The 67,234-nt window shown below is 39.6% G+C and overlaps 1 protein-coding gene across 6 annotated transcripts; it reads left to right on the top strand.

Moving 5' to 3' along the window:
• Window positions 1-7,402: 7,402 nt before the first annotated feature.
• Window positions 7,403-59,639, top strand: ZDHHC21 (zinc finger DHHC-type palmitoyltransferase 21). Of its 6 annotated transcripts, none has more exons than XM_044427625.1 (10): window positions 7,408-7,470; window positions 9,289-9,339; window positions 13,954-14,157; window positions 17,300-17,398; window positions 22,118-22,229; window positions 25,332-25,470; window positions 34,837-34,953; window positions 35,463-35,498; window positions 49,815-49,858; window positions 50,285-59,639. In XM_044427625.1, the coding sequence occupies exons 3-10, from the start codon at window positions 14,004-14,006 to the stop codon at window positions 50,415-50,417; spliced, it is 834 nt and encodes a 277-aa protein (XP_044283560.1). In that variant the 5' UTR covers window positions 7,408-7,470; window positions 9,289-9,339; window positions 13,954-14,003; the 3' UTR covers window positions 50,418-59,639. The 6 variants fall into 6 exon arrangements, with proteins under 6 accessions (XP_044283561.1, XP_044283560.1, XP_044283563.1 ...); XM_044427628.1 differs by lacking the exon at window positions 35,463-35,498 and adding an exon at window positions 42,789-42,936 and having other exon boundaries at window positions 7,425-7,470; window positions 9,142-9,339; window positions 50,285-50,369; XM_044427624.1 differs by having other exon boundaries at window positions 7,428-7,470; window positions 9,142-9,339.
• Window positions 59,640-67,234: the final 7,595 nt, after the last annotated feature.

Here is a 67,234-nt window from a genome sequence, read left to right as displayed (position 1 = left end):
AGTTAAGATTGCATTGTTACAAACTTATATAACTATTTTCACATTGAGGTTCTAATGCTATGAGAGGCTAGTGTTTTAATTAATCCTGTAAGGCCAAGGATACAGATACAACCTCATACACAGACAGGAAGGATTCATACCTCTGTGCACATGTATCTTGCTCCATTTCATCATCTCATCTCTGGGCAATTCATGCCTAGTTTTCGCTAAAGCAGTAGCACCATGTCTGGCTTACACCTAAGACTGCATATAGGGTTGGTTACCTAGTTCTTATGACAGAATACTCCCCCGCTTCCTCACCCCCACAAAAAACAATCCCTGCACATAAAAAGCTAGTAGTAAAAAGGATAACTTGGAACCTCCATAATATCTAGTTCTGAGGACGCGCTGCTGCGGAGCAAAGCTCAGGGAACCAAGGTTCCATTTAGATGCCAGGAAGCACTTCCTGATCGTCAGGATCCCAAGGGTGTGGAATGGGCTTCCATGGGGGGTGGGTAGTTGAGGCCCCATCGGTGAGGGTGTTCAAAGATAGGCACATGGTGGGCATGTCGTGAGCGGAGCCAGCTGGGGGTCAGACTAGATGGCCCGGGAGGGTCCTTCTGACTCGCGCTGTTTCTATGTGCAAGGAATATTCCATGTGTATCCAAAAACACTTGGTCACATCTGAAGTGGGGTAGCACACTCAAAGGCTTACCATTTCTATGGGAATGAAGCTTGTTAAGACTTTCAGATGGACGTATGAAGGGCTTCATTTTATTGATAAGATAACATGAGATGATATAAGAGCTCTAGCTTGTAATTTGATCTGACACGATTATTTCACACATTCCTGCTGTAATTTGTTGAGGCAGACATACAGTGATGGTCATTATTATAACAGTTGCCTTCCTTTACTGGCCAGTAGCTAAAACTCTTTGATGCACAACAATTGATAAAATACAATATAAAATTTCAGTAGAAATGTAAAATTGAATCAGCTAAGATAGGTTTGTACAGCTTGGCCTACTAAAAAAGCTGTCAATTCCCCCCTTGCTATTTAGAGCTGTCGAATGCTTATGCATAGAGGATATTATTATTTTTTATACTGCCCATAGCCAAAGCTCTCTAGACAGTTGACAGCAATAATCATATAATCATACACTCAAGTCACCCATCCCACATCTGCCCAGACCTGACCCTGCTTAGCTTCCAAAATTAGGCAGGATCAGGCACTTCAGGCTACATGGAAGCTACTAAACTATACTTCAGCTATCCATGGAAGCATGGATAGTCTTAGCCTGGGTCCAAAAGGACAGTAAAGGTGGCACCAGGTAAGACTCAGCAGTGAGATCATTCCATAATCTGAGGGCTACAGCAGAAAAGGCCCTCCTCGTCCCCAGTCGAGCCTCCTTTGGGATGACTCTTAGATGAAGGCCTCAGACGCTAACCATATTATCTGGGTTGGGAGAGCCCTTCTGTCAAGTATTGCAACCACTCAGCCATGCAGGTCTTTAGAAGTTAAAATCAGCACCTGTGTCTTGAGGTGTGTCAGGATCATGTAACTGGGTTCCTTGCATACTGTTGGAATAAAAGCTTATATACGTAATCAAGTGATAATGGCATTTGGCATGCAGTTTAAATATGGGTGGCTCATGTCAAAGTGGCGATTCTGGTTTCCAGGTTATGGCTAAGTGTATTGGAATGACTGGAAGCTGCATTAACATTGCAAAATACCACTATGAAGTAGGAAGTTCATAGACAAAACAGTGCAATCCCTTCTCTTGCAGGCTGCCTCCATAAGAGAGCATCAGCTGCTACTGCACATGGCATGATTTTAGCATGCTGATTTAATATTTACAGAGTGCCAATAAAAATTTTATGACGACAGCTGGTGGTTCCTGTGGTAATTTATAAACAACAACATAACACAGACATCGGGGAACTCTGAGCAAGATTCTGCATGGGTGTATACAATATTTAGGAGTTTCAGATAAAAGGTTGTTTTTCAGATTTGAGAAGATTTGTTTTGGTTTTCGGAATTATTGCAAAACACCTTGCTGAAAGGTTTGCTACCTTTGATCTTACAATTGATGCTAAGTTGGTAGAACTCATTTTACATTACTGCTTGCTCTCTAAAGTGGTTGTACAGCTTATTTGTTTTGAGAACAACCTGTTTTTCAGCACTCAGTGCAAGTCTTGCCCCAGCTCGCATCACTGTCTTTGTGTCAGGACCTGTCACGGACATCAACTGGGCCATGCTTCAGACATCACTGTATCACAGTGTTGCGGCTGCTGCTAGCCCCATGCCATTTTTGATAAGCACTTGTTTCCAGAATGGGCAGATGAGCAAAGCCTGTGGAAGGGAGCTTCTTTATCGATGATTTCTGCTTGTTTCCAGGATTCCCTTAGGAAGCCCTGTCTCCTTGCACCTGCAGTAGGCAACACAAAGGCTGGCTGGGTTCACATGACATGGCAAACCACCCTGTGTTGTTCCCACGGCAGATGGATTTTTGCGTTAATTTACCAGCCAGCCAGTCATGTGACTACCTTGGGCAGTGCAGTTCTTGTGCTCCTTTCTCTGCCTTGCCGCACACCCTGACCGCTCCTGTGAGCAAACTCCCCATTCTTTCCCTATGAACTGCAGCAGCCTCCTCCTGATTGGTCCACTACTGTCCTGAGGCGGGTTCTTCTTTCCTCCTCAAAAGTACCTGCATGTCTGTGGCTGCTCCAAACCCCACAGGGATTGTTAGTAAATGAAAATTAACAGTTTCCCCTTCTCCCTCCTTGTATTTCCATACTGCTTCCCTGCTTTCAAAAGTAAACAGCAAGAGGGACACCTTGCTCAGCCAATGGGAAGAAAGCGATCAATTACACATCTGCTGCCAAAGACCTCACAGAGTTCAAAGGCATCGTTTCCATGGCAATTCTTATTTATTTATTTTATTTGTTTGTTTGTTTGTTCTTGCCAGGGGACTCTATGGTGTTTCCATTCCAACAATGGTAAAATCGGGACCCTAGGTCTGGACAACTGGAGAAGCCGCAATGAAGCGTGGAAGCAGACCATCAATTCTCTCAGTGGTTTCAGAAAACTACTCCTACCACACAGGAACTCCAGAACTGAGTCTGAATGACACAAGAGACCCACAATAGCAAGATTTCACCAAGGCTTCTCATGTTGTGTGAACCTACCCAATCAGTGGGAGCTCAACTGCCCTGTTATCTCCTACTATTAATCCTGTACTCATGCTACTTCTCAGTGGCATGACTGCTTATTGCTGCACCTTCAGTTACATGGGATACAATTTTCATTCATTTCCTGTAGCACCAGGAAAGAGAAATCAGAATTAGGTCTCTCATTCTCCAGGAAAGGCTCACAATCTGTGCCACTTATTATTAATTTTAATTTTATATTGTTATTTTTATATTGTATTGTGTTGTAAGCCGCCCCGAGGCTTCGGCAAGGGGCGGCATAGAAATGTTCTAATAATAATAATAATAATTCTAGTTTGTACAAAAGAGCACCAGACCAAACCAGCTTAAAAACATCTGGGCATGTGGTAACTTGCATTATTTTACACTGAATACTGAAGGCTAGTGATGAAGATCATGTCATTCAATAGTACTCTCTACTATTTTAAAAATGGGCTAGTTCAAGAAAAACTGTTGGTGCTCTTTGTTTCCTGATTTCCATGTCATGGGACAAACTAATCCTGTAATTTATAGTAGGAAAAATAATTTTAGTTGTAAATAAGTTGGACATTTTTCACAGAAAAACATAATGCTGGAAAATGTTCCATCCTGCATAATAGAAGAACTGTTAAGGATTTTTACTGCCAGTCTATACACTGTATACTCCAGAAAGGTTCTGCCAGAACCATGCTTCCTATAGCAAATCATTTCTCATGAAGTAATGTTTAGAAAAGCATCCATTGTCATACTGAGTCTTTATTTAAATATTTTAATTCTGAATTTTGATTCTTTCTTCTTTCACTGTTCATTGCTTGGGGATTTTGTTTGAAATAGAGCAGTATATACATCTTGCAGATAAAGAAGTATATCTGGAGTATATCTGTTAGTATACATGTCATTTTCTTCACACCAACCAGAGGCCTTCTGAGCGGTGGACAAGGAAGAGGCATTCTGTTGCTGCCATTGCCTAGGCTAGCCGTCCACAATCTAATGCCCTCCAGATGAATTACGACTGCAGCTCCACTCATCAATCTGACTCAGAAAGATGGCAGCTGCACTTCAACACATTTGGAAGGCAGCCAAACTGGGGGAAATTGGCCTAGCAACTGGAAGACAGCAATAAAGGGCAGCAACAGCAGGACAGTTGGCCATACTGGCAGGCACTTCTGGGAGATGAGATCCCAAACATCTGGAGATCTTTTTTCTATCCAGCTGTGCAGCAACCTGCCTGATCAGGAGAGTATTTTTTCCCTCTCTCGTATCTAGGATTCTCCAAGATCAACTGGCTGATCCAGGCTCTCCTGCCAGCTGCAGAGACACATCCTGGTTCCACTCGAGCTGCTCCCATGGCTGGAGACAACGCTGCCTAACTTGTCCACTGCTTGTGGAGTGGACAGCATGGCTGCCCAGTTGTTGCCATGGTGACTTGCACAGTCACAGCAACCAGGGTGTCCCACAAACAGACAGGCCAGGCAACAGTACTTGCCTAGCTTGCCATGTGTGTTTTAAAAAGTGTGGCAAGAGAGCTGAAGAGACGGAATCTGAGAGGTTGTTCCATATTTCTGGAATTAAAAATGCCAAAATTTGGGGCACTTCAAAATTTGAAACCCAGGCCCACAGGTCAAAAATCTGCATATTTGATTTATACCTGTATATGCAATTTCAAGAATAATTACTAGGACTTCTTTAAATTTCACAGGTGGCAAAGACAGAAAATTATTTTTTCATCCAAATTATCACAAATAAAAGAGTTGTTTGTTTTTGCTCAAATCATCTGAAACCACACAATTGACATGCAGGAAAAGGCTTTTTGGGGGTAGGGACATGCTATTGCATGTGAGTAGGCAAAGAGTTAACTTTTCCCATCCCAGCTACAATCCCTCTTGGAAATTGCCCACTGCATGACAATTAAACTGAGGGAAAAACCCCTTCCACTTGCACCAATGGATGCTCAGGCCTCTGTGGAATAGATCTGAGCCCTTGGGAAACAGTCTGAAGGTCAAGACTGTTAAGTACCCCTAGCCAAATAAATGTGTATTAGATTTAATTTTTGCCTTTCTTCCAAGGAGCTCAAGATGACATATATGATCCTTTTCCTCTCCATTTTATTTTCACTGCAACCCTGTGAGGCAGGTTGAGAATGAGTGACTGGCCCCAGAGGTACCCAGTGGGCTTCATGTCCAAATGAGAACTAGAACCTTTCTACTCTACTGCACCAGAAAGAAGCAGCTGGGGGCACAGACAGTCCTTGATATCTTGGGAAAATGCTTAATTTTCACAGCAACAAAAACAACAAATATGTGCCTTGTAGCATCTTGGAGACTAACAGAGCTTCTAGTTCATGACTTCTTTTGTAATAATCAATTTTTTAGACTTTGAGATGCTACAAGACCGTTCATTGCTTTGCTGCAACAGATTAACAAGGTCCAGTTGTTGTTTTACAAATCCCCACTACATCATCCTCAACAGCTCAGAGTTCTTCAAATTTCTCCTGCCAGGAATGCTTTTGGAACCATGCCCTACCTTAATGCATTGTTTATCAGTTTTACTTTATATATGAGTGTAGATGCATGAAAGGAACATGAAGCCTAAATTGTCCGAAGTGTTTACTGATATAGAGTCTAATGCCACTAAAATCTATATGGCATATTACAGCACTCCCAACTTATGAAGTACATCTTTACCAAATACATATTATGATGTACAGTGATAATCTTTAAACTGCCTTTTTCATCTGTTTAGGATTTGTTTAGGCTTCTGCTGCAGGGCAGAAGTCAGACTAATTTAGAGTAGGCATCATGCCACTCAGACAGATGGGGGTGACTTTTTGTAGCCAAGAGATTGTGTATGTTGCATCAGTTATGGGTGCTCAAGGCATAATTCCCAGCTGGGAGCAGGGAAGCTGCTGTCCATTCTGAGCTGTCCATGGCAATTAGCCATCAGATTGTTTTTAATCTAAATTCACTTATATTTTTTCATAACCATATAAGGGAATTCTCTGGATTTGGACAAAGTGTTGGCAAATTGTGCCTGACTTTATCTTTGCATTTTTGTTAGACGCAAACTTTGAGAAGGTGAAACTTGTTTATTTTGGATTGTTAATATTTTGCAAACTGTTCTCCGTAATTTGATTAATATCCCAAGCATCAAAGAATCTTTTGGCATGTTAAAGACCAGCTACATTATTCCACCATAACTTTCATGGACTGTCCACTTTATCAGATGCCAAATCTGTGGAAGTGGATAGTGTTCACATACATTTATGCTAGAATAAATCTGCTTGTCCTTAAGGTGCCACAAGGCTCCGTCATTCTTGCTGCAAGCAAGTAACATGGCAAATTACTATCCTAGCTCAGTAGCCTCAGTACATAACTGAAAATTAATTTCACAAACTAGTTAATCCTTAACACTACTTAATCCTAAACGCTCTCTATTTAAGCAAGCAATCATGGGGAAATTTTACCCGTGTCTTCCCCTTTTAGACGGGTAAAGTGGTATTAATGAGGAAAAAAAAAGACATTTTACTTCGAATTGATACAACCTATGGATGTGATTTTCTGGTATTTCCAAATATGCTGTTGCACTCATCGTACATTCAAAGAGGTTTGTCCTTGGTGACAACACGAACCTAAGAAACAAGTGTCACTTAGTTTACTGGGGTATATTTCCTAATAAGCGTAAACACTTGTTAGGATCAAGTCCTCAATCCAGTTCCCATTGACGACTGCATGACCAAGTGTCATCAGTCATTCCGGGCTGCTGAACGGAGCACACAGAGGCTATCCTTGTTATCTAGCGTAGCGTTTGAGGCATCTGTACTTTCACCACCACCCGGCAATATTCAGCTGAAAAAATGCGTTATCCCGAGGCTTGATGCTAACGCGTCAAAGGCGTTTTACTGTTCCGCGGAGAAACAGAGCAGGAACCAAGAGCAGGGTGGGATCTTCACCCGAGAATCCCGGAGGTGCAGCGCCAGTCCCCTGCCGCCAGCGCCCCACTCCCGCCCAAGCAGTGTAAGCTCTGGACGGGGGCGGAGGGGGGGCGCCTCTGCAGCGGCTCGTGCTGCCGGGGCGCATGAGCAAGCGCCAGCAAGGCGCCCGGTTCCTCAACTGCAGAGGCACCGAGCGGGAAACGCGGCGGCCGGAATGCGCCCTCCCAGTGGGAAGGAGGGCGTCCCGCCCTCTCCCTTCCTCCTCCCCCGCGGAGTGCTGCCTGTTCCGCGGGGTGCGCGTGCGCAGAAGTACTGCGGAAGCCCGAGCGGCGCGGAGTTGTGTCGATGAGGGTCGGCGGGGCCTCCCACCGGTGAGTGAATGGAACGAGAGTGACGCCAAGCGCTGGGAGGCGGCGCCGTGCTCCGGGCGCTCGTCTGCCCTCACCTGCCCCGGCAGGGGCAGCTGGTTCCGAGGAGAGAGAGAGAGAGAGAGAGAGAGAGAGAGAGGGAGGGAGCGGGGGAAGGTGGCTCGCGGATACGCGCTCCTCCTCTCCTGGGCCTTCCCTTGCGGTGGGGAGCTGTGGCGCCCGCCCCACGAGGGCAGCCTTCCCGCCCGGTGCCCCGGCTTCGTGGTGGATGAAGGGAGCAGGCGTGCGGGGGCCGGACAGCGCCATCCTCCCTCCCCATTCGGCGCTGGGGCGGGCTCCAGGGGCACCGCAGGTCCGCCGGGACGTAAGAGTAGCCCTGGGTTGGACCGCAGGCCTATGTAGCCCTAGCCACAGAGGCCAACTCGCTCCCCGTTGCACTACACATATATTCATATATTACAGTAGGACATGAGTGCCCTAGTATCCTGCTGCTGCGGCTCCTCTGAAACTGCCCTACGGTGTTTCTGAGGCCAGATGCAATATATGTCATGACCAACACCCACCAGAGGCTGGGAGTTGTCCATCACCACAGGTGCCATTCATGGTGTGGAAGCCTGTCTGGTTCCTCAGGGTCCAAGTGTGGAGCTGGAAAGTGTAGCAAAGACTTGGCAGTTTATTTGTTGTTCAATGAAGGAGTCTTTACCACGGCATCAGCCGAGGAAGCGCCATCCAACTCTGTCACCTTTCTGGCTTAACTGCTACGTGACTGAGGAAGATTTATTTATTTCAAAAAATTCTATACTGTTTATAATTCCATAGAAATATCTAAATGGTTTACATCAGTAAAAACAATTTACAGTACTTGATTAAAATTGAATTAAATCAGATATATATTAAAATTAACAGTTAAAATAATGAATAAATAAAAAGATCCTGGTCTGACTCTGAAAAGACTAGAATCAACGCTAGTTGAACCTTTCTGGGGAGCATATTCCACAGCTGAGGTGGCACCACTAAGAAGGCTCTTAGAAGAAGAAGAAGGGCCTCCATAGGTGATCTTAAGGACCAGTCAGGTATATACAGAAAGAGGTGTTCATTTAGATAATCAGGTCCTAAACTGTTTAGGGCTTTCTATGTGATTGCCAGCACCTTAAATCGGACCTGGACTTCAGTTGGTAGCCAGTGCAGATGGTCCAGGACTGGTGTTATATGGGCACATCTGCAAGTCCTTTTCAGTAGTCTGGCTGCTGTGTGTGTGTGTGTGTGTGTGTATATATATATATATATATATATATGTACCAAAATATGTTAAAATAGTCCAAATGGGAAGTTACTAGTGCATGTGTCACTGCTGCCAGGGTCTGACGGTGACACAGCCAGTAAACTCTCTTAGCACCTTGCCAGCACCTTAGCATCCTATGCTGGCAAGGGATCCAGGAGCCTTGGTGGCGTAATATTATTTTGTTGCATTTGTGGCCAAAGAACGGCCAAGGAAACCCTCTGCTGTCCTTCCTAGGAGGTGAGCAGCTTGCCAACTTGGCCACATCTGCTGAATGGGAAGCTTGGTAGTGCAGCAGGCAAAGAAACTCCCACTTCTTGTTCTAGATGAGTGAGTATCTGGCCAATTTTGATTTTACGCAGCTGAAGTTCTTCTAATATCTCTGCACTGTACAGGGCTGGCAGCAGGGTTGTGTGAGCTCCGTGCATAGTGCTACTGATTTGGTTCCTCTAGCAGCAGCCTAGGCCCCTTTCTGGCATTGCTGCTTCCATCATCAAGTCCTTGCCAGGTGCTGCTGCTAGTAACCCACCTTCTTCCCTCAGATGTGCTTATCCTGTGACAACATTTGGATGGAAGCAACTGATTAGCACTAGGTGGGTACTATTTATTTATTGCATTTTTGTACCTCCTTATACCATTCCATACTACCTAATATTTCACAAAATGCAACATGCCCTCTTGTCGTTCATCCAAAAGCACTGCTTTTTCTCTGTGAGCCTGTCTGGTGGAAGCAGCACCATTTGGGTGCCCAAGAGTAGCAGCAGCAATTGCAGGAACTGCCTAATGGCGGTGGAGAACGCTATGGGGTAAGCAGCATACCCAGTGGCTTCTGCTAGGGAATGTTGGCCCCAGTGGCTGTCTGAGTATGTCTGGTGTTGGACCTAGTGAGGAGCACTCAAAGAGCCCACAGCCCTTCTTCTGGCCTTGGAGCTGGGAAGTGCTGCGTTACAGGACTATCACTGCCCACATCTGCAGTTCCCAGAATGTGAGAAGAGCTGTGGCTTGTCACACTTGCTGCTGCATGGTAATGGTATGTCACTGTGCCCTCTTAACTCCTGGAGATGTACCTGCTTCATTAGGGACACAAGTTGCTTGTTTGCCTTGCTTTGAGCTAATAAATAGAGGAAGGTTCCCTACATACAAAGCTTTGCAAACTTTCAAAGAGGTGAATGTGCTTTTGTGTACTTGACTGTAATAATTGAGAAAGGCAAAGTGAGTCTAGCAAAGTGTAACACAGCTTGCACCAACAAAGGTAACACCATATGAGGAAGAACTCATCAGACAAACAACATGGGTGCACTTCCACACAGCCATGTACCCAGAAGTATAACTTCGGGAAATCCTCCGGTGTCGTTATAAACCTATACTATACTATAGGTACAGTACTATATAACTGATTGCATTAGATGGCTACCTAGGCTAACTTTGTTGGACTTACAAACAAATTGAACTTATGAACACACTCTCAGAACAGAACTTGTTTGTATGTAGGGGACTGTACTGGGACAGAAGAAACCCCTAGAACAGCGATGGCAAACCTTTTACAGACCGGGTGCCCAACCAGCAACCCAAAACCCACTTATTTATTGCAAAGTGCCAACACTGCAATAAAACATGAATACTGAGGTTTTAGTTTAAAAAGAACGACTCACAGCCAGTCTAAGCAAATATATATATATATCCTTGGCAGTATACTCAGCCACCATGCGAACGCTCAGATGAGTTGCAGCTTGTGATGTCATCGCCTGGTGCCGCTACTTTTTTTGAGCATGAGCATGGCTCCTATGTGCACTGTTATCCAGTGCTCAGCTGCTGGGGCGACTTGGCTCACATGCTGTCAGAAAGGCCCCTGCATGCCCACTGTGGCATGTGTGCCATCGGTTCGCCATCACTGCCCCAACTCTAACCAGGTGATTTTGAAAAAGCCTTCCTTGAGTAGCTTTTTCTGCACAGTTCATCATTTCTGCCCATTCTAAGCACATTCCAACCATCAAAGTCATACCAGGACACCTCTTTTTTCTAACCCTAACCCAGTGATGGCAAATGTTTTAGAGACCAAGTGCCCAAACTGTAACCCAAAACTCACTCATTTATTGCAAAGTGCCAACACTGCAATAAAACTTGAATACTGAGGTTAGTTTAGAAAAAACAACTCACAGCCAGTCCAAGCAAATATATATATATCCTTGGCAGCGCACTGACCCGCCATGCGAAAACTCAGACGAGCGCAGCTAATTAGTCGCGGTTTGTGATGTCATCCCCTGACCCGGCTACTCCTTTCCAAGCATGCGCATGGCCCCTATGTGCGCTGTTATCCGATGCTTGGCTGCTGGGGCGACTTGGCTCGCGTGCTGACAGAGAGGGCTCTGAGTGCCCGCTGTGGCACGCATGCCATAGGTTCATCACCACTGCCCTAGAGGTTTGACATGAAACATACAAAACAGTTCTCCTCTGTGCCATACCATGTTAGGAATAACTTGAAATATATGTTTAATGTGATATTTTAAATTATACTAAAGAACTATGCTATGATATTTATTATCTGATATATTAGGTCAGTCACAGGTTCAGTCTGTCTGGTGGGTTCTTCACACAAGCAACATCTTTCAGGTTCTAAAGTAAATTTAACAGATCTGTCAGTGATGGTCTTTGATCAACATTGGATAACAGTCCTGATTCCTGTCCAGCTGTGACTGTTTCCATAGACTCTAGCAAAGTGGTTGGATCTGCCAGATCAGGGACAGGTAATCTGAACAGTTATACAAAGAAAGTAATTCACTACTCGAAGTAGTGGATTTAAGGCGACTTCATGCACTTATTCAAGCAAGAGAATATTGCGTATTCTTACCTTATTACCACTGACATGATTGGTAAGATACCAAGTATTTTATTTTCGGAAGCATTTGTTTTAATGGTTAGAGCACAGACACCTAAGATTTAGGATAGCACTTGAATGCAACAACCTTTGATAGGTTCGTCATGTCATGTGTCCTCAATACTAATCCTGGCTTTTCAAAAGCATTGTGGAGCCCCTTGGCATATTATAATATGTAACTGACTCCTTGGAATGTTAATCAAGATTTGCTATATACTTGTAATTTCTTGAGAATTTATCCAAGATTTTTCAGGTGATCCTCATCGTTGGATCATGTTCCCATCTAAGGAGCAGATACCTGTTATCAAATTGCAAGTGTAGACATAATTGCCAATGAATTATATTGGAACACTTGCTTTTCAGTGCCAGTAGTTGCCAACTTTGTTGACTACTCTTCTGCTTCTGCTTGGATAAGCTTGTGCCAGAGTCATTTTCTCAAACTATTTTTCTCTGGCTAATTAGATGAAAATATCCAGTCATTTGAGGCAAGGAGCAGTGTTCTGTTTTCAGCATGGAATTAATGATCATCCTGAAGTCAACACCGATCTCTGCCAGCACATAATCTTTTTCAGGACAAGCAGAATCTTGTTGCCCACCCACTCCAATCAACTTTAGGCCTTCTAATCTGCCCAGTTGCATAGCCACTGTCTTTCCAGCAGCAACTGGAATTTTTTGGACTTTCAAGAATTCGTGCTTTGATGCCACCAGTCAAACCAATGCTGGCCTATTATTTCTCAGCTGCCCTATGCTCTCTTCAAAAGCAATTGGTTCTAGACAGGGTTTTTTTAAATCTCTTATGAGCTGATCTTCTGGTGGACGTAAAGCTTTAATAAATTTCCAGTCAACTTTAGTCCAGACAATTTTGGTCATCTTCTGAATACAACACACAGATCTAGGTTAGGAATCAGCAGGATCATCGTTTTTCCCTATGTATGTTTTTAGCATAAAATCTAATTAGTTCTTTACTCCTCAAATGTTCATAAACTCTCTTTCAAGGAATAATTGCCAATTCAGTCTTGAAAATGTTCCCCTCTACTAAGAACATTATATATAAGCGTTCTTTATCTTCATCTTTTATGCAAGACACTTCTGTAGAAGGAATATTTAATGCAGTTAAGTCTTTCTCTCTGCCTTCATAACATGTCTTTTGCAGTGCAGCCTGGCCTTTTCTCTCAATACTTGACAATGAAATTAAAATATTTCCATTTTAATATAACAGCTCCCCAAGGCCAGTGCATTGTGTGTGGAACTTGGATACCTGTCACAGCCATAGTCTAGGTGTGCAGTTGGACACTGGAAGCTCTCACAAAATTTCAGCTGTTGGCATTTAACAGCCTCTGTCCTCTGTGTTCTGGGACCTGAGAGCAAAGATGGGTGAAAAGGCTGCAACAGTAAATAGTCCCAATGTTGTTTGCTTTGTGATCACTCAGTGAAACAGTTTTCCAGTCAGTGATTGCTTCCAAAACTATCTAGCAGCTAACTGGGTCGAGTGACCTATGCCAATCAGCTGTTCTTCAGGTGCTTTGTACAATAGCTCCCATTATCACTGATGAGTGACAATGGAGACTAGGGCTAATGGAGTTTGTAGTCCAATAATATATGGAAGGTCCCAGTCAGAAAAGGCTGAGTAGAGCATGTTGGTTCCTTATACTGTTTGCTGGAGTTTGCATGAACATTAGTCCATGGTACCTCAGTACTCCGCAGATTATATTCATAGAACTGCAGATAAGGATATCTGCATATTATGGAAAACATACTTAGGGGTGGGTTAGACCTGCAAGAGAGAATGGCAGAAGGCAGAGTAATTGTAGAATGGTGGCTTTTGCTCAGAAAGTTTACCTGAGTTACTGGCTTATGGGTATGAGCTGCTTCGTTAGTGGCTGTGAGGCCACTCCTAAAGAAATTTTCCCTGGATCTTGAAACATTTGATCCAGTTACAACTATCTTCTTGTTAGGAAAAGTGCTTGAAGGGGTGGTTGCTGTGCAGTTCAGTCTGATTCTCTGCCACAGAAGCAGCCATGGTCACTCTGATCTATGCCAATAGAGGGAGAGGAGTGCAACCATATTAATTATCCTCATTCCCCATCAGCCTTTGATACAATTAGCCACGGTTCCTTTTTGCACATGCTTTCGTGGTTAGGAACTGGAGGCAGTGCATTGCAGTGGTTCTGCTGTTGTGTAGACAAGTGTCTCCAGAAGGTAATGCTGGCTGACTACCACTCTGCTGCTGTTTCTTTTATAGGCAATATGCCCAAATCTGAATTAATTTGATAATAGGCTGGGAATGTTCATAATATTAAGAAACTAATTATAAAGTTCTTTTCCTTTTTAGGCCTATTTTCCCCTTTCTGTTTGGTGTGAGCTGTCTTCAGATTATGTACAATGGGACTACGGATTCATTTTGTTGTTGACCCTCAGGGCTGGTTCTGTATGGGCCTGATCATCTTTGTTTGGCTTTTCAACACTATCTTCATTCCAAAAATCATCCTCTTTCCACACTATGAGGAGGGACATATATCTGCAGTTACAATACTGTGTAAGTCCTGTTTGTCACCATTGCCTTCATTCAATTCTTATGCTAGAGCAGCCATTTACAAACTTCTAATGATTACCTGTTTGGCTTTTAACTAAATATCCATTAAGTCAATCAAATGCATATATTGGTTCAGTTCAATGTTTGCGGCTTTAGGGGGAGATTTTTGAAGAGGTCATGTTTTTCTAAATTTAAATTGAATCTCTGTTAGCAAAATAGAAAGCATAAGTTAGGATCTAGACAGGCCTCATCATGAATGGAAATCCTTTTTGTTTCACTTGGGAAATCATTATTAAGTGAAAACTTCCCACTGGGCAACAGGGCAAGACAATAATTTTCTTCAAATCTTTCTTCCTCCTGTAACTCCTGTTGCTACATCCTGTACTATTTCAGAGGGATCCCCATCCTTCCAGAACTGAGAGCTAGTGCTGGGGTCTGCAGAAGAAAGGAGGAATTGGAGAAACTCATTATTCTAGATCCAGTGCTATTTGATATTTTCCTCACATAAATAAAGCTGTGATCGTTATAATTGTGTTCAGGCGAGGTAGTTTGACAAAAACTAATGTTTGACCAAATATTCCCCCAAATATGTTGGGTAGGAACCTTGTGGCCTGACCATATTCTCAAGACAGGAGGCACAGGAAGCAGTAAAGCAGACAGCAGGGAGGTATAAAAGGGAGAAGAAGTGAGAAGGAATTTGGCAGTAGATGGGCTTGTACAAAACAGATGGAAGAAGAAGGAGGCAAGGGGGAAGGAATAATAAGGGTGAGAGATGGAGATTTTTAAAAGTAAAGTCTAGAAGCTGAAGTTGACAGTGATCCAGTGGGATGACTTAAAGGGAAGGGAGGGTGATGGGCCATCACAAACTATTTCAGGTGTACTTTCGTGAAGATCAAAGGGTCTTCCAGAATCCCCTGCCTAGCCTTCTTTTACACATTTTCCTATCTTTCTACGGCCATTCTGCATATTGGTCTTCATATAATCCCGGCCAATCCAGAATAACAAAGACAGTCATATGGTGCTATCCGTGAAGGCAAACAATACCCCAGTTGCATCACACTGTGTCTTCTGATACACATCAGAATGAATGTGATTTCAAACACACTTCCACATTTGCATAAACAAAGTATTTTGTTAAACATGTTAACATACACAAGACTTCTACTTGCACATCCAGGAAGGGAACATCACTTAGAAGAAAACCATACTTTGCATGCAGATTTCCCCAGGTTCAATCCCTGCTATTTCTGGCTAGGATCTTGGGTGGCAGAGCTGGGAAATCTGTCTGTCTAAGACTTAGAAAACTCCTTTCACTCACAGAAGGTAATACTGGGTTATGTGGTTCAATAGTTGGATTGAGTATAAGGCATGCTGCTTTATTCATAACCACTCATATTTTTTTTAAAAGGGTTAGTGTTACGTGTGAATCTCTCCTATGACTTGAGAATAAGTGAACAGCTACATGCTTCTGAAATGGGAGCAGCCATAATTTTCTAGATTTAATTTTCTAGTAATGGAGAAATACTGAAGTGGGTGAAGAGTGCATAGTAAGACCAGAACCTCAGACCTTATTTGCGTATTATTTCAATCTGTGTAGCACTTTTCTACACACAGTGCTCCAGGCAATACAGTGAAAATACAGTAAGAATGTTTTTTTTAAAATATCTAAAAGAGCAGTTAAAATGAATAAAAAACACAAAACATAGTGACAGTCAATGAGACATCCAAAAGAAAATTATGAGATTCTTCAAATGATATGGCAATTCAGAAAATGGAAGTTGGCCAATGGATGATTTGATATATTGTCTTCAGTGCCTTTCCTTCCTGTCCATTGTATGTCATTCATAAATGAAATGGCGATCCAGAGTTGCAACATCTTTTAAAAACTGCTGCAATTAACCTTGGCATTAATCATCCAAAGGAAGGTACAATGAATCACTTCATAATCAAAATCAGGTGTAACTCTCATATTTTGAAATCATTGATACGAGCGTGCTGTCTTCCAACAGTATTGACTGAATCTCTACACTGAGTCAGACTGTCATATCAAAACTTAATTAGCAAAGATATGTATGAACATATGACAGTACATTTGTCTGAGAAACATTAAATCCCTTTTGCGTGAGCAGTGAGTCTGGCTTGCACAGTGAAATCAGTGAGCACAAGAGGATCAGTGCCCCACTGGATTCTGTGCATAATTTCTCATTTCACCCCAAATGAGAATTTTGAATAAGATGGACTATTAAAATGAAAGGCTTACTATCCTGCCTTCTTTTAAAGCTGGCAGTCATAGTGTATGAAGCAATGAGCAGAATCCAATGGGGCATTTGCACTCTTACCAATTATTTTCTGTTCTTCTGATTCTCTTTTGCAAGCAGGACGCAACACTTATGGAAGGAAGACTCAGTGCTTCCCTAAGAGAAGGGCTGAAATGAGCAAAAATGCTCATTTCTTAAAGGAGGAAAGTTAGTGGAACTATGAAATGAGCATTTCTACTTCCTTTTGGAAGTGGTGTCCACTTGGGCAATGTAATTGGTGAGGTGGAAGAGAATTGGTGGAGGTGGAAGCATCCTGTTGGATTCTGCCTTGTGGTTAATTGGAGGCTTCTTGGTTTGTTTGCTTGCACTATGAGGGGGAAAACAGCATATTTTTTTGTCTTATACACCATTTTTTGTCTTATATATGTTGGAGGATTTCAGTGGTGGACAGTCTTTTTGACAAGTATGCCACAAGTTCTAAGTCCAAAGGCTACTACAGACCTTTTACACTCTATATACAGCCTTTATATAAAGTCTTGGTGTGGTTACAGTCCTAGTCTCTTAAGCTGGGGAGTGAAAGAGGAGTATGGAAGAAATAGATAGTATAGATCTAGCCCTGTGCCATTGCTGGGCATATGGGCATCTTGATCCTGATCAGAAATGCTGCAGATACCCATTGTCTGTGCCACTTGTGTTGTGGGTTCGCCGCTCAATTCACTCTGTGTTTTGCAGTAAGGCTTGCTGTGTCTTCTTTTTCCATTTGTTTTGGTTTTAGACAACAAGAATGGCCTTTGAATCTTTATAGATTTGTATACAATTATTTTCCTCCATAATCCCAGGAAAGACTGTTAATAGCAGTTTTCTGAACAGAAACATCTTTTTTGCAGGTTACTACATATTTGCATTATTCTGCATTGTCTCGTTGGTGAGAGCCTCTGTAGCTGATCCTGGAAGACTACCTGAAAGCCCAAAGATACCAAATACAGGTGACATTTTAATTTAATGGGCGTAGTTTAAAAAACCTCAATCCATTTCAGCCTGACTTCACCATTATGGCAACTGTCTTGGGGGCCATGAGGCACCATTTTTATCGAGAAGCAGTAAGTGAAGGACTTTATTGCTTTTACACAGCTTTCAAGGTCATCAGCCATATCTTTCTGGACTGCATGTAGCAGGTGGGGCAGTGCATTTCAGTGGTTCTGCTCCTTTTTACAGGGAGCTCCAGGAGCAGGTGCAGGGATAGCGTAGTGCTACCTAGGAGGGGGCTGTTGAGGGAGATGCCATAGGATTGTAACTTGTCACCCATGTCCTTTAATGGACAGGTTCACATTACAGGGTAAGCCAACCTCTGAATAACTAGCACTGTATTGGTTCTTCACAGAGCAATCCATGGGGCACTGGACAAATCAGGCTCATCCTGGGCTTTCTCTCCATCCCCACTCATTCCTCCATCTGGTGTCTCAGGGGACGTGGTGGCTAAAACCTCCTTGCTTCCTCTTCCCACCATGGTTATCAGTTTTTGTTTTTTTGCTTCTTGGGACTCTTTTTACCCAGAGAAGGATTTTCATGATATCCAAGGTCACAGCACCTTCAGACTGCCCAGACTGTACATTGGAGGGGATGTCACTGGTTTGCCATGCTTTTAAAAATTATGTTTAAGTGCTAGACATTTGCATAAATACATTCATTAATTGAAAAGGAATAACTGGAGTTGCACACTTGTGATGTTCCAAAATGGGAGGCTTTGGCCAAACAATGGGTAAGGAGTTACTGTATCTGCTGTCAAAGTACAGCAGAAAGGCTGCAATAAGCTTATTAATTTATTTAAAATATTGTGCCACAGCACCTCTGGGTTTGGGTTGGATTTTTTGAGTTTTTGCTACCCTGTCTAAAGATGAGAGGTCAAGGGGGAGAGCAAAGAAGGCATCTATGAGAAAGTGGTGGCATGTAAATCACCCCCCTCTTAGTGATATCCTCTGGTTTTGTGGTTGGACCTCACAGTTCTCTGCGAAAATCACCAATTTCGACATTTCCTGAGAGGTGTTTGGGAAAGTGGAAAAGTGATGTGCTCATTTATTCTAGCTGTTAGTCTTGATAGGAGCTATCAAAGCTCAGTCTTCCTTTTATTTTTATTTATTTTTTGACAGGGACCTGTATATGCAGGACTGTATACTTTTTTTAAATGATTGGCCTCGTCAAACCTCTGTTTTAAAAGGAGAACTGAGTTTTAATAGCTGTCAAGATTGTGCTCTTGTAAATTGTGTGACTTTTCTACTTTCTTGAGCACCTAGAGTCTTGGGAAATAATGGAAAAAGTGCAGGGCACTGAGAACAGTTGGGTGCAACAGAAAAACTAGAGGGAAAGGGAGACATCTACTTGCTACTCTCTTTTGTGAGCAAAAATCCATCTGGGGCTTTTCTTCTTATTTGACAGCTGTCATATGAGAAGCAACACAACATGTTGACCTATTGAACCCTTTCAGGATTCTGTACTTTGACAGAGGATACCATCTAGCACATTGATAACACAAAGCTGCATCTTTTGGGATAGCCAGGGTTGCATATTTATGCAATTCTAAACTACCAACAAATTTTAAAAAAAGAAAAAAAAAACACACAAATCTCAGCTGTTAAAAAAAAGTTGTGAACAGTCACTCTAGTATGCTGCTTGCACACTTTGAAATGCGATTGTCACTTTGGAAATCATGAGAAGTGATCTCTGGAAAGCAACAACAATCTTGGTTGCAATGTGGAGAAAAGACAAGGTGGGTTTTGCTGTGGAGTTTCTTGAGATACCTGCTGGAGGGTTCAGGGGGAAGGATGTGGAGCAACCACAGTCAGCTCAGTCATCTGCTGGACACACAATGGGTTTTTCTATAAACAGCCCACACTGTGTAGCTTATTCACTTGCATTAATATGGCTATAAATGACTTGAAATTACTCAAATCCTCCAAATTCAGTTTGAAAACAGCACAGTACAGTATACAAATCAGTATATCTACTTCTTTGTTTCTGTATTTGGTTGAATTAAAAACTTTAGATAGTTCTTCAAACACAGTTGCAGAAGAAAACTAAAGAATCTTAGTGATATTTTGTTCCATCATGTTAACATAAACTGCATATTATTTTGTAAAATTGTTATTCACTTTCCTTCCACACTATTGTGAATACTGGTATGGTCAGATGCATTAGTTGCATGCTTTAAATCACACTGGAAAACTTGCCTTCTGTTAATGGTAACTCTCTTATTAAGGAGTAACACCTTTATGACATTGGCTTTATGGGAACAGATTGAAAATCAGTTTCCCATCTGGCATTATTACTGGTTTAATGATCTTGAATATTGGGTTTCCATACTGCTAATGTGCAAATGATGTCATTTTTCAACAAGATGAGGAACATGGCAACCCTCAGAAAAAAAGACTTAAAACTGAGTCTATATAAATGAATTCAATGGCATAATTTTGCAGACTTGTCATTTTGTATATGAATTCTGTTTAATTAAATTATATATATAAGCTAAATGAGAAGCCCTTGATCATGTAAACATTTATTTTGCCTAAATAAATTTCTTTTGCATTTCTAATTTAGCTCAGCTCAGTTTTACTTTAACCTGTAGTTTTGGTGTGCTCAAATGTGAAAATAAAATTTATACAATTTCTTCATAAAGAGTAAAGCATTGCTGTTGATTGCATCCCAACCAATCTTGGGATGAAACCCCTATTAATGAATGAGTATTCCAAAATGAAATGCTTTCTCAAAAGCAAAATTACCTTTAAAACAATGCATATGTAGACACAATTTGGAGAGAATCAGAAGCATCTAAGTTTATTTGATATTAAATAAGACTGAAGCAGTTAGTAGCTTCCTTAACTGCTATTTATCTAACTTAAACTAAGCTCACAAACAAGACACAATTTTCACTGCAGTACAACTTTATTATGGCACAGATTTTCAACATTCACTTGAAGGGAAATACTTAATAATTGCTGTGAAGTGTTCTTTGACAGACCTAGTAGATTTGTTCTGTCCCATGCACTGTAACTACATAATTATAAGGAACTGATCAACGCAGAACATGTTCTAATAGTCTACCCTTGAATGTATTGACAGGTCCAAGTATAAGAAAAATAGTGCAGTCTTCAGCAAAATAAAATGAAGTTTTAGGCTTATATATCTGTGGATATATAAATAAAAGAGTTCATGCACTCATTTCATCCTGTTGGTATAGTGGAGGAATAGGGGTGTATAGAACTGCTGTTCAAAGGAAGTTCTTCCTTTGTTAAAGAACTGGAGATCTCCATGCATATTGTCAAATGAATATTGGCTTGATTTGGATGAAGATGATGCATTTCACTGAAGATGCAGACCCATGCAGAACAGACAAAAGGAGTTAAGTTCTCCAGCTACAGGAGCAAGCAAACCTGCTACTCCACTATGCAGCTGGAATATAACTGTATGGATTAGTGCTATGTGGTCAGAGCAGGCAGAATTACAGCATAGAGTCTTCTGGTTATACCTATTTATGACCGGTCTGTATTCCATATTAGTTTATTTTCCTGTATTCCACATTAGTATTCAATTTCTGACAATGGGAGTCATGCAATACATGCTGAACAATTGTATTAATTGTTATAGAAATTGATAGCAATAGAACTTGCAGTGCAGTCACTTTACTAATTATTCTGAACTGACTGAAGTCAATACGACTATTCCACCAAATGCTGTTGGAAGGTGACTACAGATACAAATCTCACTTGCTCCCAGTTGTGGAACATTTTTCTGAGCAATACCATGACTTTACTGATCTAAAAAAGAACTTGCCACTTTTTATAAATGAATATTTTTTACCAAGTCAGACTGCACTTAAATGAAGGCCAAGGATTAAAACATATTTGGATGTTTAGAACCTAATTAAGCAGATAATCATTTGACTCTTTTTGCTTTCTTCTTTCGCTTTCTAAATAGCTCATTTTCCAGCAAAGCAGATGTTTTTGATCACGTCTTCTATTTGTTTACCTAAAATTGTGCTAGCTTTCCATTTACTTCATGAAGAGTTTTGTGAAATCAGAAACTTGCATATTCTTAAACACATTAAGGGCACAACCTTGTGTATTTTTAGACAGAAAAGGCCATTCAACTGCTAGCATTCTCCAGCTTTTATTTATTTAATGTATTATTAGTTATGTTTGAAAGCCATCCCTTAGCATTACTAGGAGTTGTACGAGACTTTTTTGTGTGTAAACATACATAGGATTGCACCTCGTTAGTGCATTTATATCTTATTTGAGACTAATAGAATGGTTGATTAAAGCACATTGGGGTCTTTGCACGTAAGAACACCCTGTGGGTTAAGCATTCCATGGTCTTCAGGGAGAAGCATGGGCTGACTCCCTGCGTTTGGTATGGGGTCACAGATGTCATGCACCAAAGGAGCGTGAAGGAGCCAGTAGTGGTTGTGAATTAAAAGTGAAAGTGGTGGAAGTACGAGGCAGCAGCCTATGCATGGTTTAACCAAATTTTTAAATTGCATGCAAACCAGGTTGGTGTTGTTGATTGGGTTGGGGACTATTTTTGTATGTCGCTTTAAAAAAAAATCTCAACAGCATTAGCCACAAATCCAGAATGCCTATATTCTGTCTGTAAGGAAGCAAAAACACAGCAGTTCTAAAAAAATGTTTTTACAAACCGTCATATCTTTTTAGAAAGAGACTTTTGGGAGTTATGTAACAAATGTAATATGATGAGACCAAAGCGTTCCCACCACTGCAGCCGCTGTGGACACTGTGTTAGGAGAATGGATCATCATTGCCCATGGTAAGATGTGTATAATTTATTTCCAGATCACATCCTATTTTGGAAACATGAGTTCTAATGTCAGAATTGTGACTCATTATGCTTTTCTCACTTTTGCGTAATTCATAGTAATGATACTGTCATAAAGATCAGAAACCAAAAAAGTAACACTAGGATTTGAGCTGGAAATTTTGATTTTTCAAAATTAAAAGCTAAGTTGAGAATGGTATATTAAAGCTGGACTACTGAGTGACATTAATATTAAATTTCAAAAATAGCATATAAGCAACAAATTCTGGATCACATAAAGAAACAAATTTCTTTAATCTTTACCAGTAGAAAGATCAGCATATCATGTTTTGAGTTTCTAAAACTTTTCAAATAATTTTATGTTTAAAGTAAGTTATTTCATGTACATATATGGTTCTGTTTGTTAGGTTAAATATTTGCACAGAACAAGAATGAATCCCCTGAACTAGAAAAAGTCACTTATCAGTACCAAAAAAAGAAAAAAGAATCAAGCTTTTCATTAATAGTTAAGTTATGGGCATCTTGCATGTCAATGCAAATTCTTCATACAAAAAATAGTAAAATGTATTGCTTGTTGTGGGTGTGTCCCTATTAACCTTTATATGTATGAATGTGTAGTTAGTTTAGATCATATGGTAGTTTAATCATACTGTGCAAATATACAAGTACTAATATAATTTCTTTATTTTAAAAGGGAACAAATCAGAAACTTAAAGTATGGTTTAAAGTCGGCATAAGGTCTTATCTTACTCTGAATTGGGCATCCATATTTTCCCAGTTCAGGTGAAATGAGAAACTATGGATGAGTGGAAATTTCTAGTGATTTGTTCAAGTCCAAGTCAAGTCACAAGTCACTGCAAGATATTGTCAAGTCTCAAGAGCCAATTTTAACAGAAGGGAGTTGGTGGTGGGGTGTCTCTGTGGGGAATGGGAGAGTTGTAGCTCCCCAATGTTACCACCTGCACTTTGCTCAGTGATGGACTGAAGTGCTTTACTTCAACCTCGATTTATTTTTAAAAAGCTACGGTGTTATTCAGATTTATAAAGTTTGCAATTTAGAAAAATGATTTTCTTGACACGATTGGCCCCCAAGATGTTACTCTCTCTGGAAATGTGCAGGGACAGAGCAAAGGCAGCAAGCAGGAGAAGTGTTGTTGCATTTCCCGCCAAGGAGAACAAAGGCACCCAAAAGAGCTGAACCCTTCTCCCATGCAGGTGGTCCCCGAGTTAGGGATGAATTCCATTCCTGAGAATGTCCTTAAGTCAAATATGTATACAAGTTGGATCACATGAGTAAGCCAAATGTTTGCCTTGGCATATGTATATAGTTTACCTTTCTGTGCATATAAAACACTTAAGAAACACTTCCATATTCACTAAAACATCTTAAACACAACACAGCATTGTAAAATGATAATAATACAGTAATAAAGTAGCTACAGGTACTGGAGAGAGAGCACGTGCAAGAGAGTGTGAGCAAGAGCACGAACACCTGTATATGTGTATGGATATACAGTATTGTAAAAAACAAAAGAAATAGTTTTAAAAACACTTTAGAACATTCTTTCAGATTAGTGTCTTACTGAGTGAAGCTAGCTCATTATTCATTCTTGCATAGATTATAACAATATCATGGATATGAAGCATTTTGAGCACTTTATAGTACTGTATGTTGTTTGTTCTTTTTGTTTATTCATTTTATGAATATATTCCTGAGTGCTCTACTAATGCAATAACCCATAAGAATGCCACAGTTCCAAACAAAACTAAACCTGAAACAAAATAGAGAAAATGATCAGAACTTACTTTCTTTTTATAGAATTGGGTAATATTTACAGGCCTGTTGGCCTCTTTGGAGGGAACCAAGCCTGTGAAATTCTACTCAGACAGGATCTGTCTGTCCCTCTCCCTCTCCCACACAGAGAGAGAGCGAGTGAGCGAGCAAATGTGCATGCATCATTTCCCCATCTGTAGTATGAGCATGCTAGTAGCTTCATTTCCCCATCTGTGGTATGAGCATATTATTGATCTAGTTCCCCTTTAGCATTTCCCCTTGTAACCAAGCCCTCAGCTGCTGCAAGACCACTTATGATGAGAAAAAGAAAATGGCTGTTCAAACAACTGTTGAGGTCTGCTTCAAGAAAGCAATTCCAGTGGTAACCTCCTCCTCCAGCACCACAGTCAAACCTAACTCTTCAGCACTGGGTCTATCTCCATCATCATCTGTTAATGTTAGGCTTAATCTTATCTCATGGATTAGGAAGTTATGAATGAAAACAGGATTTCAAGGATTTCTAGAGAACTATCTGCCCACTGATGATGTATCTCCAAATGCATCACATAGTTCCCTGGAGATATTCATGGCTTTTCATTAGAGATATTCATATAGGATTTATGGCAGTCCACATGTTCATAAGTATGTAATCTGGGGACTATGTGTATCACCGCCTCTTTCCCCACCCTGCCCCTTGTCCCTCCCTTCTACTGCCTCCTTCATGCCCAAAAGTGACTTGTAAAAACAATCAAAATCTTGAGTCACTTGATTGTTGCTCCCAAATCAAGTCTGAATTGAGTCACTAACATGACTTTAGTCAGACTTGGAAGTGAGTCACTTGACTCAGGTCCCCAACATTGGAAATTTCCAGGTTTAATGCTCCATAGTGTGAGGAAAGAAGGGGCTATATAACTGGGCGGAAAGCTTGTGCATATGTCAGTTTATTAAGCCATGATGCTGAGTTGGGCCTATGTATTGATTGTGATTATAGAAGAGAAAACTGATGTAATATACAAACTTCTCCCACGCTATCCTTGCTACTAAGAATGTTAGGGGAAGAGTGACAGGATGTGAATCCATCACATTCCCATATAAACCAAGGACCACCTTTTATGTGTCTGTGAAAGGCCAAGATGGAGGCAAGTGAGGGATCAGAAATGCAGAAATAAAAAGGTGTGAATATTCTTTCTGTTCTGACTTTAAGTATGGCATGAAATAGGTTTTTTCTCTATCTGTACGTTGTTGGTTTGATTTACCTTGAAACTCATTGCACTGTTAATATCAAGAAGGTACTAACATTCATTGCTGTTTATCTGCAGGATTAATAACTGTGTTGGTGAAGATAATCACTGGCTGTTTTTGCAGTTATGTTTCTACACAGAACTCCTTAGTTCTTACACCCTGCTACTTGATTTCTGCCACTGTTACTACTTTGAACCACTAAAAAAAGTCAATTGGGTAAGTTAATTTTCTGCTTGTATGGTGTGGATAAATGGTAATTATACGACAGCATGTTTTGATATGTTAAAACATTGATAAATTGAAGAGAATAAACCCTTCAAAATGTTAGTGCTCAGAAAAACAACATAAAATTTCTACAGAGTCCATTTTAATTGTTAAGAAGAGGCATATATATCTATGCGGTGGAGTCAATTTTGATATTGCGGCTGTGATTCAGATATACAGGTTCTACAGGAAATCCCTCCCAATGATAAACATGTTGTACAGCAAATGAAATTCTTCTGTGTATACTACTTATTTTTCCCATATCAGTACTCGCAACATACATGTGGGCATGTAGTGCAGATACTAATGGGTTGAGCTTTCCAAGTGTGTCTGTGTGGATGTTTAAAGAAATGTGAGCACACACTTACTTTGTCCGTTCTACTGTATTTTGTCTGCAGTTGTCCACATAATGTGTGTGAAGCTTTCCTGAAATGCAGCTTGTTTGAAACAGAACAGGATATGGCATGGAGAACTGCAGTGAGGGTGGGGGTGGGATTGGTGAAAATTGGATGAGTCAACTTAAGTGAGCATAAATGCTTTCTACTAAGACAAAGATGTAACTGGATACAATTCAGTACATAGGAGAACCATGAACATCATGTTTTCCTAGGGATAGACAACCTGCTCAGAAGCTATTCACCAGGCAGTAATCTAGGGGTCAGAAGTATATTTTGCTTTATAGTGCAACTTCTTTGCAGATATTCAGGCTTTATAGTAAAGGACACATGGATATTGAGTGCAGTTTTTCATACTGTGAAAAGAGGTGGCATTAAAGCTTGAAAGTTGTCTCAGATTTTGAAAGGAAACTCTAGAAATTCTTTGTTTTTTACTGCCCCATGGTTCAAATTTGATTTGACAAGTGGAATTACTTTGCACACCATATCTGGTATACAGACTACCTTTTTATTATTGCTGCTTTAATTCCAGTTCACTATTCCTGTTTTAGTATATTGCATAGCATTTCCCACCCCACCTTGTCAGGTCTGTAAGTGAAGCCTACTGATTTCCTTTTTTTATTGCTGCTTTGATATGTCTTCAGATACTTGGATTTTGATATTAGAAACAATCTCACATTGTTGTGAGATACAGCAAGCTCTTTTTCCCCTTGATTAATCAATATCTATTATGCCATAAACAAAAACTAACATTTTTAAATGAGAAACATTTCCTTACATTTTGCCCATTGCCCCAGTTGGGACAATCAACTGAGCTGGATAATGAGAAACTTTGGTTAATTTGAGATTAACTGCAGCTCATGTACAGAGCAGAGCAGAGCTGCAGGCTTGAGCAAAAGGCTTGTTCATACCTTGATTTATTAACTTAACCATCGTGTCTCATTAGTGCTGATGGGAATGTTCATTTCTGATCTGTCTTTCCCATTCTAACTAGGGTCAAAATTAGATTAAAATAAATTTATCTTTCTAAAGTTAAATGCAAACTGTTTTTGTTAAAACACTTGCATGTAATTTGGGATGTTGCTAGAGGTTATCTAAAAATATCATAGTGTTCTGTCTACATTGATTTAGAACAAGAAGGGTCTATTGTGAAATAGTTTTCATATAAATGCCTAAATAAGTCATGCATCTGAATGATTATTAGGAGAACAGAGCCATGCAATGGCTATCTTTTACTAGCACTGTGTTGATTAAAGGCTTGAAGTGATGAATTTGGATACTCCTGTAAGTGACTTTCTTCAGAAGATTAGGACATTGGCATTCTGTGCTGTTTACATATTGCAAATTATATAATTCAGATGATTTAATAGTTATAACTTAAGAAAATAAACTGCAGAACTAATGGCTGAATGAGAAGATATAAAATTAAATATAATTTGGGAATTCAGCCAGATTTACAGCTTTAGAAATGACATCAGTGTACCATTTGGCTGATTTCTGACTCTGGAGCTGAGGATTTGATACCCTCTGTAGCTGTGTGTCACCCAATTACACATTCTGCCCTTTGGCACAAAGGAACAGAAACAGCAAGCATGTTCTGCAACAAAATTATACATAGTATTTCCACAACAGATAAGTGGTGTAGAAGTTCAAGACAAAAACTGAAAGTGTTCTAACATGAGATGTACACTGCAGGCATGGCTGCTCTGTTTGTCAATTTTTGTCCACTAACAGTTGGATCTTTATTTTTTTCAGCCAGCATGGCTGCTTGTTTGCAGTGCCCATCCAGAATCTTTACAACACAAAAGATGATGATGATGACTACATTTCTATTACTGCCCATACCTGAAGCTTTCCGGACAGTTCACAACATTTAGGTCACCCATCCAGATTTCAACCAGGCCTGACCTTGTTTAGTTTCTTAGATTAGGCAGCATCAGGCATGTCAGGGTATATGGAAGCAGAAGATGACAGGAAAATGCACAGGTGCACCACTTGTCATAGGCCAGTGTGATTGGATGGCATTGTAGGTTTGAGGCTCCCGCTGTGTAATCACATGGTTATTTCTTAAACTTTAAAATGGAATAAGCCCCCGCTTTACCTGGAAAATAGCTGAGAAATTGACAACTGCCATTTTGAAATTTTGTTTGTTTGTTTAAAACTGTTGTACCCCGTTCAACTATGACATCTCTGGACAGCTTACAACACAGAACAAATAACAAAACAATGTTGGTTTATAGCAAATTTAATCATGTGTTTCAACTTATCAAAATTGCCAGTACTTTCAGGATTCAATCCTAAGACTGCAAGACATAGTCTAGAAGGCCCTAGGATAGGTCAGAATCCCATCTGTGATCTCAGCTATGCATTCTGAGGTCAGAGCTGGAACTCCACCCTTGCGCCCAGAGCAGTTCTTTCAGTGCTGGCTACAGCTCTGAGGTTAGGAGTGCTGGGGAGTGTGGGAAGGGGTGAAGCTGTGCTGAGAAATGAGGAATCTGGGTGGTGCCTCAGCCACTCCTCAGAAGCATGAGCAAAAGACATGGATGTCCAAAATCAGCTGTCTATGTCTTTTGCAGGATGGGAGCAGCACAGAGCCAGTTCTTGCCTCTGTACTTCCACCTTCAGTTGGATTGCCTGTAATCCTCTGAATTTGGAAGGTTTAGTCACATAATAAGGTTTTCTGCATAGAAATGTACTTTAAAAATCTCGCTTAATTAAAAAGTATTAACATTTTTATCTTCCCCATGCTCCCCTTGGCAATATCTGTATGACTTTTTAATACCTTACCTACTGTAGAGAGGTCTTTATTTTTGTGACCGAAGAAATAAGATTTAGTTTAATGAAATGGATAATTATTTGTGTAATTCCAAGAAACCAATAGTTACAAAATAAAAGCTAAGTATTGGGGCGGGGGGGGAACTATAATCCTTAAGGTATAAAATGTAGTCTCTCATTGGTTTGGTAGGCAGCAGGTACTGTAGCTGTCTGTCCAGTAGGAGGAGTTGTACTACTGCAAGAGCTCACTAGAAAGAAACAACATGAATCTATGAAGACATTGTTGATCTTGTATGTTGACCACTGTGAAAAGTATTATTTATTTCATAACTGGCAGCTATAACTTTTGATACAGGAAATGCTGTACTTTCTGGAAAATGTGAAAACACTGTGTGTGTGATGTGGATGGGCAGTATATAACCACAGTAACTAAGCCTGGGGTCTTCAACTCTGCACACTTCGTATCTTGTTAAATTTGACTGGGTATTAATGGAGTAAGAAGCTGCCTTATTCAGAATCAGATGATTATCTATTGCTCTTGCAGCAGATTTCCAGGTATTCATTAAGATACATCCAGCCCTACCATTAGATAAAGTGAGGTAGTAGCCTCAGGTAGCTCATTTGGGGTGTTACGGAAGGACAGCAATTCATTAGCTTTTACTGTGTTTTTACCCCTAGGAGGGGGTGCTTCCTACAGTAGGACTTGTTACTGTAGGTGCCGAGATTACTTGACCAACCTTGGCTACCATGAACCTTGACTTAAGTAGGGTGCCATCTGCTGCTCCACTTCAGACAGCAAAATGCCTTGGGTAGGTTTTGTAACAGATCTTTCTAAGCAAGTGTTGCTTTGTCAGATGCATGCTACCCTTTTGCCCAAGTGGAACTTTAAACTTTACAAATGGAATTTGCTTGTGTTTGAATCTTTTCTCCAATATGAGGTGAGGTAGAGCTGAGATTAACTTTAGTTTGGCACCAATGGCTCATTGCCTCCCTATTTGTAAGGGAGATTGTATCTGGAGAGGGACAGGTTAATATTCCTCTTCTTATGAGCTAGAAGCCCCACCCCCTAAAAACTACTCCCCTGCATGGCAATTAACCTTAGAAAAAAACTTTTCTCTTGGTTTGGAATGGCCTGAATCAGAATGTAAATTAATTCAAATAATTCATTTTATTTGAGCTGATTTTGATCAGAAACAAATTGGTTGTTTTTGCCTTGTGTGAAATATCAATAAATCCTAGTAATTATTTCTAAGTTTGCATATATATAAAATTATGTACAAAGTTTATGCAGATTTGTGCCCTATTTGCCTCGTTCCCAACTTTCTTAAGTGCCTAGCAGAACCGCTGTGTGCCACCATCTTACGGTGAATTCAACTACCTGACTTCATTTAACCAATAAAGGACAGTATATTGGCTTGGCCTGATGAAAGAAGTTCTATCTTTAACTGAAAGCACTGAGCCAACTTTATAGAGAGTACTTATGACATAATTACTGTATTTTTAATATCTGTATCAATCAGAATTACAGTGGTTTCATAGTGCTAAGTTCACAGACTGATAAGGTTGGTTTCTTGGAACCAGTTCCAAGAAAATACATACCATGTTTCAAAGAAATGCTCAGATGGAAGATTGGAAGGGTAACTCATGCACTTCTTTTCCAAAGAAATGGGAAGCCAGATGTCTGTGTGACTTTCCCCATTCTTTTACACTTGGATGCATTCTGGGTGTCTGCAGCAGAAACTATAGATAGTCATACTTGGCCCGTCTTCAAAGTAGCCAAACAGCAAGCATTCTTTGAGAGATTGGATGCAAATGGCAAACACTGGGCCAATCACTGATTTTCAGCCTAATTCAAAGGGTTGTTGTGAGGATAAAATGTGGGTGGAGGATCATTACACTGTAATGGAAAGCTCTCAGGGATTCCCTGCTCTCTCACCACCTGGGCATAACCTCACCCAGAATCTTTGTGGTCACCGAACCCTGGGCCAGCCACTGGATTCAGCACATGACAAAGCAAGCTTGGGTATCAAAACAAGTTAATTAAAAGGATAAAATATAGGGGTGGAGGGACTAAAACACAAAATCTAAAAGGATAAAACCAGGTAAAAGGGGGAAGGGAGGGAGGAAGGAGAATTGGACAGGAACAATAAGGCCAGTTGCAGCCAACCAAGAACCCCACTCCCAGGGCTTTGTAGGCTCACTTGGAGGAAAAAAAAATAGCCTATCTGCTGTAACTCTACCTTCTGCCAGCACAGGGTGCTACAGCAGAGAATCAGCAGCCGATGGAACCTCCCGAGAGAGTGGCAAAAGGCTGCTCTCTTCCTCGGTCCTTAGCCAGTCATCCCTGTTATGTCTGGCCTCCTTGAGGCCATAGTTCTGATAGTTCTCACCCACAGTACACAAAGTGAAGATGATACCTCCTGGAGACCTTGGGGGCCAGATTTCAGCTAGGCTAGCATCTGATTTTTTTTAGAATTTTTCACTTCTAGGATTAACCCTTTCCTTGCCCTCTGGAGCTTCAAAGCTGGTTCATGTTACATACACCACCCTGAGCTCAAAGCATAATGCAGTTTGTAAATGTAACTCCTCCTCCTCATAGCTATAGTTGCAGGTCCAGGATGACAGGAAGGTATTTGCCTTACATCTCAATAACCTGTGTCAATCGAGGGAAGTTACGCTAATAAAGCTGCTCTCAACTGGCATTGCGGGGATGGGGGATGAGACACTATGGTAAATTTTGTCTTCAGGATTGTGTAATTCTACCTATTGTTGAATGGTTATTAGTATGTGTGAATGCAAAGTGGAAGAGGGTTTTTTTTTGCGCATCAGACATTTTTCTCCCTGTTTGAACAAATGTACTTTGAGTACATGCTACTGCCTGCCTACTTTAGGAAGGACATGCTGGTGCTGACATTCCCACCTGATTATATTTGGGAAGCAGGCAGGAGATACATCTTTCTTCTGATATTCTAATGACTTGTGTGTATAAAGTGTCACTTTCCATCCGTTTTGGCTGTGCTGTTTTGAAATACTGAGAAACATTAATACCTTTTCTACCACTACTACTGGTAGCAATAATAACAGCAAGTTGGTCTTCTGGTCAAACTACCTGTATAGTATAATCTTGCTGTACAATCAAGTATTTGGGAGGGGCTAGTTGCCATTGCACATATGATGAGTTGGAGTGTTTCTTGAGGCTTGAGGTTTATGATTAGGGTGAATTTGTCTATCATCATGATGTGCCCAAAGTATAACAGCTTCAGTTTTTTCATTTTTGTTTCTAGAGAAAGTTCTGCTAGATTTGATCTTGGATATACTAAACTTTCTGCCAGTCCAGGGTATTTGCAAAGCTCTCCTCCAGCAACATGTTTCAAATGCATCAATTGTCTTCCTGTCAGTTTTCTTCACTGTCTATCTTTTGTATCAGTATGTAGTGATGGGGATATGCATGATGATGCCATTCATCTCCAGTGAAATGTCCTTATACTTGATTATCTTTTCTAGCTTCTTCATTGCTTTTCAGGCTCAATCTTCTTCAAATTTCTTGGTTGTAGTCACCTTTTAAATTGGTGACTGAGCCGAGTTATACAAAATCTTTCAAAATTTTGATGTCTTTATTGGTGGCAGAAAAATTGTGTAATTCTTCTTTAGTTCTGATTTTTATTTTCTTAATATTCAGCTGCAGTCCTGCTTTTATGCATCCTCCTTTGATTTTTATCAGGAGTCATTTCAATTCATTGCTACTTTCTGCCAGAAAGATGGCATTATCTGCATACCTTAAATTACTGATATGTCTTCCACCAATTTTCACCCCTGCTACTTCTGATCCCAATCCTGTATTCTTTATATATGTTCTGTGTACATATTTAATAGACAAGGAGATAGAATATATCCTCATCTGTCACCCTTGCCTATAGGAAACTTGTCCATTTCTTCATATTCCATCCTAATCATAGCTTTTTACCCACAATACAGGTTATACATCAGGACAAATCAAGTTCTAAGGCACACCCATTTTTTTTTTCAGAACCATGCATAGCTTCTCATGATCCACACAGTCAAAGGCTTTGCTGTGGTTTATAAAACTCAAATGTGATTTATAAAACTCGAATGTAGACCACAGATGCTTGGAGGCATCCTGAACACATTCAGGTAGGAAATTCCGCTCTGTCTCTTTCTGAGAGAATGAGCAGGGAGAATGGTCAGCTAGGCATCCTTTGGGTATGGACACCCAACACTCACCATTCCTGAAGGAATGTGGGATAGAGAGCAGAGTTGTGTGCCACTCCTGAAGATGCCCTTCCAGCCAGGACCCTATACATCCCTGCTCACTCTTTACCAGAGAAGTATGAGTGGAATGAATGGTTGCTTGAATGTAGCTGTTTCAGGGTGCTCCAAGACCTTTCAGGCAGCAGCTTCCTCCACCCCAGCATGCCCTTCCTACTTCAGGCCAGGAAGATTGTGATTTGGGGGATTGTTGGCTTGGCCCTGTGTGGCCAAGGTTGTTTAGCTAGTTTGATGGCACAGCTGCCAAACAACCTGAACCACCTCACTAACTGGGGAGGTTCCAAAGGTGCAGGGAACCCCATGCAACTGTCATGAGGTTCTTCATCCATTTCTGTAGCTTGAGAAAGAGGGGAGGCTAGTTGCTTGCCAGAGGGTGGCATCACACTGGCCATGTTGAGTAGTATTACTGTAGCCTACAACTAACACTGAACATCAAAACAAATATAAAAATTGTATGAATATTTGATCATATGTGGAATCTGGGATGTGCTTTGGGGATTTAGGATCTTGTGTTCTATGAATAAGTGGTTGCATAGGAAAACATGCTGTGGAGGATCAATAACAATATGTAGATGTCCTGATACATAATAGTGGTCTTGCTCTTGATGTGTCTGTGATGTGCTACTTTTTTGGTGTGTATGAGTTTGTTTGAGAAATTACCAAGTTTATTCAAATCTTTCTTTCTGTTTGTTGACCAATTGTACTTTGAGGTTCAGTGATGTGAGTGGTGCATAACGTTTCATTCTAGATAGGTGCCAGGGATAGGAAGGGATGGTAAAATGAAATTTGGAAGCTCAGAGCAAGTTGGCTTAGTGACATTTTGTGGCTTTGAGAAGCAAATTTTCATGTGCATCCATTTAACTGCAACACTCTTCTTAGGAAATTGACTTTAATTCACTGGAACACATGCTGATGATTTGCAAACTATACCCTATTGTCAAGGAGAAGATCCATTCTCTTGATTCTCTAGCCTGATGTAAGGAAGAAATTAGAAGTGTGTCTTTTTTCAAGGATCAAATGTCACATTCAAGACAAAAGACCTTACAAAATGCCAAACTAAGTGAGAAACACACATCCTAAGTATTGACATGACCTTTGCTTGCACAGCTGTGTGTACTGGGCTTTGTAAAGATACTGTCCCCTTTCCACACATCATTAAATACCTGACTGGCAGGTGTGGCTCTTTGTTGCTGGAAGAAAGAAGGTAGAAATGCCTTCCAACAATCGAAGATAGATTTGAGCATGGACAGGACAGAATACCTTTTAACCATCTATTTCTGACTTTTAATGGTTTGAGATTTATTTATTTATTTATTTATTTATTTGTGTTAACGTTTGTGGAAAGAAGGATCTGACATTTCAGAGCTGGTGTCCAAGGGTACATTCAGAGGCCTACTTTTGATTAATTTCAAGATTAAATTTTAAATGCAGAGAGTGGATTAAGCAAACACATTTGAGCCTGCATTAGTCTGTATTATATATACCTTATGTTCAGGACATATTAATTGTTTATAGCAATAGAAACAGAAATAGAACAAGTCAGAAGGGGCCTCCAGGGCCATCTAGTCTGACCCCTGCCTCCAGCTAATGAGTAGCTGCTATGAAGAACTGGTGTGCTGTTCAAAGGTATATTATTTCTTGAGAAATAATCTCATGTGATCTAAAGCACAGGTTTGGGCAATTGTCACCCTCCATGAATGGCACCTCTTAGGGTGGAATTGGTTATTATAAATATATGTATTTTTACCCAAACAGCAGCTGTACACAGAGTTCCACTTCTACAATGTCCAGTAGAACTCAACTCATGTCCTGAGATAATTATACTTTTCTCTAACCTATTTTTCTTTTTCTTTATTTATAGGATCTATTTGTATTTAGACATGAACTTGCCCTGACAAGAATATCTACCTTCATGGGTTTAATAATGCTAGTTGGAATTAGCGGACTCTTTTATACTCAGTTAATTGGTATATTCAATGTAAGTATTTTACTCTGCTGTTTGACATTTTATATGCATGTTAGTGTTTAAGTGCTTAAAAGTATAGTAAACGCTGTATGCAATCCTATGCCAGTTTAGACAGAAAGGATTTTTTAAAAACCAACATAGGATTTTACCATGCTTGAGACAAATATTTGCTAGGTATTGTCTAAAGGAAATTTAAATTACTAAAAGCAGAAGGAGACACAAGCAAATAAAAGAATTTGAGATAGATTCAGGGCTCAGCCAGCCAAGACTGCAAGAGATCTGTGACTAAACTGCTCGTTGGAACAAAAGAGTAAGATGGAGGGGTGACCTGGATCAGGACTGCAGCATGTGGGAGTGGCAGGAATAGCTTCAGGGACAGTTTCAGCCAAGAGCACAGATGACTTGAGCTACTGACATGATCATTCCTAAGCACCCTCTTTGTTGTAGAGCTTGTACAGGGCTTCCCAATATATCCTGAAGCTGAGAACGATGAAACAACATAGCATATGTCTTGATTGCAGATGGTGGAAAACTCCCAGTGGATACATCAAACCCTGGTGTGTGTTTATAATCGTGTATATTTAGAGACATCAAAGGTAGCAAAGAAACAACATCTCAATGCCTCTATTCAGTCTTCCACTTGCCGCCCAGCAGAGCTTTTCAGGCTTCCTGGAGCATATTGCATGTTGGCCCCAAGGACATCTTAGAACCATCTGAGAACCACTGTAATTTATTTGCTGGGCACTTCCAGCAAGACATTTCTCATATCTGCCAGGACTCCAGAGTAAAAGCAGTTGGATCTGTTGAGATATCCAGGGCACAGTCTGGCTCAGTTATAGCACTAGGCTGGGAGCAGATATTCCTTTCCTGGCCAACCAATTCCAGGCACTCTTGGATGAGAATGATTATCTGGATCAATTTCAGTTGTGGGGGCAAACCTGGTTTTGGCATAGAAACAGCTTTGGTCACTCTGTATGATCACCTTTGCCAGGAGAGGCACAGACAAGGAGAGTAACCCTGTTGATTCTCCTGGATCCTTCAGTGGCTTTTGATACCATCGGCCATTGTTTCCTCCTGAGAGGACTCTGACTTGCGAGTGGGAGCTGCTGCATTGCAGTGGTTCTGTTCCTGTGTGGAGGGCCATCTCCAGAAGGTGGTGTTTGGGGAATATTGTTCAATTGCATGGATTCTCCCGCATGGAATTCCTCCAGGTTTTTTCTGTCCCCCATGCTATTTAACATGTACACAAAACCATCGAGTGGAATCATCCAGGGGTTTGGGGTGAGTTGCCATCAGTACCCAGCTCTATTTCTCCTTCTCACTTTCAGCAAATGAAGCTGTAGATGTGTCAAACTAGTGCCTGGCTACAACAGTGGATTGGATGAGGGCCAACAAACTGAAGCGCAATCCAGACAAAACTGAGATGCTGTTGTTGGGTGTTCCTCTGACCAGATGGAGGATGTTCAACCTGTTCTAGATGGGGCTACACTTCCCCTGAAGGAGCAGGTTCATAGCTTGGAGGTTTTCCTTGATCCATCTTTGTCTGGGTGGGCCTCACTGGCTTGGAGTGTCCTCAACCAGCTTCAGCTGGTGACCCAGCTGTGCCCTGATCTGGAAAGGGGATTGTCTGGTTTCAGTAATCTGCTCTGATAATCTCTAAATTAGATTACTGCAATACACTCTATATGGGGCTTCCCTTGAGACAGTGATTGAGTCTAACTTTTACAACACAGTAAGACCCATCTCAGATGCAGAGTCAGATGCTGAGGCACCTCCTGGCTTAAGGGAGTGCAGTGATCTAAAGTTCAAGGTTTAGCTAGTTGCCTGATGTAGAACTGACCATCTTGAAGAATGGGGACTCCTCTTAACAGGTATTCTTGTGGACAAGGCCCTGCTCACAACTAGACCTTTCCTCTAGCATTTATGTTTGCAACTGTGCCCAATGGAGGGCTTGTCTAGGAACTAATCCAAGCTTCAATTGGAGAGTGGGGGAAAGCAGCAGTGGTCTTTACTGCTGGAAGAAGACAGGCAGGGAGTGGAATCCAGCACTGTGGAGAACTCCTTTGTTGTCATACCCACGCACGCACGCACAGAAGGAAGGATCTTTTGCTACCCCGGGAGCCTAGAGCAGCTTTATGACTGTATGGAACACCATTTAGTTCAAGATTTGGAAGTGGTGTTGGTGTGATAGGAGAGAATTGTGCTTATTGAGTGCAGTAGTAGCCTTAATGATTTTGCAGTAGTGCAAATCAGTACTGACACAATGTAATTTGTGGTTGCTAGTGTAAATGAAAAAGTGTTGCAGCTGTATCTCAGAATTAAATTGCCATTTTCCCCCTTCCTTTTCCATGAATTAATTTTGCTGGATTCTTCCTTCTCTTGATCTTACTATTGGGAGTTTCTAATGTTGCACAACCTCTCAAGTAAATGAAGTTGCACTGATATAAGCTGTCTCTCTATCAGTGCCAATAGCATTTACCAGCATTAGGAGTTTCCTTTGAAAACCTTTTCTATCAGGAAGCAATTTTGGCGTTGCCCAGGAAGCAGTTTACACTAGTGCAATGTCTTTTACATTAGTAGTATTGCAGTAATGGATAATACTCTATATTTGTTAGGTCAACCATGTATACTCTGTCTCATGCTTGATTTGATGAATCAATCAGAGAAGGAAGATGTTTTTTCACCTTACAACCAATAGGTATTTTCTCAGCTATTAATAGCTCATCAACTTTATATCTGCTGATAATATCCCATGTTTTATATATAACAAAATTATTTTTATTGGGTTTAAAGGTATCATGTATCCCATGGATCCTCAAACTAAGGCCAGATCCGGCCCGCCGTGCCCATGCACATGCCCACTGCCACCCACCTCGCGCTGTGCGCAGGGAGGCAGCGGTTTGTTCTCTCGGAGAAAACAATCTCCAAGTGAGCAAGCCGCTGCCTCATGCTCCTGCCTCCCCTCCCCTTGCCACACGCTCTTGCCCGCCCACTCCTCACCTCGCCACACGCCCCACCCCCACCTCAGCACACGCGCCCACATGCACCCCCCCCCCCCCCACCGGCCTGCATGCACTGCCAGCATCACCTTTCCAGCCCGCAGCTTAGCACTGGCACCTTTCAACTGGCCCCCTGCTGAAAAAGTTTGAGGACCCCTGATGTCTCCTGTCCTCTTTTCAGTTGCATTTGAAATGGAAAGCTGGTTTGTAGGGAAAAATAATTCAGCTAAGGAAACTCTTCCCCCTTCCAAATACTTTGCAAAACCAGCTACATTTCACCCTTTGCCATGCAGGCAAGCATTGCAGGTTTTAATGGAGGAAGTAACACTATTCATTGTCCTCTGGTCAGCCACTTGTCTGGAGCTTTTGACCATTCTCCCCCTGAACAAATGGAAAATCCAGCTTTCCAGTGGCTGCTTGAAGGTAACAGGATAATCACTTAAGCAGTGATCCTCTGATGTCATTGTGGGAGGCCAGTAAAAGCGGATTATCTGTGACCCAGATAAAATAATTAGAAATTACTTGGACACTTACAAATGATCTAGTAATCTCATTTCCAAAGTTAAAAAAGGTCTGTCTCTCAACATAACACTACCAGATGTTTTAGCTGAACTGCATCTTTTGAAGAGACTAATCTGAAGCCTAATTTTAAGGATTACCTTTGATTGTGTTTTATTTAAAATTCTAAACAGGATGCATTTTCATTTTTCCATATGTTCTATCAAATGAGTAATAGAGTTAAAGGATTTTACAAAAGAATTTTAGCTTAGACCTCCATGTATCATTCAGTAAAAGATACAAACATAAATATGGCATTATGTAGCTGACATACTATGTTTTTTGTCATTTGTATTTTCCATCTGCCGAAAATGTTTCTGATTACATACTAATTGTTACATTTAATAAGTATTTTGCAAAATTCTTAACTACGTGTGCACTGACAGTTCTAATTTGAGTGATACTATGTGGTTTCTCTTTTAATTAAACATTGAAGCTGGACATGGTAATGTGATGCTACTGTTGAATTACAGTTCAGTGGAATGGTAGATGATTTTGCTTTGATTAGAATCAGAAAAAGCATAACATAAGTGTGGGCGTTGGGTGCTCTTTTTTATACATTTTGATATCGACTTGAAGTATAAGACAGGAGGCAGCTGAATTTCCCACCCACTTCTTTCCCTGCCAGCCCCCAGAGCAGTGGTCCTCAGGTGTTTTTGTTTTGTTTTTGTTTTTGTTTTGATTCAGGGCCATATTGGGGAAGTTGTGAAAGTACTGTGCATGTCACCACAGTAGATGTCCACATGGTAGATGTGGCTAGTCAAATAATGGATGTCATGGGCTTGACTGCTCAAAAGAGAGCTAAGGACATGGTGGAGAAGGGGAAGAACAAGGCTGTAGGCTGGAAGGGAGGTTAAAATAGCAAAGCAGAAGGGTAGAGAGGGAAGAAGGAGCAAGGCAAAGAAAGAAGACTACCCTAACATTTTCAAAGATTTTTCTTAAAACAATTTATTTTAAGTGCTTGTGGAGAGGAAAGTTTCATGGATGGCACTGTGGAAGTTCCTCTGTTGGATGGTTTTGTTGTTATGTGATGTCAAGGCATCTTCCACATATGGCAACCCTATGAATTCCAAATGCCCTGTTTTTGACAGTTGCTCAGTTCTTGTAAACTCAAGGTCATGGCTTCCATTACAGAACTGATCCATTTTATAATTGGTCTTCCTTTTCTTCTGCCTTCAACTTTTCCTAGAAGTATTGTCCTCTCCAGTGAGCATGCCTCAGAGCCTTCTGAAAATGCCCCTGAGAGTCAGGAGATTTTACTGATTGGGCTGGAGTACTGTGCAGGAAGTTAAGGGGGAAATCTGGCAGTAGTATCTGGGAGTACAGCAGAAGATGTCCCCACCCAGTTTTCTGGAAGCTGCCTTTTCCAGTACAGCCTGCACTACTGAGTAGTCCCTCAGGGTGCACAAAGCATTGAGGAAGCATTCGGAGAGGGACTCACAGGGAGAGGAGGAGGCAGGACGGTCAGTTTCTGCACACCTCCTTCCATAGACAGGTAACTCAATTTTACTACACTGTGTGGGTTGTTCCTGTAAGTTCTTGCTTATCCTTAATACAAGCAAGGTGCTATCAATACTCGTTTCTTAAAATATTGCATTATTGATTTACACTACTATGAATAGATTAGAAACTGATTGCTGTATGTTGGTCTCTCCTGCACCTCTGTCCGTGTGTGTGTGTGTGTGTGTGTGTGAATTGGTTAAAAATGCTGGACTTCTTTATTAAACTACCCAGGCTCAAAATAAAACACAATAAATCATCTGTGAAGGATCAACAATTCACCATTTGGTACAAAGGTAGATTGTATTGAATATACCATATGAAGGGAATCAAAATTACGTAAAAACAAGTTACACATAAACATTCCCACTCTCAGTACCTTTTTGTTCTTTCGCCCAGTTTTCTCATTGCCGACATCTTTTCAAAGAAACAGAGCGGTTCTTAATACACCAAGTGTGGCGCATTCATTCTAATGAATGGGGCAGCCTCCAGACAGAGGTCCTTAATTACCTGCAGACCATGGAATATATTGTTCACTTTTAGGGTAGCTGAAAAATCCTATTCAGGCTCCAGTCACAGTATAACTTGCACAAGTAGCACAAGTGTCTAGTTTAAGAACTGCAGGCCAAGTAGCTTGGTCCTCTAAAAGTTTTCTTGCTACCCTCCCCCCCTCTCTTTTCCATCCAATAGTCAAGGCTCTCTGGCCAGTTAATTTTGTACTTACAGTTGCTTTTGGTGTACTTATATTGGCCTGAATCCAACATAGTGCAACTGGATTTCCTTATCCTCTCTTCCCTGCACAGCCCCCACATGCCCACCAGATGTACTCTGAAGGATCCATTACTCTTCAGAGCAGATTTGGGGTTGTGAGGGTGCTGCAAGGGAGAGGGGAAATCTGTTGCACAAGCAGTTTCCCTTCTGCTGACCGAAAGGCACAATTGGATCTAAGCCATTGGATATGCCAAACATTTTCATAGAACAACGCATGATCACAACCTCCTGTAATATAAAGCGCTTTTCATCTTAACAAATAAGTATCTTAATATCTTATTATAATTAAGCAAAATATTTTAATCATATGCTTAATCAGATAATCTATTAAATACTGTTTTGATTAGTTTAATAATTAGGGCTTTATTTGTTTTTATGAACACTCTAGTAACATAATCAACAGCAGTATTAATCCATATAATTAAGTTTTAGCAGAGCAACAATCAGGATCAGAGTCAGATATAAGCATTCTTAGAAGAGCACCATGGACTGCACCTGCACATATTAAAATGCAAAGTAATTGTGTCTTGTATGGTTTTCTATGGGAATTTGATATCAGATTAGCCCTCTCTCTTTATTTTGTGACATTAGAAGGGCCACCCTGTTTTTCAAAGTACTAGCTTTTTCAGGTTACTCATCTCTAACCCTTCTTCTGAATTAATTTATTAGTGATGTAATGAAATACTTTTATACTACTGTTCCAGTAAAGCAGTTGATATTGAAAACATGTTTAACATTTGACTCAGATGAAAGCCAGTATGATGTAGTGGTTAGAATACTGAACTAGGACTTTGAAGACCTGAATTCTACCCCCACCCCCATCCCTGCAGCCATTAAACTCATTGGGTGATTTTGGGCCAGTCACTGGCTCTCACCCTAATCTACTTTACTAGGTTGCTGTGAGGAGAAATTGAAATATGGGAAGAGGAGTATGTAGGCGGCCTTGGGATCAGGAAAATGGCAGGCTATAAATATAACAGATAAATAAAATTTGTATTGACTTGTATTTATCTGATGTGTATCTTGCTCTGAGCAGCTTACAAAGCATCTACATTTCTTTTTGATATGAATGCTTCTTGTGCGTGAAGGTTAAATAATTTCATAAATTGGCAACAAAAACATAGTCTTGAGAAAACTGAAATGTATCTTTCCAAAATGTAAAAACATCAAAAACCTATGACTTCGTTAACATGTACCTCATATATGCTTGGAGGAAATTGACAGTTTCAGATGGTGCATATTTAAGAAAGTTACAATCATTTCAAACATCATGACAGTTCAGAAAATGTATCTGTATGTATTATTTAAATCTCATTAATGGCTTACATTGTAAGCACTGTCTAGAGTCCCCTTAATCACATGGGAACTACTGTACACAGTCATAGTTCTCAAATAAGCAAGGGCTTTCCTGTTGCTTTTCAAGTTGGAAGCAGCTGTACTAATGAAGCTCACTCACTAAGTTGTGTGTGACATTAGGTGTGACATTGTGTGTATTTGCTTATATACAGAAGCACAGGGTAGGATTCAAATCTGAGCATGTGCAGCTAGGCTGGCATAAGCAGAGTTCTCTTCCCCATGGCAGCTCCACCTGGCCCTGAAAATGCTATGCAGGTGCTTAGGGGACCCTGAAATAAGCTGTGTGAGCAGGCAGCTCAAATCAAGCAGAAGTATCTTCTGTAATCAAAGCTGTTCTGTCTGTGGAAGGCAAATCCGGAACCTAATGCCAGGTATCCACAAAACAAGAGGAAGTACTTTGTTCCACTCATTTGTTGACCAAAATAGGTCTGTGTCCTGATGTACAAAAGGCTCAAACTGCACAACAAGGGAAGGTTATCTTTTTAAAGATTTATGCTTGAGAATAATTGGCTGCCAACAACTCATTACAAATGGCACACCTGAGCAGTCTGCAGTTGACCCTTTTATACACTGATCATTACATGTAACACAATTAACAATTTGCAATAGGTTAGAGAAGTAAAAAGTTACAATGCTGTGACCTTTCTTGCCTGCATACCAAAGCAGAAAGAAGATGCTCCAAAGCAGAGGAAAGGATGGAGTGCTATTCCAAAGAAGAGGAGGAGGATTCATTGGGTTGGTGTGAATTGCCCACTGTTTGAGCTGCTATTGTCTGTCAAGGGTCAACTGGCCCTCTCTGGAATGGAGCCTGGTTAGTGTCCTTTTCAAGGATGCACATATGCTGATTTCTAGAAAAGAGGGTTTTTCCTCTGGCCCAGTTATGTTTTACTCCTTTGTGATGTCACCCATGAAAGTTATAGCTATTGATTTGTACATCACAAGTTTGAATTTTTATATAGGCCATATGTTGGGCATGCGAGCCAGTCTTCACATTAAGTTCCCATTGTAATTAACTTTAAAGCTACAATTAGTCCAGTTAAAGACTCCTCAGAGGCCCCACTTTGAGGCAAGGATGTAGTATATACCTAGACAATTTTGGAGGACAGCCTTCCTTAGTTGGGAAACTTTACTGATGGCTATCCTCAGGGCCTCAGAGGTGTCATTTGCCAGGATTTCAGCCACAGCCTGGTTACAGCCCAGCCTATTCTGCCCACAGCATAGATAGGAAGAAATGTACTTGCAAGTATTTCATCCTTCTGAAGGGGTGAAGTTTTCTGCACATTTTTTCCAACTTAAAGGGCAATTACGTGGCAATTCAACAAAACTTGGATGTTACATGGGGTTTGTGTTTTCCAGAATTTTGAAAGGATAAATCATCCCCACATAGAATTCATAGAAGCCATTAATTAAAGAAAATATCACCCAGTACTGACCCTTGAAGAAAGCTGCTGACTTGGGCAATTCAGTTCTGGACTGTACCCTTCTATCCGGGCAGTTCATTCACTGCCATTAAAGTAATATCCATCTCATGAAAAGTTTCTTTTCTTTCCACATTTTTGCATCAAGTTTGTAAATCTTTTTCAAAAGCATCAGTTCTGTTACCAGTTGCATACTACCAAATCAGTTACAAGGAAAGTCCTTTGGCAAAATTATAGCATTCTAAATTCTCTTACATTTAAATATACATTTAAACAGGGTGCATACTCTTGTTTCATTACTATTCTTGTTTCATTATTGTTTCATTAGTGTTCTAGCTACTTTTATTACTTACTGAAATTTCTCTCAGCTATGTCACTTCAAGCTGTGATCTCCTCTGATGTACTGAGCTAAGCAGGGTCATTCTGGGTCAGTATTTAAATATACAGCAACTAGAGAAAGCTTAAACACCACAGGCAATATTGATGATTCAGAAAGCGAAACATTTCCTTCTGAGCTGGTATTGAGTCAATCAATACTGTGCTAAGGGCTGCTGTGCAGCTGGAATCTAGTACACAAGAGATATATGCAATATAGAATTTTTCCATCTGTATCTTCTTGAAAAAACAGTACAACTAAACATTGAAACACTGGGAGCTGCTGTAGTTACAAAGTCTATTCTTTCCTACATTTCCCCACTTACATACAGAAAGAATTAAGTGAATAAATACAACTGTAGTATGTACTGTTGCTTCCACCCATTGGATGGTGTGCCCTGGGAAACCTACTTTTTTCCCACAGGAATCCAAATATACCTGGTGCCAGCAGAAGGCGTTTATGTGCAATAAGTATTTGGTCCATACTGCATCCTTTGGTATTACAATGCAAATGTTTCCCAACAATGAACAGTAGCTTTTGTAAGGTGGGCCTGAAGTGCAAAGAGTGATGGGAAAGCCTCTGTGTGTAACTGGGGTTGTGCATGTGGTTGTTATGATTGTAACCCTGGATAATTCAGATACTCAGATTTGTAACATTACTTTCTGGAAAGTTTCACCTATCTAGTCTCCTAGATTCATCCATCCATCCATCCATCCATCCATCCATCCATCCATCCATCCATCGTCTTCCTCAAAGTACAATCAGTACAGGAAAATTTGAGTAAGACTTAGCTGAATGACAGACTTGATTAAATAGAAATAGTTTATAGTTCTTTATCACTGGTAGAAAATAGGACACATATTTTGATAAATGACCTTCATGCCAGGTTCTCAAAATACCAGGAGAAAATGCCTTTGGCATCTTTATATGGTATTTAGCAAGTACTGTTGACAGTGCACCCCTAGTTCATTCTGTTCCATTCATTGCATTTTTATAGTGCCAAGGGTCAAAGCTCTCTGCAAGATTTACAAAAATTAAACCCTTAAAATACAATATGGTAACATATGGTAGAACTGGTTATATAATTACATGTAGAACAGTTTTACACAGTATAAATCCTAGGATCCATGAAAAACCTCATAATACGCTGTCAAAGCTTTGGCATAGAGAAGAGTTTTAATCTGGTTCTAAAAAGATACCACATGGACCTTGCTGGGAAAGCATTCCATATTCTGGGGGCAGGACCACTGAGAGGACTTCTCTCTTGTCGCCATCCTCTGATCCTCCCGTAGAAGAGTACCTGTCATGATGCTCATAGTGTATGGGTAGGTTCCTACCAGGAGAGGCAGTTCTGCTCCATGTAAGCCTTTGTAGATTGAAAACAGCACCTTGAATTGGGCTAGAAAATATACAGCAATACACAGTATATAGTTCATAAGGGCCAGAATTGGTGTTTCATGTTCAAATGATATGGTCTCTGCTATTTGTTTTGCCATTGCATTTTACACAAACTGAAGTTTGATTTGGCTGCTCTACACAGTGCAATTGTGATTAGGGTTATTTCTTGATGATCTTACACTTCAGAAAGTACTGTTCTTTTGGACAGCTGAGAATCCCAATCACTGATGGGGTTGTTTGTATCTGTTGCTTGGGAGTGCAAGTGGAAAGGTGCCCTTACATTCATGTCTTGCTTGTGGGATTCCCAATGAGGCATCTGGCTAGCCACAGTGGAAACAGTATGCTAGACATGATAAGATCCAGCATAGAATTTTAGAGAGAGAGAGATTAAATTCCTACAATTCATTATTTTTGATGGTCAGGCAGAAATGAATGACAAACATTTCATGTCAGGGTGGGATGGTGTTCTAGGAATTGGGTTTTATCCTTTTAACTTTGAATTTTTTGCTCATTTTTCAACTGCAGTCAGAAAAAAGCAAGCTGCATCACATTCATTGCCATGAGTCTGCCTGCTAAAATATTTAGGTTACTCTTAATCTCTTTTTCACATTTTGGGGTAAATAGGTCCTCTTCCAATTCAGGGTAAATTTCAGATTATCCCATCTGCTTGGAAGGAATACTTGGATGGGTACACTGAGGGACTAAAAGTTCAGCTACCAGCACTATTCAGCACTTAACCTTTAAATGGCAATGTTTTATTTTCTTCTATTCTGTCAGTCTAAGGTAGCTTATCTGAGATTGCTGAGCTGCCTGTCTAACTGCCAAGTAGCCTTTTAAGGGCTGTAACTTAGGTTAAGTGAAGGAAACAGTGGTGAACGTTAATTGTTCCAGTATTTGAAAAAAACAGCTATGAAATAACAAAATTGGACAGCATATCACTGTAGATACCAAAACTGTTGTTGCTAGTCGTGAAGTCGCATCCAACCCATCGCAACCTGATGTACAACACTCCTCCAGGCCTTCCTGTCCTCCACCATCCCCCAGAGTCCACTTAAGCTCACACAGACTGCTTCAGTGACTCCATCTAACCATCTCATTCTCTGCCGTCCCCTTCTTTTGCCGTCAGTTGTTCCCAGCATTAGGCTCTTCTCCAGTGAGTCCTTCCTTCTTATTAGGTGGCCAAAGTATTTGAGTTTCATCTTTCAATATCTGGCCTTCTAAAGAGCAGTCAGGGTTGATCTCCTCTAAGACTGACTGGTTTGATCTCCTTGCAGTTCAAGGGACTTGCAGGAGTCTTCTCCAGCACCACAATTCAAAGGCCTCAATTCTTCGGCGCTCAGCCTGCCTTATGATACAACCTTCACAGCCATACATAGCAACTGGGAAAACCATAACCTTGACGATACGCACTTTTGTCGACAGGGTGATGTCTGCTTTTTAGTATGCTGTCCAGATTTGCCTTATCTTTCCTCCCAAGGAGTAAATGTCTTTTAATTTCTTGGCTGCAGTCCCTGTCTGCGGTGATCTTGGGGCCCAGGAAAATAAAATCTGTCACTACCTCTATTTTTTTCCCATCTATTTGCCAGGAAGTGATAGGACCAGAAGCCATGATCTTAGTTTTCTTAATGTTGAGTTTCAAGCCAACTTTTGCGTTCTCCTCCTTCACCTTCATCACGGGGCTCTTTGGTTCCTCTTCACTTTCTGCCATTAGAGTGGTATCTGCCTATCTAAGGTTGTTGATATTTCTCTGGACAATCTTTTGATTCCAACTGGTGATTCATCTAGCCCCACCTTTCTCATGATGTGCTCTGCATGTAAGTTAAATAGACAGGGCAACAGTATACAGCCTTGCCAAACTCCTTTCTCAATTTTGAACCAATCAGTGGTTCCCTGTCCAGTTCCCACTGTTGCTTCTTGACCCGCATACAGGTTTCTCAAAAGACAAATAAGATGGCCTGGTACTCCCATCTCTTTTAAGAACTTGCCACAATTTGTTGTGCTCCACACTATCAAAGGCTTTAGCATAGTCAATGAAGCAGAAGTAGATGTTTCTCTGGAACTCCCTTGCTTTCTTCATGATCCAGCATATGTTGGCAATTTGATTTCTAGTTCCTCTCCCTCTTTGAAATCCTGCCTGTACTTCTGGTAGTTCTCGGTCCACATACTGCTGAAGCCTAGCTTGTAGGATTTTGAGCATAACTTTGCTACCATGTGAAATGAGTGCAATGGTGCGTTAGTTCAAACAACCAAAATATATGTATATTAAGATAAAACATATGCTTTAATTTATTGTAATTTGTGTTTTTAAATCATTTTACTCTATTTGTTTCATTTTTATACCACCCAATAGCTAAAGTTTTCTTGTGGCTCACAATTAATGCCATAAAATGCATCATGATGAAATACAATATAGAAAATTAAATTGTAATATGAAATTAAAATAATGAAAAAATAAAACCTAGTAGAGGTGTAAAGATTTAAAGTATGGTAACAAATTTAAAACAACAGAAATTGAACACTATAATGACTGGGAAAATACTAAGGCACTGAAAAGAATACCATATAGGCAAGTTTCTCTAGAAAGCTCTTTCTATATCCCAGGTGCCGCAATAGAACAGGCCCTCTTCTTAATATTCTCTCACCACACTTCCTTCTGCAGGGTATCCAGAAGAACAATTGCTAAAGATAATCTTAGGGCTCAGGCAGGTGTATGTGGTAGGAGACTATCATTCAGGAGGTGATTCTAATTTTTATTTTATTTTATTTCATTTCTGTAGTACCCAATAACTGAAGCTCTCTGCACCACTTACAACAGTTCAGTTCCTTTGAAAAAATCAGCAATCTCACAAGATATTTCAGGTTTTTTTTTAATAAGAACTTTATTTTAAAATGTATTTGCAGCAATAACTCAAGATGATGATTTTCTCTATATAACCAATCTATTTTTATTTGTTTCATTAATATGCTACTATCTTCTGGATCTCAAGGAATTTCACAATAATTACACTGTAATAGTTGTTTAAGAGTCTGTGAAAACTGCTTATCAGTTTTTGTCATTGTGGCTGGCTAGGCAATGCTGGGAATTACAAGACTTTCTGACTAAATATGCACAGTATTGCACACTAGGTAAACGTTCATTTTGGCCACAGTTACAGTTAGCCACATGCATAAGCAAATGAATAACTGTATCTAATTAGGTGGTTGAGCATGGAACCCATATTTTATTTTATTTATTTTATTTAAAACATTTCTATGCCGCCCCATCGCAACAAAGCCTCGGGGCGGCTCACAACACATAAATAAATACAGAAATAATAAAATAAATAAATACTAAATTATACAATAAATAACACCCCCCCCCCCAGTGAATGGAAAAGCAATTTATTTTCACTGAGTAGCAGGCTACTGCAAAAAATGTCAAGGTAGATGGTAGATTTTGTTCTAGGAAATGTGTGTATTAAAACAGGTTCTTTAGTACAGGATATATTTACTGAATATCTGTAACACAATTAGATTTTTTCCCCATTGCATGCAGTGTGGTGGGGTTTCCTGAAATGTCGAATTGGAATTTATTCCAGGGAAAACCCATGAGAAAATTCAACTAATTTGCACAAGGTCATTTATGTCAGAAAAATTTCAACTTCTCTAGAGAGTGCCCTAAATTAGCATGCTTGTTTTACTTGTATTTAGTAAACAAGGAAGCACCCTGTGTTATTTAATGCCCATTACACCACAGGTATTTAAGGAAAAAATTAAAGCATGCTTGGGTGGAATCCTGTATCAACTTACCTGGCATGCAATGGGACTTCTTAGTAGACTTGTGTCGGATTGTGCTGTTAATGTTTTTTTACAGATAAATCCTATGTATGTATAGTCGGAAGTAAGCCCCACTGTGCTTACTTCAAGGGAAGTATGCATAGGATTGCAGTCTTAATTGTTATATAGAAATTATTGGAACACTTACACATATTTTAAGACTATATTCTCTTAAAGACTTCCTTTATGTTGTTTAAATTTAGAGGGGAAATGGGTATTGAAAACTGTTGGAACATTAATTACTTTTCTCAGCCTAAAAAACTAATTACACTGACAACCAATCATCTACCCATTATTCAACTCACTCCACTGAGGTGCTTGTGGCAATTTCACTTTTGCTATCACTACTTATTACTACTTACTAATATCACTACAACATTTATAACAACAACAGTCTGAAAAGCATTAATTACAACTTTGAAGCTGCTTAACTTGCATGATATTCTGTTTGCAATTGGGATATTTACTGCTACAAATTCATAAAATGTACAGTTTTCCACAGAAAAATAAAGCACTGCAAACATTTCCAGATAAGTTTCTGTTTTTGAAAAATCTCCATATTACATCTCTGGTTCTATACATTGTATGTATATTATCAATAGTGTATACTTCTAGAGGAAACTTACTTTGTATCTTCATCATAGGACTGATTATTTTAAAAATTCATTTTCTCCATAACAGGACACGACAAGTATAGAAAAACTGGCAAACTGCTGTGAAGAAATGTAAGTATTTTTGTGTGGGGGTTGCTAAAGGTTTTCTTTGAGTCAAAAGTTGTCAACGAAAGCTTTGCATGTCTTATTTTGGAGGGCTTTTTAATGAAAAGCAATTTCAGAATATTCTTTCTTATCTAAAACCCGCAGAACTATGCTTTGAAAGCAGGAAAAAAAGAGTTTTTGTTAGCAAACACTTTGTTGGCCATGAGGATCATCTTTGCTTTAAGATCGCCTTTGGTTGATACAGATACAGTTTGTGTTTCTTATAGTTCAGTCTCAGCTGCATGCTGTAGTGAAAGAAAAGCTGTGCTTGTGGTGGCTGGGATGCAATTCATCAGAGTCAAGTAATGGATCCCCAGCCAATCTGTATTGTTCTAGTTGACTGAAGTGCACCATGGGAGTGCTGTCTTTCACTAATAATGCTGTCGTCTGTAGATCGAGACCCCGAAAGCCATGGCAGCAGACCTTCTCAGAAGTTTTTGGCACTCGCTGGAAGATCCTGTGGTTTATTCCTTTCAGGCAAAGGCGACCACTGCGAGTTCCCTACCACTTTGCCAATCATGTCTAAACAGATGGATGGTGGGCACAGATGGGTCCTCCATGCTGGAAGTGCATTGCAGGTTTTGTGATAATAGAACTATGACAGTCTTCAAGTCAATTAAAATCTACCCACCAATCTTAGACATCACAATGTGCCCCAGGCTTTATTTTAATAATAATGATCTTGATTCCGTTTTGGGATTAATGTACATTTCTCTGTTTGCTTTTAAAGTGTACTTACTTTCAAATTAGCTTTCCAGAGGAATTACTATAGTATTTGAGCTTAATAACAAACACAGTGTTTGCTCTACAAATGGTACAACATTTTTGTTTTGATATTGGATAATACACTGATACGTTTTGATAGAAACTCTGTTATCTACACAGATCAATAAGTTTGAAATGTGTCTTGTCTGCCTTGATTTTTTAATTCTTTTTTATTAATACTTCCTGGATGAAATTCCTTTCCTGCTAATCTGGTTTAGCATCCTCAATGCCTTTTATTTATGATACATGATGTACATGTTTGTCTCTGGAAAGGATGGCATGTTAATAGTGTTTTTAAAGGAAGGTCAGTTGTGTGTCTCAAGTCCCTAGTTTTATACAGATGTGTTTTTAGTATTCTAGTGTAAAAAGAAAAGCCCAACCTAATGTTACTGTAAATTGGAAAAAAAATGTTTTCCTTTCTCAGTTTGTAAATGCAATGAATAGCCCTGTGTGGTAGATGTGTATTAGAAATGCATACTGGGATGTCACCATGTAGCCTTTATTGAGCTCCTTTTAAGTTCTGTTGGTTTCACTGGAAGAGTAAAGTACATGTTCAACCAGTTCCAGAAGAGTAGCCATTTTAGACTGTTGTAGCCAAAACGACAGAGCCTTGTAGCACCTTAAAAGCTAATTTATTCTGGCTTAAACTTTCCTGGACCCTGGTTGTACTCTTATACACACTGGGAGTAGGTCTTGTTGAACTTAATTATGAGTAAAATGCACAGGATTGTGTTAACTGCTTAATTTTTGGCCTGTATTTGATTGTGCCTGTAGTTTTTACAAATCATAATATGTGGTATAAACATATACTGTGTTGTTCCCACAATTATATTTGTTTTGTATAGCCACTGCTAGTAATATTTAGAATTTAAATTTCAGATGTTTATAGATTGGGTAATATATGTTGGGCATATTTTTAAAATGATATTTATATAGTAAATATGGATGTTAAACATTAGCTACTGCATATAATGTTCTAATTCAGTATGTCCAGTGGATATAAAAGGTGAAATGAAGCAGCATATGCCCATATAACAAGATTAGAGCTGTTCAAAATGGTGGTCTGCATCTTGGATCTGTGCTGTGGTTTACGATTTGTGTCAGATACTGGTCAGTATGAAATCTTCTAAATTTTACAAGATAGTGTTTAAAGTCTGCTGTTCAAAAGGCTTATTCACTGGACATAAGCAACATGTTGTGACCAAGTTCTTTGTGAGGAGTACAGTTCACAGATTCAAGGGGTGATGACACGATGCCAGTGCAAGGAAATCCTAGTTTCAGTATTGGCACAGAAGTAGCTATGTTGTGCTACCGCTTTTTCTCTGACCTTGCCTTGCAATAACTCCCCACCTCACCCCATGGTATTGTCAACCTGAGTCCCTTCAGCCTGTGGCCTTGCACAGCTTCCTTTGTGCCTACCAGATCTATGCGTCCAGCCATATCCAACAGTGAAGCCAGTCGTTACAGGGGCAGGTATTGATAAATGATACCTCTCAGTTGAGACCTGTGAACCATGGTCTAGACCTTCCTTTAGGTCCAATTTAAATAAGATGCTTCCACAGACAAATTGTCTGAGTAGTGCTTCACATAATTTTGCATGTGAAAGATTGCAGCATTTGCACTCCAGCAATTTGCAGGCCATGTGATGCGGCACATAAAAATTGCATAAAGGTAAGATGGTACATGGAATAAGCACCTATGACTGATGTTAGATAGTAACTAGCTCATCCTTCTGTCCTGCCATACAAAAGCAGAACCAGGTGTACTGTTCTGCAGTGTGTCTAAGAGATGGTTAACATCAGATTGTTATTAGCAAATAGTTTCCAGACAGTAAGAACATTCTGGTAGAGCTCAAATGTAACAGTGCTTAGGGCTTTTTAAAGACTTGCTCTGTACAAGTTTCCACCCTTTGCTGAACATTGTTTTTCCTGGTAATTTTGATGGCATCAGCATTGTAATGAAGATGACCCAGCAATTACTTCATGGTTTGGTTTAATCACTCATGTCTTAATTTGAGTTGTGTGCTTGGTTGTGTTTAAATCAGGTTTTAGGAAAGCTGAAATATATTTAGACTTACTCCATACAGTTTTATTTAAAAAAGAATTAAGAATGCTAATCTTCCAAAAGTCACAAAACCCTTGGAAATTTTAGGCTCAATTAGTGTATATGTTTTCTTTGTAAGGGATATAACTAGTGATCCTTTTCACTAGGATTGTTTGTGAACTGGATCCTCTAACTTAACATTTAGAAATGTAATAATAATAAATTTTGATACTAAACAGAACAATTGTTCTGTATACTAATACCCATTTATTTAAAAAAATCAATTTGAGAACTAACACTTAAAAGTATTGAGCTTTTGTTCAATTTGTTACTACTTTCTCTTTAATTGGCTATTGCTTAAGTTAGGGTGAGCAAATGTTATGAAACATGTCTTTTGCAAAGCATTCATTTAAGGTCATTTTTTATACATTCCTAAAACCAGTTCAGTTCTAGAAGTCACCACATGAACCATGAGCTTGAGAGATCAGTCCTTCTCTTGTTCTCAAAGTGCCCTCTCTTGGCTGACTTGTGTAATGGCATTGGCATTCCACTGAATGGCATTCCACTGCCATTCTAAATTAAGAAAGCCATAAGTAAAGTATCAGCATGTCTATCTTTTCACAGAAGAGTATATTTGAGCCAAAAAACATGCTTAGATGAGATGTCCCTGAATGACTAGAAGGAAAGAAACACTAACATTTGGACACTGTACCCCTGATTTGCCAATGTTCCTATTAGGAACAGCAAGATGAATATGGATGTGTGTGCTTGCTGTAACATCAGTACTCAGCCTTGACACTGAAGCACTAGAGGCCTACATGCATAGGACAAATGCCAATTATATTATACTATGATACAGAGGTAGAGAACATAGAGCTCAGAAACTTTTCTTGGTACTTACCCATATTCCCAAATTTTATCTTAAAAACATTTTTATGTTTTATTACTGGCAACTGGGATTCAAAGCCTCTAGCTGCTGCTATCTTGTTTTGCTTTCATGTCTGTGGGAAGGTTGTTTGTCCACCTATGGCAGCCATTTTATGGTTGTGTCCAGGGTGACTTCTCAGACTTTCAAAAGAATGCATAAGATGTTGCCTAGCCCTGCTCTAATCAGTCAATCTTTTGTCAGTTCTCAGAAGGTGTGTCATTTCTGGATAGTATTTACTCTTCGGAACCCAGGTCACAGGTATTTTTATACCTTTAACAATTCCTGTACTTTTAATTATACAGTTTCTATTTTAATTCCATATTAAAATACAGTGATGATGTCAGTTAAAATGAAGTAGGGAGGCCGTGTTCATATTACCTCCTTTTAATATTAATAGCCCTGTTGGTTCTCCTCATAATGACTAAACCCAGATTTAAATCCTAGGAAATTCCTTTCCTGATAGATCTGAAAGATAACATTAGGATAATAAATTGAGAGATTAGTTGGAACTAAATATGTTTAATATAACTAGGACAGCTGCTTAAAGTTTTACCCTATTTTGCATCTGTGCTATTTGTTTATAATCCCTTAATTTTTAGATGGCTGAACTGAGGTAGTTTAAAAGTGCATAATGTTCATAAAGCGCTAAGGATTACACATTCTAAGAGGTGGTTTTGGGAATGTCTAGTTTTTGTCACTTAAATAATTGATATATATTCAAGGTAGAATTACTTTATTAATTAAAGGCCATTTTAATGTCTTAATTTAGCATTCCATCATAGTACCTTTCAGATAATTACCAGCACTGCTGTTTTCATGATGATGAGTTTCTTTAGTTTTAACTCTTCTGTTCCCTAGGTGGACTAGAGCAATGGTCTCATACATACTATAGAATTGGCAGTATTGAGAAACATAGAAACAGAGGAAGTCAGAAGGGGCCTCCTGGACCATCTAGTTTGACCCCTTGGTACATATTTATCTATGTACATCCAAATCTATGTTATATAAAAATTGATCTTAATTCATTATTGCCCATTAGAAACATCCTGGATGATCCTGCCCTCTGCACGCTGGGCAGGGTGTATTTCTACTACTGATCATGGGACACTACCCATGGCTGGAGAAACATGGGGCAGCCTGGCACAGTTACTGACTGCTGCCTTGTGATGACCAGCAGTCCAAGTAGATAATGACCCTGTTGTGCTCCACTATTTGCTGGGATTTCTGAGGGTCTTTCTGTCACCCCCAGCATGCAGCCTACAAACCTCACACAATAGAAGTTAAGCACTGCATCTTCCCACATGGATTGAGAGGTCTGGAGATCTCCCTGTGCATTCTGGGAAGCCTGGAGTGAGGAAAAACTTTGGTCCAGTGTGGTATGGTAGTTAGAGTGTTGTACTGGAGACCAGGGAGATTTAGGTTCCAGCTTGCACTTGGTCATGAAGCTCACTGGGTCACCTTGGGCCAGTCATTCACTCTCAGCCTAACTTACATCACAGGTTTTTGTTGTCAGAATAAAATAGAGTTTCTATAAGCTGCCTTGGGTTCTTCACAAGAGGAAAAAAGGCAAGATATACATGCAATATAATAATGGCAATTACCTTGCTTTTCTTTCTCTTGTAAGGAATCCAACACTCCCTACAAGGTTCTCCTCCTCTTTATTTTACCCTCATAGCAATAACTCTTTGAGATAGATTAGACTGAGAGTCTGGGACTGGTCCAAGGCAACCTAGTGAATTAAATGGCTGAGTGGGGACTAGAACCCAGATCTTGCGAATCCCAGTGCAGCACTCCTAACCACTACACTGACTGATTATGTGTCTTGCACATGTACATTGAATCAAGAGTGCTGTAGCAGCTTCTTCCTGGACTTCAAAGTGATTGAGTGAACATAGTGCCTCTACACGGGCTGAACAATCTCATTGTAATCCTGTTTTAATATCCCCCTGTCCAGGTGAGAAATTGTGAACAGATCCTCTCTTTTTATTTTCAGACATTTTAGTGGGAAATAATGCACAATGAACTATGATCAGATTTATAAATGCCAAATGAAGAGATTGATACAGAGGCAAAATAGAGTTAACATTCATGCAGACATGGCCAGGTTTCTTAACCTTTTGTGGCAGTAAAGGAAAACTATTATAATTAATAACAGATACATCAGGACATATTTGTAATTAGAAATGGCATTGTAGTCTTGAAATATGTTTATGCTCCAGGCTTACTGATGGGGAGTCTAATGCCATAACAGACAACTAACTCAGGTACAGTCTTTCTTTATGGCCGTGTTTCTATATACATTCCACCATTTCATGGCATCTCACTAGTAAAATGAAGAATAATTCAACACTTGCCTGTACCAAAGAAAACAGTTTGTTTTTATCAGCTTTGGAGCTTTATATTACAGCATGCACAGCCTTTATAAAACTGGATTTGTCATATGTTAAATATATTTCTATTCTATATATTGTAAACCTGGTTGGATCTCAGAGCATATTTTTTAAAACTCCTGAACTAATCCATGTTTGTACCACTGCCACGGATGCATAATACAATGCCTAGGAAAGGTCAGCAGAGCCAGATTAGGTCCACTGTTCTCAGAACCACCTATATCCTCTTTTAGTGTAGAATGTAGCTAGTGCAACTTTGCATGGCCTCCCTTGGTTAGCACAGGAGCCGTCTTCTCTTCCTTGTCCTAAGTTAATTAGATGCCTTAGTCCTATTAGATAGCTAAACCTTTCTATTATTGTGAGTTTAGAAGATAATTCTAATCCAAACATTGGTGATGGTTTTATTGACTATTTGTAAGTAAGCCCCCCACAGCCAGTATGAGCACCCAGCATTCTGGCGCTGGGGTCTCTGCTAGGGCTCTCTTTCAGCAATTTCCACCTTTAGTGCTCCAGATCATTGTTTGGACATTTAAGTGATAACTGGTTTCAGTTCTTGAGGCACCACTCCTGCCTTTCGTATTGCTAGGGAAACCCATGGAGTCCATGGTGAATCCCATTGTGTGCAGTTAGAGTTACTCCCAGGCATAGAATTATAGTCTTAGGAATAATGGTTACCTACCTCATAGAGACAAACAAGGCAAACATCTCAAGGCAATTCACCTGATATGACAAGTTATGCACTTGTTTAAAAATTACCTTTCAGTTCATTCAGCTTGCAGCATAGCTTGACTGGGATGTAATATGATGTAGAAATAGATGAAAATTGATAATGCATTGGACAGAATACATTTTTAAGTGTGACAGAATGAAGCAAATTGATTAGCATTTGCTAGGAATATTTTGTTTCTTCTGCAATATACAAAAACATATCTTAGAAAGCTGCTGCAACATAAATGTAATAAATGAGATTAACAATATTAATCTTGGTTGCTGGGAGTTAACAATTCTGTGAATTCAGAGGCACATACAAAGCATGTGAAATGAAAATTGTTCACAGTGAAAGCATATCACGACTGAAAAATGAAATATTGGGCTTTGAAATTAGAAAAAATTCAGTAATGAAAAATGCAACATTAATATTGTGTTTTACTTCCACTGATTTAAATTGATTCAATATTCTGATTAAATATAACATTTAAGAGTGAAACTAACTTTGAACATTTTACTTTAGTACCTAAGATTTTAGTCATAGATGAGATGCAGAAAGTTTAGGATCAATATGCTATTAATGTGTGTGTAATAGCTGTGTTCTGTAGATCAAACTACTGTATGCATTTTGATGTGTCTGTGTTGTAGTTTAGGCTGAAAATAGTTCAATATGACATCCAGTGTTGCTCAAATGGATTTCCGTATGTGTAATGGAACTTTCTGTTCCTCTGCTCATTCCATAGCCCTTCCCATATCTGTGCTGGAGAATTTTCCCAGTCCTCCAGAACAGATTTCAGGGGACAACAGAGGGAAAGAGAATCCATTATGTCAATAAATACCATTCTGTTGAGAGAAGATGCTAGCTAGTTAGACACATATAACTTCATAATCTACACTAGGAATAATAAAAGGTACCTCTAAGAGAACAGTTTTTATGGAATCTGACTAAACACTCTAAGTGAAGTCCAGCTTCATTCAAACCCATGGAAATCGGGCCATTCTCTTACATGCTACTGTATCTTTTGGGCTCACAGGCAAGTTACTTTGAACAAGTAAATGGTTTAAGTCTCCACTTCATCTCATTAGAGTAGCAATAATATGCAGACATGTTTGGCATAAATCTCATTGACCTTAGTGTTGGGCTCTAGCTTTTAAGTAAGTTTGGTCATGATAGGAAAGCCTCAATATTCCCATTTTGTAACAGGATGGAATGGAGGACTTGGGCAGATTTAATGAGGTTAGTTCTTGCTGGGTGCAAAACCAATTTCAGGTTGGTAGTGTGTGTTTGAATACAGGTAAAGTCATATTTTATATGTTCCTGCAAATATTGTATATTTATCAAACAATCTTTGTGTGATCTTTTAAAATGAAAAATAAGCACTGCTGCAGTTCTCCTGTACAGGGTAAATGGAAGTGTGTGTCTTTGTGTGTGTGTAAGTATGTTTAGGGTTATACCTGGATGTTTGGTTTCAGTAACCTTACATTGTCCTTCCTGTTAGTCTCTGATTCAGCCTCAGGTTGCTCATAACCTATAACAATAGGGCCAAGAGCTTGTGTTCTATAGTCTGATAAACCTAAATCTTAACTGGAAAAGCTAGGATTTCCTGAGCAGCAACTCTTTAAATGTCATAGTTACTAAACGTAAGGCTATCTGCATTTGCTTCTGAACTATAAATAAGGCATAAAGCTTAAAAAGATCTCAATGTAAAAGGTTAAGTCTGGTTTATGGGTGTAGTTATATATTCAATTCTAACTGCTCTCAGGAAATAGAAAGAAAATGGTTTTACAGAAGAAGCTTCCATCTACTTCCCTGTAGCATGAATATGATGAACACATGGCAACAGTTGCATCTTTATTTCTCAATCACTGCTGTATTGCATACCTCAGAAAGGTAATGTGTGACCTAGGGCATGTTTCAGATGGTATGTCTGGCTATGATCTTTGCAAGCCTGCTGTCAGGGAAAACTAAATGACCACTTGATTACTTTATCATAGTTGGTCAGTTAACTCTGATAAGCTATTACACATTGGAGCAACTTCCTACAGAATTTCTATGGAGCAATAATTCCTTTCAGTTGAAACACAGGACATAGAGGGGAAACTGCCTGGAAGGACCCTAGGAATGGATTTACCTGCAATTAAAATCAACGGGGCCCAAATCACTTCCCTGTATGCCTAGCACAATCCCATTGCCTTCTATAGAGTAATATGTATATAACCATAGAAGCATCATCAGGATGTAATGTGAATACATTATTCTCAAGGTATTCAGGTATTGTGCTTGCTGCATGTTTACAGGATGGTGGGGTAATACACAGTACACTCTTAATATACTTGAAATTGCTTTCTTCTCTGTTATATTTAAAGTCTTATGAAATCTCTCTTCTGTACAATAGTCAGCCTAAGTGCCATAATAAAGTATATTCTGTAGTATATAAAATCTAACATTTTACATCATACCTAATCTGCTTATTTTTCACTTCTTGTAACTAGGTTGGATCTAAGTAATACTTTAAAATTGTTTACATTTGGCATTGTGAAGATGTCTAGTATTTAACAAATGTATTGTATTTAATAAAAGATGATTGGAGGATGATGAGAGATATGATTGAGAGATGTATATATTTGGACAGTACCAAAATAGGAAAACCTTACTGTGCTATTACTGAAGTAGTAAGATCCCAAAGTAATATATGTGTCTGCTTTATAAAGAATATTTTTGTATTTCTGTTGGTGACTTTATTCATGTAGAATCTCTGATTTTCCTTATTAAATTGTTCAGCTTTAGTGATCTTGTTTACTTCTATTGAAAGGTATTCTGTACTGTATTTTTGGAAATCTTATTTTTAAATAAACAATTGTGTGTGAATTTTTCTGTAAAATTCAATATACTATATAAAATGCTAAAATTATACCATTTTGGAGTATTTAATTCTAATTTAGGAATATTTTCAAGAAATGTTAAACTTTAATACTGTATTACTAGAAGAGTCACATCTGGAACAAATATGTAACTAAGTACTTCATACTTAAAAAAAAAAAAAATAGAACCAAACACATTTTTATCAATCTTCTGTTGACATGACCACCCTGGTATTTGTTACCCTAGTTTCATTAGATGCAGTGGCTTCTTCACAGAAGTTAAACATTGTACATAAATATTGGGCCAGTTTGTATGATCACTGCAGCAGGCATGCTGGTGGACATTTTGACCATTAAACCCCCAAAGGAGGGTTGCAGTGGTTGCTATGTTGTATGAACCTGGTTGGCAGGGTTGTTTAACACTTAAGCAACCTTCAAAAGAACCATGGTTGTAAGATTTGGCAAATTTGACAGGTTTGCACAATATGACAACCATTGTGTGGTAATTGCACAATATGACAACTATTGCACAATCTGACAAAAGTTGAGTGGGAATTGCAGATTCAAGATGGCAGTTTGTTGTGGGTTGAGCTACTGCATGTTGTCCAAACCTGGCTGATGTGTTCCTACATAGAGGATAATCCATTTGTGAAAATTTGCCTCCAGAAGTGCATGTACTTACTTGTTAAATTAAAAAGCTTGGATCAAATCTTCCTCTGTGAAGATGTTTCCTATCCACATTTGTCTGTTTTCTTAGCATAGCATTTGCAAATATTCTTTGTGAGCTTGTCCTTCTTTTAATGTATTCAACAGTATTTGGAGGTTGAAACTTAATTTTGAGAAGCTGCCAGGTAGTACAGATGAGCAAATGCATGCTAACACTGCTGTAGGCTGACCAATTACCCATATGAGCAGCAATTACATTAGCGTGCAAGGGCAATTGGAAGGAAAATTGGACCCTCTGGACATCCAGCTGAGTAAACAGGCTTGAGGAAGGATGGAGGATGCATTAGTCTGAATGCAGTGCAGCTAAGTTTTTTTTAACGGAAAGTCTGGGCTATTTTCTGATTACCCATCCCCTTTTTTGTTTAGCCTTTTTCAAATTTCCCCTTTGCTGAACTATTGGTTTATGATCAAAATTGGCTTTGCTTCCAAATCACCCATACCAATTTCCATGGAGTTTGTAGAGACCCGCAGCGGTAAGCAAATGCACAGCATCCCAAACCTGCTAAGGGGTTTTTAATGGACTTGACTGTGATGAACACTACCAAATTGTTTATGTACAGAAGTATGGTCACTGAAATTCATATTGGCAGTGGCTGCAAAGCTATTGCCCCTTTCTCTTCAAATAGGAGAGCGCGCATTACTTTGTACCTGATATGACATTGTTCTATTGCTATTGTAGGATTTTGCTACAGGGCATACACATTCACATATACACATTCACTTGGGACTTACTTTTGAGTAAATGTATAGAGGATTGCATGAAAGGACAGCTGCTTATGTGCCAGCAAGATCCATGGCTAGAGCAACTGGGAACAAGCAAGAAACACTAGTTTGAAGAATTGGGCAGGGTAGCAGAGTATCACTGGCTAGTTCTCTTGTAATTATTTGCATTGTATTAAGAACAATTGCAAGTTGTTTTGTGTTGATCCAACTTTGCTGTCTCTGAAGTTAAAAGAGAGAGATCTGATCAAGAGTGAAAATTAAATCCTTCCATCACACATAAAAACACACACCAAGCCCTGAAGAAATCAGAAGCATCAGGTTTTGGACACAGGTAGACATAGAAAGACATTCTTGAGATATTACATTCCTTGTTACCCCACCTGCCATGCATAAGTAGAAAGGTCACGGACTTGTAAACAGCCACATACAATGTTAACACAGCCTACAGTAGAAGAGTAATTTCACAGCTTACAATGCTGATGATTAAAGACTGAGTCCTAGTCATAATGGCCTTCTGTATCCAATTAGTTAATGAGTTAAGGGTATGTGAATGTAAAAAGCTGCTGCTCATAATTTAAAAACTGACTCCTCTTAAAGCTGCACCTGCTGGAATATAGTAGCTGCTTTGTCTGCTATGATAAGGAAAAAACTCTAAAGACAAAATAAATGCACTATACCATGGAGACAAATTATATCACAGAAAAATGACATGGAGCAGCTCTTGCTGGGCTGCATGACATCAGGCTGGAGCTGGTGGACCATATGTTTAAATGCTTCCTTTCCATCTGCATTCTCCAGTGCTACCACCTTCATTGTTCCAGAGGATCCCACAACTCTTTGGGGAGATCTTAGGGGGACATTCAGGACTGGAGGGGGAAGATCATCACCTCCCCCATTCTGCTGGATTAAAAGCCTCCTGATAGTACAAGGAGACCAAATGTCCACGCGTGCATCCGTGTGTGCGTGGGGGGGGGGGTACATGTGTGCTCACTCCAACTGTAGCATCCTACTTACCATTCCTATTAAGTTTTCCTAAATATATTCAATCTTTTAAAATATAAATTACTTTCAGAAAGTTATTCAGCATTCTTAAAAGTGATACACAGGTGTGTGTGTTATGCCATTATTGTTGTTATTATTATTATTATATTATTATTTGTAATGGTACATCATGGTCAGTCATTGGAGGTGTCTGTTAAAAAAAACCCTCAAGGCAAGGATACTATTCAGAGGTAAACAAATGCTTGCAGTTGTTCATGCTATATACTGATTGATGACTATATTGATTGCAAGAGAAAAGAGGAAAAAATTCCAGGGAAGATAAATGTTACTTTGATGAAGAGAAAGGCAAGACTTTTATCTAAAGAAGGGGCATTGTGTTCCTCCAAACTTGGAAACAATGGAAGCCTTATGCACCTCCCCTTCGGCAGCTCTACAGGTTCAGTAAAAGGAGCAGAGTGGGAGAGCCTTTATACAAGAGAAAATAAAGAACAATTCATAAGCACAGGGATGGAAGGGTTTGCTGGTTGACAGGTATTTGCATTTCATTAAAGGAAATGCTACCTGTTGGAAAGGGGAACCTCAGGGAGATTAAGGTTTACATTTTATGTGGAACATCCACAGATATCATAGAAAACTCTGCATATCACTTAAAAATACTAGACAGGCGTGTCCCCAGTATGCAACACATGGGAAACATTCCCTTATGTGCACACACGTATTGTGTTCCATAGTTTAACAAGCAAGCATTTTGAAAAAATGAAGATCATTAAGGTTGCTGGAGGTTTGTTCGCTTATATACTTTCGAGAATGCAAACACATCAGAGCACACACTGGTTTCCTGGGTTACTCTTTGTTTGATGATGATGACAGACATGTTACAGCTATCAATTGAAGGGAAGTTAGATGAATACGAGTGCTAAAGATTCGGCCATTACTCAAATGCCGTTGAGCTAGTATGAATGATGATGGACAGTGCTCATAAGAATTATGATCCTCATTCACAGAGCAATGCATTTAAATTATGATTGCTCATTAATAGTCCAGAATAGTCCATTAATCTTTTGTCAGTGAGTGAGCTAGGAGATGGTTCCTGATAGGTGGGAATCTCTATATTTCAACATTTTACCCATCAGAGTAGGGTTAAGCATCTCACCAGTGAAAAAAGTTTTGGAGAACTTTCAAGCATTTTTAAAGCCACTGGAACTTGATTTACACTGAATCAGCTACACAGAGGGAAGTGAACTTCCACATCCATTCCTTTCCATGACAACACTGAATTTTTACCCTGAAAATGCTACACAAAAAGTTAGGGGATCCTGCTGAATGGGAAGTGAGTAGGTTAGAAGAGAAGATCCCCAAAGATTGGGTGGAGGGGACTATGTGGAAGGCAGATCCTGGATACACCCCTATAAATACAAAATAATTATTAACCCCCACCCTCCAGCAAACTATGTTTTGTGTTTAACTTGCAACAAGGGGTTGGATCCAGCCTAAGTATTCTGTGTGTGGAAGGGCCTCTTCTGTCCACGGGAAACTTTTGAACCTGCTGGTGGAAAGGCAGGATGCAATCTTTATCAATTCCTTCTGCCCTCTGCTATCCCCTATGCAGGAAGGGTTGGGGACTCTCTGAAAGTGGAGATGCTTTGCATCTATGTACATACGGACAGTATATCCCATAATATTCCCTCATGCAAGAATGTGGGAATTTCATTTTTTATCTGTTAAGTGATACTAAGTGGCTGTGGCTGGGTTCAGGAAATGGCACTTCGAAGCCTTGAGCAAGCTACAGTTTCTCAGCCTAATCCATTTCCAAAAGTTAGTATGAGACTAAAACACCATTCTGTGTTTCCTAAAGAAACAGCAGGATACAACTAAAACACATAACTAAATAATGGACTTAATATTTTCCCTTGCTTAAAACATTGTCGTAAAATGGTCACCAACTGGTGAGATGCAGAAGTTGTGCTCATCCACACATGCAGTGCAACCATATTGTAAAGTCCCTAATCTTTCATTCCCTACTTTATAATCCTAAGAATGCATCCAGCATTTATAGTTCTAACAGGAGAACCCCGGAGAACCCCAGAGTGAAATTCTGCTTAGAAAGCTGCTGGTGGAGTGTGTGTGTGTGTGGGGGGGGGGGGGCTCTTTGCCAATTCCTCCCTCCCTCAGTAAATCAACTAAAAATAATGGTCATCATCATCTCCCTTGCTGCTAGAACTTAGAGTAGCAATTCAGTTTTTCAATACTACTATCAGGTAAATTGGGCTGGTTCTTCTATGACCACTTTAACAACAGTATAAGAATTTGAACTAAACTTCTCACATTAAACTCCAGAATTTTTAGGCCCTATCTAGGGAAGATTTTCACCATCATTAACATTATACTGTTAGTTTGAATGACACTTTACAGAATGCAAGGGGACAGGTCTCTGCACCAAGGAGCTTACAGTCTAAAATTTGCCACAGGGAAGCAAGAGAGGAAGGGTGGTTTTTTTCCATATTTCTTTATATGCTTGTTCCACTCCTTCCAAAGAATCCTAGGAATTGTTAAATTGTTAAAGTGACATTGCCTAAGAATTTCCTGGAAGAGGAAGTTTATGTTAATCAGTTGAAATATGTGGGTTTGAAGTTACATTTTGCAACTGTACTACTTGTCAAAAGTTAGTTAATTTATTATTATTTATACGGAAAAGCAGAAAGAAAATGTACAACTGGAAAATGAATTTCTACAAATAAATTTGCAATCCTGTAAGGGCTGTATCCTGGTGAATGAATCCATATTTTCCTCAGATGAGGACTGAATGTCTTTGACCCAGAAAGAAGGCATTGTCGGAATGGAGAACTGGTGCTGGACACTTGAGTACAAATGAAAGCAAAACATTCAGAAGGGAACCAATATGGGAGTGACAGCAGAAGCCTACTAACATACCTTCATCCTATGTTATCCAAAGTATGCGCAGTTCATCCTTCAAACTAGGGAGCGCCTGAAAATTAGAGAGCTGCCTGTATCCAGGTAAAGAAATGGATCAGAAAGCAAAGGCAGGAGATAGTCTGATCTGTCAGTTGCAGTGAAAAGCCTCATGCCCATTTCAAATAGACCTTGATTACAGCCTGAAGCAAACCTTCATGGATGGACTTAGTTGTCCTCCTGCAAATAATAAATTAGTTATCCTGCAATAGCATTATATTCAAATAGTATACATGCCTTGCTTCTGGTCCCTGTTTCTTTTGCTTTGCATTCATCATATGAAAGGGTCCAAACTGGAGAGACTTTTAAAAGATGGATTTGGGTAAGACATGAATTCTTGTAGGATTTGTTCTGAGACAATAAATAACAATTCATTGTCTGGTTTCAGTTGGCACCAGGTTAGCAAGAGATATGAAAGCTTGTGGGTTAATGTCACATTCTAGGTATCTGGCTAGGGGAACCTCTGCTGAATCACATTTTATAACTGCAACATCCCCTTGACCAGCTGGTACAAACATGTTGTTTGTTACTGGTCTGGAAGCCAGTTTGCTAGGAAAGAAGGGTAAAAATGGCTTAAATGAATAAAATAAATATTCACCTGCATTTATCTTTGGATATTTACCTCAAATAATGGTTAATAACATCTTTTTGAGGTAAAACACTATTTTTTTCAAATACTAGTTAATACTCTTATCTCGTGTAAAGATCTTGTTAACAAAAAGTTAAAACAATTCAATTTATTAAGAGATCTATCATATATGTATGAGAGAGAGAGAGTATATTATTTGGCTAATCTTACAACTAATAATGCATAATTTTTATTCTCTCTTAATAAAATACTGAAATAATGCCTCTTTGTTGGAGGTGCAAAAAAGAACAAGGGACTTATTATCATGTGGTGGTTGTGCGAAATTAAACAGAAAGAATGGACAATGATATTTAAGGAAATTAGTGATATTATGGATAGAAAGATTTTGATGTGGCTGATTATTGCACTTTTGAATACTTTTTTGGATTTACAATTAGAGCACAACCAGAACTGATTATCATTATGGTTTCCACCGCAAGATTACTAATGGCTAAAAACTGGAAAAGTATAGATTTAATCAACATTGTTAACTGGTACAATGAAATGTGGAACTTAGCCATTAATGACAAAGTAACATGTGACTTGAAAATTAGGAGAGGGGAAAGGAAAATAAATGATTTTACAAGTATATGGAATTTTTTTTTTTTACTATATGTATTAGGGAAACATAAAAGGAAATATCCAGTGAAAGATTAGCTGCAGTTTTGGAGAGACATGGGGTATATCGGTGATCTTTTGTAAGCTTTACTCCCAAGAGTGATGGGAGCACTATGTTGTTTTCATTTATGATGTTACGTATATTTTTAGCCTATGTTATTATGTATAATTTTAGTCTATGTATTATGTAATTTATGTTATTTGTATAATTTTGTTATGTAGTTTTTGTAAATAAAATAAAATTTAAAAGATTATTTTTAATAGTAGTAATAGTATTCGTAGTAATATATCAGCTCTGGTGATGTCCATTTTCAATCTTTTTATATCCAGGATAACTTTTAATATGTTTATCTTTATTTTATAAGCATAATATTAAAATTGTTCATATCATTATGCTTTTAAAACTTCTAATGTTAGCATGTGATTACATCCTTGCAGAATGTTTTTAATCCCACATTCCTCATGTCTTTAGGCTTACAATCTAAAGTACATGAAAGTTAAGGACAAAGAAGACAGGAAGGAAAAGAAAAATAGACTAAGGAACTGGTTCTTGACTAGAAGCCAAATGGAGATGTTCTGAAGCCAGATGAAGACAACCTAATTCCCAGCTCCTCTGCTGCAGCCAGTTGGATTGGAATGTCTTCATTTTATAACAGCTCAAGTCACTTGTAATATAAATTAATTCTGCATGCATGTTGATCAATGCTTGCTGATTCACACATAGTCCTGGAATACCATTGTGGGTCAATACAGACCTGCACACTTGCTGAACCATGAATAGTGATCTGTGTTTATGTGTGTCCAATCTAACAAACAGGTTACAATCCTCTACACATGTATGTCCCATTCTCTACACCATTGAACTCAATGAGGCTTATCTGTGAGAAGGTATGTATAGCATTGTTATTGTTAGTGAAGCGGGGGTGTGTACAGACATCCTGAAACAGAATTATCTCCTATGATGCTCCCATTCCCCATCT

This window comes from Varanus komodoensis, unplaced genomic scaffold (genome assembly GCF_004798865.1).
Source record: "Varanus komodoensis strain SLA01 unplaced genomic scaffold, ASM479886v1 scaffold19, whole genome shotgun sequence".
NCBI classification, from domain to species: domain Eukaryota; kingdom Metazoa; phylum Chordata; class Lepidosauria; order Squamata; family Varanidae; genus Varanus; species Varanus komodoensis.
This window is presented reverse-complemented; position numbering and strand designations above follow the sequence as displayed.

What these genes read in the sequence shown, in the direction of transcription:
- ZDHHC21 (XM_044427626.1), top strand. Translation starts at nt 14,004, where the DNA reads ATGGGACTACGGATTCATTTTGTTGTTGACCCTCAGGGCTGGTTCTGT. An exon ending in ATCTGCAGTTACAATACTGT is followed by an intron (nt 14,158 to 17,299) that starts GTAAGTCCTGTT and finishes TCTTTTTTGCAG; the next exon opens with GTTACTACATATTTGCATTA. An exon ending in CACTAAAAAAAGTCAATTGG is followed by an intron (nt 25,471 to 34,836) that starts GTAAGTTAATTT and finishes CTTTATTTATAG; the next exon opens with GATCTATTTGTATTTAGACA.